Source organism: Saccopteryx bilineata, chromosome 1 (genome assembly GCF_036850765.1).
Source record: "Saccopteryx bilineata isolate mSacBil1 chromosome 1, mSacBil1_pri_phased_curated, whole genome shotgun sequence".
In the NCBI taxonomy this organism is placed as follows: Eukaryota; Metazoa; Chordata; class Mammalia; order Chiroptera; family Emballonuridae; genus Saccopteryx; species Saccopteryx bilineata.
Window position 1 is genome coordinate 370,128,615 of NC_089490.1, and position 72,089 is coordinate 370,200,703.

Below are 72,089 nucleotides of genomic sequence, written 5' to 3' on the forward strand. Positions count from 1 at the left end.
ATGCAGAAAAAGCATTTGATAAAATCCAGCACTCATTCATGATCAAAACTCTCAGCAAAGTGGGAATACAGGGAACATACCTCAACATTATAAAAGTCATCTATGAGAAACCCACAGCCAACATCATACTCAATGGGCAAAAATTAAAAGCAATCCCCTTAAGATAAGGAACAAGGCAGGGGTGCCCCCTTTCACCGCTCTTATTCAACATAGTCCTGGAAGTCCTAGCCACAGCAATCATACAAGAAGAAGAAATACAAGGCATTCAAGTTGGAAAAGAAGAAGTAAAGCTATCATTATTTGCAGATGATATGATATTGTATATAAAAAATCCTAAAGTCTCAGTCAAAAAACTACTGGACCTGATAAATGAATTCAGCAAGGTGGCAGGATATAAAATTAATACTCAGAAATCAGAGGCATTTTTATACACCAACAATGAACAATCAGAAAGAGAAATTAAGGAAATAATGCCCTTCACTATTGCAACCAAAAAAATAAAGTACCTAGGAGTACATTTAACCAAGGAGACTAAAGACTTGTACTCGGAAAATTATAAAACATTGATAAAAGAAATCAAGGAAGATACAAACAAGTGGAAGCATATACCATGCTCATGGTTAGGAAGAATAAACATCATTAAAATGTCTATATTACCCAAAGTAATTTATAAATTCAATGCAATACCAATTAAAATACCAGTGACATACTTTACAGATATAGATCACATATTCCAAAAATTTATATGGAATCAAAAGAGAACACGAATAGCCTCAGCAATTTTAAAAAAGAAGAATAAAGGGGGAGGTATCATACTTCCTGATATCAAGCTATACTACAAGGCCATTGTACTCAAAACAGCCTGGTACTGGCATAAGAACAGGCACATAGATCAATGGAACAGAACAGAGAACCGAGAAATAAACCCACAGCTCTATGGACAACTGATATTTGACAAAGGAGGTAAGGAAATACAATGGAGTAAAGACAGCCTCTTCAATAAATGGTGTTGGGAAAATTGGACAACAACCTGCAAAAAAATGAAACTAGACCACCAACTTACACCATTCACAAAAATAAACTCAAAACAGATAAAAGACTTAAATGTAAGGCGTGAAACTATAAGCATCTTAGATGGAAACATAGGCAGTAAGCTGTCTGACATCTCTTGCAGCGATATATTTGCTGATTTATCTCCTCGGGCAAGTGAAATAAAAGACAGGATAAACAAATGGGACTATATCAAATTAAAAAGCTTTTGCACGACCAAAGACAATAAGAACAGAATAAAAAGACAAACTACACAATGGGAGAACATATTTGACAGTATTTCTGATAAGGGGTAATAACCAAAATTTATAAAGGACTTGTAAATCTCAGCACCAGAAAGACAAACAATCCAATCCAAAAATGGGCAAAAGAAATGAATAGACACTTCTATAAAGAGGACATACAGATGGCCAATAGCCATATGAAAAAATGCTCAACATCATTAATCATTAGAGAAATGCAAATTAAAACCACAATGAGATATCACCTCACACTGGTTAGAATGGCGCTCATCAACAAAACAACACAGAATAAGTGCTGGCGAGGATGTGGAGAAAAGGGAACCCTCCTGCATTGCTGGTGGGAATGCAGACTGGTGCAGCCTCTGTGGAAAACAGTATGGAGATTCCTCAAATAATTGAAAATCGAACTGCCTTTTGACCCAGCCATCCCACTTTTAGGAATATACCCCAAGGACACCATAGAATGGTTCCAGAAGGAGAAATGCACCCCCATGTTTATAGCAGCATTGTTCATAAAGCGAAGATCTGGAAACAGCCCAAGTGTCCGTCAGAGGACGAGTGGATTAAAAAGCTTTGGGCCTGACCTGTGGTGGCGCAGTGGATAAAGCGTCGACCTGGAAATGCTGAGGTCGCCGGTTCGAAACCCTGGGCTTGCCTGGTCAAGGCACATATGGGAGTTGATGCTTTCCAGCTCCTTCCCACCTTCTCACCTTCTCTCTCTCTCTCTGTCTCTCCCTCTCCTCTCTAAAAAAAAAAAAAAAGCTTTGGTACATATATACTATGGAATACTACTCAGCCATAAGAAATGATGACATCGGATCATTTACAATAACATGGGTGGACCTTGATAACATTATATGGAGTGAAATAAGTAAATTAGAAAAAAACTAAGAACTATATGAACCAATGCATAGATGGGACATAAAAATGAGACTTAGAGACATGGACAAGAATGTGATGGTAACAGGGCGTGGGGTGGAGGTGTGAGGAAGGGGCAAGGAAGGAGAGGGAGGGAGTGAGGGGAGGGAAGGGGCATAAAGAAAACCAGATAGAAGGTGACGGAGGACGATTTGACTTTGAGTGAGGGTATGCAGCATAACCAAAGGTCAAAATAATCTGGAGATGTTTTCTCAGAACATATGTATCCTGATTTATCAATGTCACTGCATTAAAATTAATAAAAATAAGATTAAAAAATACTGGGAATAGTTAAAATAAAAGTCAAAAATATATGCTACAAAATAGTGGACTCTGAAAAAGCTATGGTTTTCAATATTATATCATACATTTCTGGAGCCATATGCTATTCTTTTCCTTTAATATTAGTTAAGAATCGTGTTCCTTTACTAAGTACCAAGTACTATGTTCGACATTTATAAGGCTGTTATATATATCCTGTTCAATCTTTGTAGCTGCTTTATGAGAGTGACACTATTCCTGTAACAAATTTTACAAATGAGAAAAATTATTTTTTACTAATATGCTATATCTGTGCTTGTAGTATGGCATGTATTGTATAGAGCAGGGGTTGGAAACCTATCGCTCGCGAGCCAGATGTGGCTCTTTTGATGGCTGCATCATGCTTACAGACAAATCTTTAATAAAAAAAATAACGTTAAAAATATAAAACATACTCATGTATTACAATCCATTCATTTCCTATTGCTCATGTTCATGGTTACGGGTGGCTGGAGCCAATCACAGCTGTCCTCCGGGATACTACCAAATTTTTATTGGAAAATTCATAATGTACACAGGTTGTTTTGAGGTCAGGAAGTAAACTTTCCTCCTTTTAATCAAGTAGTCAGCTAGCTAATTGCAGAAACCCTTTTGACAAAGAAGATGGCTAAAAGAAAAAAAAAGATGAGGAGTATGATATTTTTTAGCAGGAATGGACAGAGGAATTCACCTTTGTGGAGAGAGCAGGTTCTTCAGTGTGTCTAATATGCAATGATAAAATTGCATTGATGAAATGGTCAAATATAAAGCAGCACTTCAACACATGCCATACTATATTTGCATCAAAATATCCAGCAGGGGACAGCAGGAAGAAAGCATGTCAAGAGCTACTGTGCAGAGTACAAGCTAGTCATCAGCAACTCTGTGTTTGGACCCAACTAGGTGACTGGAATTCAGCTAGCTTTGCTGGTGCTTTAGCAATTGTGAGAAGCGGAAAGCCATTCACAGATGGGGAGTATGCCAAAGCATTCATGCTTGATGTTGCCAATGAACTTTTTGATGACTTTTCAGATAAAGACAAAACAATCAAATGAATGAAAGACATGCCTCTGTCAGCAAGAACTGTTCACGATCGTGCCATCATGATGGCAAATCAAATCGACATAACACAAGTGAAGGACATAAATGCAGCACCATTCTTTTATCTCACGTTGGATGAGTCAACAGACGTAAGCCATTTATCCCAGTTCAGCATGATTGCAAGGTATGCTGTCAGTGACACACTATGTGAGGAAAGTCTTGCTGTTTTGCCTATGAAAGCGACAACAAAAGAGGAGGATTTATTCAAGTCTTTCTCTGAGTTCACTAAAGAAAATAATCTACCAATGGATAAACTTATTTTGGTGTGTACTTACGGTGCTCCCTGCATGGTGGGGAAAAACAGAGGATTCGTAGCACTGTTTCATGAACATGAAAAGAGACCCATCCTAAGTTTTCACTGCATCCTACATCAGGAGGTGCTTTGTGCTTAGATGTGTGGCGAACATCTTGGTGAGGTGATGTCGCTGGTCATTTGGGTGGTCAACTTTATTGTTGCCCGAGCTTTAAATAATCACCAGTTTAAAACACTGCTGGATGAAGGTGGGAATAGTTATCCTGGTCTGCTTCTGCACAGCAATGTTCATTGGTTGTCAAGAGGGAAGGTGCTCAGCAGTTTCGCGCTTGTCTGAGCGAAATCCGGACTTTTCTTGAAATGAAAAACATCGAGCATCCTGAGTTAGCTAACACTGAGTGTCTCCTGAAATTCTACTATCTCGTGGACATGACTGAACCCCTGAACCAGCTCAATGTGAAAATGCAAGGCGTTGGAAATATCGTCTTATCCCTTCAACAAGCAGTGTTTGCATTTGGAAACAAGCTGGAACTCTTCATCGCTGACATTGAAATAGGTAGTTTACTACAGTTTGAAAAACTGGGAGAGTTTAAAGATGCATGCACAGCAAGTGACCCTGCTCAACATCTTGATCTCCAGCAGCTAGTAGGCTTCACATCTAATCTCCTGCAGTCATTCAAAGTGCGCTTTGGAGAATTTCGTGAGCACACTCGTCTTTTTAAGTTAATCACCCATCCATACGAGTGTGCAATGGACAGCGTTGATCTGAGATACGTCCCCAATGTCTCCGTCAGAGATTTTGAGGTACAAGTTGCTGACCTGAAGGCCTCAGACATGTGAATGAATGAGTTCAAGTCACTGAATGAAGATTTGGAAAAACTTGCACGACAGCAAGCAGATTTGGCGAGGAAACACAAGTGAGGAGAAATGAAAAAACTTCAACCTGCGGACCAGCTGATTGTCAAAAGTTGGAACTCACTTCCCATCACATACCACACACTGCAGCATGTGAGTATTGCTGTACTGACAATGTTTGGCTCTACGTATGCAATGTGAACAGTCTTTCTCACATCTAAAGAACATTAAGACCAACCTACGATCATGTTTAATGGGTGGAAGTCTCAACTCCTGCATGAAGTTTAACCTCACCACATATCAACCAGACTACAAAGCCATCAGCAAATCCATGCAGCACCAGAAGTCACATTAATGGTAAGAAGTACTTTATTCATCATTGGTTAGGAACAGCATAACAACATTATTAAAAAGAATTCAGGGACTTATTGTACTTTAAAAGTGTTGGTCTTACATAAAATGCACACATTTACTTGTATTTAGTGTTATACATATTATATAGCTCTCACAGAATTACATTTTAAAATATGTGGCATTCATGGCTCTCTCAGCCAAAAAGGTTCCTGACCCCTGGTATAGAGCATTGTATAAATATTGATTGCTAATCTTATAACAGCCTTTAAGGGTGGACACTTTTATTTTACCCATTTTAAAGATAAGAAAAATGTGGGTCAGGAAAGTTTTATGCTTCCCCAAGGAATAAAACGACTAACTAGTACAGTAAGAATACAGACTGAAGCTGTCTGGTTCTAGCCACCATTCAGAGCAGTGTTTCTCAAATTTTATTTTATTTTTTATTATTGCTCCTTAAGGAGTCTTTTTTAGGCTTCCTTTTTTCTTCTTTTCTCCCACTCTCCCCACAAAAATTTAATACCACAAATATACTTTTTATATACTGTAAATCTAATTGTGCTTTATATATAAATGGATAAAATTTTATTCACCTCCGTAGGAACTAATTTTTGTACCTTTAGGTATTATATCACCCCTGCTGTAAATGGATGACTTAAAGAGATTGAAAGACATTTAAACCAACCTGTTTTGGCTATATCACTCTTAGACTCAGGCAAGAGGTTTCCCTTCCCTCAGTCCTAAACTTCACAGGGTTGCTTTAGTTCTTTACTGGCCATAACACTTCCCATGGAACAAGGAATTTCAATAATTCAGGGATATAACACTTCATGCTTCACTTTTAAATTACTCTGTGGAATTAGACAACTACTATTCCCAGCATAAATGGGCTTCTAGAACTTATCTGAATCTCTTTCCAGGTCCAGGTCTAAACACATGGCAGCATGTGCACCTCCACTCTCGAGTGTAAGTATAAAATGCTCTTTAGTTGAAGTTTGGATGCATGAACAGAAGAGAGTTCTTTTACGTTGCAGGAAAAAGCAGTCAGAAGAAAAGTTAGTGACCCTTGTGCGAAGGAGTGGCGGTCAGATTTCCTCTTGTGACTATTTTCAATGAAGAACTCTAAAGAGTTTGAGAATTCTAAATTTGAATGTAGTCTTCAAGAACATTATAAAGAATATTTATTAAAATAGGAGAGTTGACTACATTTTAATAGTTTATTAGATTAATTACAAATTTTAAATATTGTGACAAATACAAGAGTATATAGACCTCCAATTATAGTTTTATTTGGGGAGTAGAGTTACTGAACTACAGAAAACACATATTCTTAATTCTTAAACTGGGTTGCTTCTTTAAATCTAAATGGAAAAGTGTGTTGATGAAAATAGCTCAACACTGGATCTACCATGCCTGAATTGAAGGGAAGAAATGTGCTTCCTCAACTGAATTTTATTTATTTCTTATTGGAGAAGTCTTTTTAAATATGGGCAGAGAATAAATAATAGGATGGAGAGGTATGTAAAGGTCAAAGATGGAGTTCAAAGGACAGTATGTAAGAAAGCCTGAGGGAGTCATTTTGTGAACTGCACAGCAGTGCCTTTGAGAATAATGTCCTGAAATAGAGTACATCACAGATTTTTCTTTAACTATTGACTGTATTCTTCTGCTACCATTATTTTTTTCAACAAATTACTGCTGTTGAATAAATTCAGTGATGCCCATTTATTGACTTTTCTTCAAAGTTGTTATTAGTGACATTTGCCAATCTTTCTTATGTATTTTTGTTGCTACATTTTAATGGAAGATATCAAAACAATTTTTTTCTAGATATTTCATTGTGTTTAAAATCCATCTTGTTCAAAGTCTCACAGTTTAAAAATTAGCTCATGGTTGATCTGAAAAATGCTTCTAATTTCCAACAAAACACAACTTTGAAAAATCAATATTATATTAGTTCTATGGTTAGAAAAAAATGTATGAGAAATTGAAAACAAACATAACAAGAACAGCCAGAGAGAATAAGAAAGAAAAGATATTTATACAAGGGCAGATTTTCCTGGTAAATAAAGATCTCCCAACCGAGAAAGCATATTTTCATTAAAAGTTAATATAGCTTTATTTTGAAAAATGTTCTTTTCAAGCTTTAGTCACACATGATTAGAAACCCAGTAGCCAAATCCTACAGAAGGAAGTCATATGCTTTGTGGTGTGGGGAAAGTAATAATATAAAAATATCTCACAAATTTTAAATATTTCATTAAAAAGTCTTCTATCTGATGATTTTAATAGCTTTTTTATTACAAGATTTTGTGAAGGTAAATGGAGCTTACATCTAGTTTTCAAAATTATATATTCTCAATTCAATGGGAGGGTGGGGACTCAAACTGGAATGCTTGCTTCATCAGTCCTCAGCTCTTCTGTCTCTGCTCCCACATGCTGCTCATGCACGGCCCCACCTATTCCACTGTTGAGGTACTACCTCTTATCATGATATGGAAGTACATGTTTTCTTCTAAGTCTCGGTTTTGGCCACAAGGACACATTTGGCATTGTTTTGTATCATATGAGAATACATACATTTTATAGCTCATTCTCTCAAAACAACTTTTATTTTTAATAGAAAAAAGCCATGAAAATTTCTTAGTATTTAATACAGAAAAGCAAAAGAAATAAAAGAAGATAATTAACAAATACCATAAGCATCTTAGAAGAAAATATAAGCAGTAAGCTCTCCGACATCTATTGCAGCAATATATTTGCTGATTTATCTCCAAGGGCAAGTAAAATAAAATACAGGATAAACAAATGGGATTATATCAAACTAAAAAGCTTTTGCACAGCTAAAGATAACAAGAACAGAATAAAAAGACAAACTACACAATGGGAGAACATATTCAACAATACATCTCATAAGGGGTTAATAACCAAAATTTATAAAGAACTTGTAAAACTCAACACCAGGAAGACAAACAATCCAATCCAAAAATGGGCAAAAGAAATGAATAGATACTTCTCCAAAGACGGCATACAGATGGCCAATAGGCATATGAAAAAATGCTCAACATCACTAATCATTACAGAAATGCAAATTAAAACCACAATGAGATATCACCTCACACCAGTCAGAATGGTGCTCATCAACAAAACAATACAGAATAAGTGCTGGCGAGGATGTGGAGAAAAGGGAACCCGAACTGCTTTTTGACCCAACTATACCACTGTTAGGAATATACCCCAAGAACACCATAGCAACTGTTTCAAAAGGAGAAATGCACCCCCATGTTTATGGCAGCATTGTTCATAATAGCGAAGATCTGGAAATAGCCCAAGTGTCCATCACTGGACGAATGGATTAAAAATCTTTGGTACATATATACTATGCAATACTACTCAGCCATAAGAAATGATAACATCAGATCATTTACGACAACATGGATGGACCTTGATAACATTATACTGAGTAAAATAAGTAAATCAGAAAAAACTAAGAACTATAAAAATGAGACTCAGAGACATGGACAAGAGGGTGGTGGTTACAGGGTGGGAGGGCAAAGAGTAGAAGGGAGGGGCACAAAGAAAACCAGATAGAAGGTGACAGAAGACAATTGGACTTTGGGTGATGGGTATGCAACATAGCCAAATGTCAAAATAACCTGGAGAAGTTTTCTCTGAGCATATGTACCCTGATTTATCAATGTCACCCCATTAAAATTAATAATAAATTTATTTTTATTGAATTAAAAAAACAAAACAGGCAAATAAACAAACAAAAATACCTGTCTGGTCAGCAATACACATATGCAAGAGAAGGACACTGCAACATAGTCTTTAGATGGCATTCTTGAGTTGTCACCAGAATTTGGAATTTTAAACCAGTATAAGATGATATGTATTGTTATGTGGTATTTTATAAAAATATTGCCCAAGAAGAAAAGAGAACTACACATAGGGTGTAGCTAGTAAAGTAAATTCCGTTACCAAAATAACATATAGGAAAACTGATGGTGATAAAACTGTGGCATACTCTTTTAAAAATTCCGGATCTCTGAAAACAGTCTGAATTTTATTGTGGTTAATCATTTGACAGGTAAAAAGTTTACATCAAGTCTGCATATTTTAATTAACTTTGTATCTTACCCAAAACAATCAATTTGGAAACTAACTAATCATTTGTAGCAATGCTAAACTACTGGTGGATAAACGATACTCAAAAAATAATTGAGGAAATTTGTGTTCATTAACAAAAATGACTGTTTTTTCTAATGATAATTTTACACTGGGGAATACAGGAATGGCTAAAGTCAGAAGGTCTGCTACTATCTATGGGAAGGAAAGAATTGTTAATGCACTGTGTATTTTTTTCTCTTGTCCTTTGTTACTGACTCATTTCAACAAATCTTTGAGCATATAGGAAATTTGCTAAGTCTCACTTTTACTTGGCAAATGAAATAAATAAGAATAGATTCAGATATGCTTGAAAAGTGGTTTACTAAGAAACAAAATACAGACAATTTCCTTCTGGAAATAATGTCATATTAATGTTTACCACAACTCTCAATTCTTATGTGTACTACCTGCTGAATTCCAAATAGAACAATAAGTGGGACACAGCTCTTGCCTGTTAGTTCACAGATTATATTTTTCTAAGTTAATCAGTTAGTTATTTAAACATAAAGAAGACACAGAATATCAGCTTCAAATCATGAAACTACTGTATCACAAATAAGTTTCTGTTTGTGGGTTGGAGAGTGATATCTGGACATTAATGAGTGAAAACGATTTGATAAAACACAGAAGTAAGGCACGGGTCATGTGAATACCTCTGTTTTCTTCCTCAGGCATCCTCATATCTAATATTTGGGTTCTTATGTGTAAATTTGAGAATTGCAATAATCCTGGTGCCTTCTGTCATTAAATGTACACAGACACATGGTGTTTATTATGAACCAGATGCTGCTCTAAGCACTGTCCATGTACATCACACATTTCATCTTTTTAACAACCCCATTTAACAGATAGGAGTGTTATTCCTTATTTTTACAGGTAAGATATGCTCTACTCTAGGAATCAGTTTCTTCATCCTTAATTTAGTTTATTCCTTTGATAGTATGTATTGAGAAAGTTCCCTACGCCGGGCATTGTACCGGTCGTGAGGCTGTGACAACAGATACATACGCCGTCTCTTTTCACAAGGTGTGCTGTAGCAGGATAGAGGAAAATAAACTCATAACTTCAGGGTAAGTTCCACTCAAGATGGAAGCGGAAAATATATTAGAATCACTACACGGGACATCTGAAGCAGATGCAGGAGATTTCGGAAAACTGTCAGCTATATATGAAGTTGATGTGAACGGCAAAGGGGAAATATGTAGGGGTGGGTGGGTTGGTCGTTCTGGGAAGAGGGCAAGACATGTACACAGACATAGTCAATTATTTTCAATCCTATTCTGACTTGCTACAAATTGTAATTCTGATGAAATTTTAATTGCAACTTTGGTGGAGGATAGGGCGGTTACCTCGCTAGCTAGAAAATCTAGGTAACTGTCTAGCAGCTATACCTCAAAAATCTTTCCTTGTCCACTTATTGTCCAGTTCACTATTAATTGCATAATGTGATGAAAGTTATTTCTAAATGAAGAAATGGTAAGTGTTAAGATGGTCAGCTTGATAAGGGAGCATATGCCCAAGAAAGTGAATGCTTGGGGAAAGAGAAAAAGTAAGAGGGTCATTTTGGTGCAAGTTGGGAATTTATATATATCTTTTTTTTCTTCTCTTTTTTTAAGTGAGAGGCAGGGAGGCAGAGAGACAGACTCCTGCATGCACCCCGACCAGGATCCATTGGGGCTGATGCTTTGCCTATCTGGGGCCACTGCTCCATTGCTCAGCAACTGAGCTATTTTAATGCCTCAAGTGAGGCCATATAGCCATCCTCAGCACCCAGGGCCAACTTAAAACATTTGAGCCATGGTTATGGGAGAGAAAGAGAGAGACAGAGGTAAAGAAGTAGACATTTCTCCTGTGTGCCCTGTCCAGGAATTGAACCCAGGATTTCTATATGCTGGGCTGATGCTCTACCGCTGAGCCAAACAGCCAGGGCCTATATACGTAGGTACTTCTGAATATAGGGATCATAAAATTATGAATGTTAACATTTCTGAAGGTTCTCTTTGATGATAATCTTCTCCAACTTGCCAGTGTGTTAAAGTCTAACTTGCTCTAGCAGAGTCAGTAGAATATCTCTTTTCTTGCTACTAAATGACCTGCTGCTATGCTGCCACAATTAAACAAAACATGTTTTTTGAACAGTAACTTACATAAATTTTTATACTCTATGATATTACTCTATGACCAGAAATTTTTCATACTGGTTACATTTAAAGAGGCATATACCTAGAAGTTTAGCTGCACTGGCTTTCTGATTGTAGGCTTTGCCTCTCCAATTCTGGTAGGACTCATATCAACACTACAGACATCAAGAAATCACCACTGAAGCTCTTGGTAGTCTCTTCTCTGGCTCACTAGCTTTCCCATGGTTGATGTCCCAATCCCTAGTAAATTTTATATTTTTGAGTCAAGAATAAGTCATTGGTTCCTTGTAATCTTACTGCAAAAAACAAACAAATAAATACACAAACAAACAAATAAAAACACATTTCAGAGTTATCCAAGGATCTCTTGAACACACCTTCCTAATTATGGAGACAGAAGGCAGCCTTCTCCCACTCTTGCCCATATTGAACGTAGAGCACAGCCACAGCTCTCTAAAGAACCTTCTGCATTAATATGCCTATCCACCTTCTTGTCCTTCTCATATTATAGAAGTGAGTGAAGGAATTCAAGTGTAGTGAACAGGTTCTTCTTTGTGCTATATGTTAAAGATGTAGGGATTATTTTTGCAACTAGAGAGACCTTGACTGACTAATTCTGGAAAGGCATGTCAGCTAATCCTAACACAAGAACACTCTCTAGAAACCACTGACTAATCTGTTTGTCATTATTCTCTGTTTTACATTCATTTTTGTGTGCTGGTGTTTATTGTCTTGAGAGCATAGTAAAAACTAAGCCTAGATAATTCCCATTCTAAAATATCTTACTACATAACAGTTTAAAAGTAAATAGAAATCGTATTTTAAATTTTCTTTCAGAATTCTCCATTAGTGTATATTTCTTAGAAACTCTTAATTTATTAAAAAAATAACTTAAGGAAATTATTTTAATATTATTTTCTATAAATAAACTTTGAGTTCTAGACCATTTTTTTTGAACCCGCAAGAACAAAAAAAAATTTCAAATATAATTGTTTCCAGTTGTCAGGGTCAGGGCAGGCTGTCCCAAGATATTTTTACAACAGCATACTGATTATTTGGAACAAAATCACCTGAGAAGCAAAAGGAGTAGGAAGAGCTCTCTGACTCTCCTTGTCCCCCTAAACGTAGGAAATAAACCTCTGTAACAGGTGCCTCCACATTCCCGAAGGACTGAGAAACAACCTTATCACAAGAGTGATAATATACAATTGAAAAAATATGTACAATCAAACTTTATAACACATTTACTAATATACTACCCAAACCCAATCTTTCTTAGATGATCACTAAGGAACACTGAAAGCTTGCTTAGATTCCATTGAAATGAACAGTAACTTTCTTTGTCCTGTCAATTTCTCACAGATTTATTGTACTTTTTTGTCTATAAAGTATAAAATGGTGCTTAGTTCTGTCATTTCCTTGAGTCTCATTTTATGAACTGAATATCATATAATGATTTTTCTGTATGCATGTATCAAATTGTTTTTCTCCTGTTTAGTCTGTGCAAATTTTATTATTGGTCCAACCTAACCTTCGGAACTAAAGAAAGGCAGAACAGGGGAATTCTCCCCCTTTCCCAACATCGTCAACTGCATAGGAAACTCCTAAAGAGGAAATATTTTATCCAGAGAATCATAGACTAATAAAAAACCTTGAAAATCATCTGTGACCTCTTCTCATAACTTTGCTAAGATAACCCTATAATAATTGCTGTTGAAGAGTTATCTACGTTGCTCAATATAACTCCACTACACAACACTTGTAATGAAATGTTTAGACAGGAAAACCATAGCCAAAATTGAATATTGTTACAAAGAAAATGTAATCATGTCAATGTTTCAGTGGAAAAGTCTTCTTTAATATGAAACCAATCGGAAAAATAAGGTTTTTTTATATAAAAACTCATAATCTCTTATTTGAATTCACTTTTCCTGATTTATAAGATGAGAAGGGGAACGTACTATATATTACATAACACCCCAGAGAGGTCTGGGAGGGTACACTGTAATCAAGAGCATAAATATTAATACAGCAAAAGTTATGAATAGTCACATTAAGTTAGATATAAACCATAAATAATCTCATGCACTTTGTTTCAGGGTTGTCCATGAAATGATTTTCAGTATCTTTGGTTTTCAGACTTGCAGATTAAAAACTGTGAATGTTAACCATCTTGGGACAGAATACAGAGCCAGCTTCCCATAAAACAGTGTAAATTCCTTACTTGAATATACTGTCACTGTTTGAAGATTAAATTAGAATTTATTTCTGGGCAATAAAGTAATCTATAACAAGTTTTGTGAATTTCTTTTAGGAGTTTATGAGTGAAAAGTTCTGGAGTTAGTGGAGGTGACCCTTTGGAGTTTATAAAAATCTTAACTTAGATTTATTTTATTTTAAATTACCAAATTTATATTTTAAAGTTTTGACTAAATAACATAAATGTCAATTGAGTCAATGAATAAGTGAATTAATGAGCATCATTTGGGACAGTTGATCATCAAATAATGTTTGAATATAAGAGAATGGAGAGAGAGGAGACCTATTTTTACAAACCAATACGTAGTAACAAAATGTTTATGAAAATGATTTTTTTTTTCTGTTTCACTACTGAGACTATTACTAAGACCACTGTGGCTTTACCATAATTTTTACAAAAACTTCCTAAGTTTAGTCGCCAATCCATGGAAATTGTAATAAACTGTGTGTAGAGATGCAATATCTCACTAAAATGTGGTTAAATATAATAAAATTATGGGAAATCAAAATTCTACATCTCCAGGAAATTTGTTGTAAAATTTCTACATTTAAAACTCATATCATATCATGAAATTACTTATTGTTTTATAAGATTTTGGGAAAAACTTCGCTTATATCTTAATCTTGCCAAAGGAAAAGATTCTATCACATTGTTTGGACATTAAACAATCCAAAGAAAGACATATATCTATCTATATTAATACATTAAAAATGCATTTGGAGAGCCAGAAAGACATTTTTAGAATAGCAATGTTCATTAGTGAACACGATATTTTTGTCTGTTCTTTTTTGTATAATTTACAATGTTTCTAATTTAGTATCATAATTAAAACTTATCTTTGGCCAATTTAATATTTTTCAAAATAAGTTCTGATGAAGAAACCCCCAAATTCAAGGATATCTAGAAAGGATTAATCTTATAAAAAATTTTTATATATACCAAAACAAATATTCCACAATCATTTTTAGTGATAACGAACCTTTCTCTTTCTCTCCTTCAGTAGGAAGTCTTAGTAGAAATATTGGCACTTACCCTCTTTATGGTGTTAATGAATGCTCAGTCTATAAATAACTTTAGCATACTTTTTTTGAGTTGAAGTTATTTTATTTACTTTAGCATATTTTTATTTGTTCTAAGTATCATAAAGTGAAAGGACACTTGCAAATTTTATTCTTTTTTTATTAGTTTTAAGCATTTTAAGTAAGTTTGTTAATGTTAAAATGTAACAAGTGAAAATTTTATACTGGTTAATAAAATAGAAATTTTATTGACCTAGTCATTCTTTTTTAGTGTTAAGAAGTTTTTTTTATTAGACAATTATAGCACATTATGTTTTTGCTTCTCATTATAATAGAAATATACTTTCATAATAAAATGCAATAAAGAAAATAAAATCATTCATAATTCTCATATACAACTATGTTAATATTTTGAAGTATTATAAATGTGCATATAATCATTATATAATTTCTTATGCAAGTTTAGGGAGATTGGTGTTCTTCAATAACCCTACCATGTCTGATTTAGATGCTTCTCCATCTCTTCAAGCTGTATTTTTTGCCTTTTGATATATGCCTTATAATTGTTTCTTGGTAGCTGGACATGATACACTAGGTAATAGAAACTGCTATAACCCGTCTTCTCCTGGAAGCTTATAGTAAACTGGGAGAAAAGAGAAATTAGTTAAAATAGGAATTGTTAATTAAAAGACAATCAGGCTTACTCTTACCAAAATCGGTCGTAGGTGGTCTCTGAAAATGGTTTATTATTCACTTGACCCGGAAAACCCCACAAAATCATGCAAATCAAGAAGTCCAAACCTTCGAGTTCACTTTAATACCACACGTGAAACTGCCCAGGCCATCAAGGGAATGCATATTCAAAAAGTCACTACGTACCTGAAGGATATCACTTTACAGAAACAGTGTGTGCCATACTGTCGTTATAATGGTGGAGTTGGTAGGTGTAGCCAGGCTAAACAGTGGGGCTGGGCACAGGGTTGCTGGCCCAAAAAGAGTGCTGAATTTTTGCTGCACATGCTTAAAAATGCAAAGAGTAATGCTGAACTGAATGGTTTTGATGCAATAGATTCTCTCTGGTCTTTGAGGATATCCAGGTGAACAAAGTTGCTAAGATGCCAAGGAGAACTTACACAGCTCTTGCACAGATTAACCCTTAAATGAGCTCTCCCTGAAACATTGAGAGAATCTTTACTAAGAAGGGCAAACTGCCCTGGCCGGTTGGCTCAGCGGTAGAGCGTGGGCCTGCAGTGCGGGGGACCCAGGTTCGATTCCCGGCCAGGGCACATAGGAGAAGTACCCATTTGCTTCTCCACCCCCTCCCCCTCCTTCCTCTCTGTCTCTCTCTTCCCCTCCCGCAGCCAAGGCTCCATTGGAGCAAAGATGGCCCGGGCACTGGGGATGGCTCCTTGGCCTCTGCCCCAGGTGCTAGAGTGGCTCTGGTTACGGCAAAGCGACGCCCCGGAGGGGCAGAGCATCGCCCCCTGGTGGGCAGAGCATCGCCCCTGGTGGGCGTGCCGGGTGGATCCCGGTAGGGCGCATGCGGGAGTCTGTCTGACTGTCTCTCCCCATTCCCAGCTTCAGAAAAATACAAAAAAAAAAAAAAAAAAAAAAGAAGGGCAGACTGTTTCTAAACCAGAAGAAGGAGTTGCACAGAAGAAAAGATATCCTAGAAGAAACTGAAGAAACAGAAATTTATGGCCCAGGAGTAAATTCAACATAAAATAAATAGTAATTTTTTTTTATTTATTTTTTTATTTTATTTATTTATTTTTTTAATAAATTTTTATTAATGGTAATGGGATGACATTAATAAATCAGGGTACATATATTCAAAGAAAACATGTCTAGGTTATTTTGTCATCAAATTATGTTGCAAACCCCTCGCCCAAAGTCAGATTGTCCTCCGTCACCCTCTATCTAGTTCTCTGTGCCCCTCCCCCTCCCCCTAACTCTCTCCCTCCCTCCCTCCCATGTCCTCCCTCCCCCCCCACCCTTGGTAACCACCACACTCTTGTCCATGTCTCTTAGTCTCATTTTTATGTTCCACCAATGTATGGAATCATGTAGTTCTTGTTTTTTTCTGATTTGCTTATTTCACTCCTTATAATGTTATCAAGATCCCACCATTTTGCTGTAAATGATCTGATGTCATCATTTCTTATGGCTGAGTAGTATTCCATAGTGTATATGTGCCACATCTTCTTTATCCAGTCTTCTATTGAAGGGCTTTTTGGTTGTTTCCATGTCTTGGCCACTGTGAACAGTGCTGCAATGAACATGGGGCTACATGTGTCTTCACGTATCAATGTTTCTGAGGTTTTGGGGTATATACCCAGTAGAGGGATTGCTGGGTCATAAGATAGTTCTATTTGCAGTTTTTTGAGGAACCACCATACTTTCCTCCATAATGGTTGTACTACTTTACAGTCCCACCAACAGTGAATGAGGGTTCCTTTTTCTCCACAGCCTCTCCAACATTTGCTATTACCCGTCTTGTTGATAATAGCTAATCTAACAGGGGTGAGGTGGTATCTCATTGTAGTTTTGATTTGCATTTCTCTAATAACTAATGAAGCTGAGCATCTTTTCATATATCTGTTGGCCATTTGTATCTCTTCCTGGGAGAAGTGTCTGTTCATGTCCTCTTCCCATTTTTTTATTGGATTGCTTGTTTGTTTGTTGTTGAGTTTTATGAGTTCTTTGTAAATTTTGGATATTAGGCCCTTATCTGAGCTGTCGTTTGAAAATATCAGTTCCCATATAGTTGGCTGTCTGTTTATTTTGATATCAGTTTCTCTTGCTGAGCAAAAACTTTTAATTCTGATGTAGTCCCATTCATTTATCTTTGCCTTCACTTCTCTTGCCATTGGAGTCAAGTTCATAAAATGTTCTTTAAAACCCAGGTCCATGATTTTAGTACCTATGTCTTCTTCTATGTACTTTATTGTTTCAGGGCTTATATTTAGGTCTTTGATCCATTTTGAATTAATTTTAGTACACGGGGACAGGTTGTAGTCCAGTTTCATTCTTTTGCATGTGGCTTTCCAGTTTTCCCAACACCATTTGTTGAAGAGGCTTTCTTTTCTCCATTGTGTGTTGTTGGCCCCTTTATCAAAGATTATTTGACCATATATATGTGGTTTTATTTCTGGGCTTTCTATTCTGTTCCATTGGTCTGAGTGTCTATTTTTCTGCCAATACCATGCTGTTTTGATTATCGTGGCCCTATAATATAGTTTAAAGTCAGGTATTGTAATGCCCCCAGCTTCATTCTTTTTCCTTAGGATTGTTTTGGCTATTCGGGGTTTTTTATAGTTCCATATAAATCTGATGATTTTTTGTTCCATTTCTTTAAAAAATCTCATAGGGATTTTGATGGGAATTGCATTAAATTTGTATATTGCTTTGGGTAATATGGCCATTTTGATTATATTTATTCTTCCTATCCAAGAACAAGGAATATTTTTCCATCTCATTGTATCTTTTTCGATTTCCCTTAACAATGCTTTGTAATTTTCATTATATAGGTCCTTTACGTTCTTTGTTATGTTTATTCCTAGGTATTTTATTTTTTTTTGTTGCAATCGTGAAGGGGATTATTTTTTTGAGTTCGTTTTCTAATATTTCATTGTTGGCATATAGAAAGGCTATGGACTTTTGTATGTTAATTTTGTATCCTGAGACCTTACTGTATTGGTTTATTGTTTCTAATAATCTTTTTGTGGAGTCCTTCGGGTTTTCGATGTATAGGATCATATCATCAGCAAAAAGTGATAGCTTTACTTCTTCTTTTCCGATATGGATGCCTTTTATTTCTTTGTCTTGTCTGATTGCTCTGGCCAGAACTTCTAGCACCACGTTGAATAAGAGTGGAGAGAGTGGACAACCCTGTCTTGTTCCTGATTTAAGGTAGAAAGTCCTCAGTTTTATGCCGTTTAATAGGATGTTGGCTGATGGTTTATCATATATGGCCTTTATCATGTTGAGATATTTTCCTTCTATACCCATTTTGTTGAGAGTCTTAAACATAAAATTGTGTTGTATTTTATCAAAAGCCTTTTCTGCATCTATTGATAAGATCATGTGGTTTTTGTTCTTTGTTTTGTTGATATGGTGTATTACGTTAACCGTTTTGCGTATGTTGAACCATCCTTGAGATTCTGGGATGAATCCCACTTGATCATGATGTATTATTTTTTTAATATGTTGTTGTATTCGGTTTTCCAGTATTTTGTTTAGTATTTTAGCATCTGTATTCATTAGAGATATTGGTCTGTAGTTTTCTTTCTTTGTGCCATCCTTGCCAGGTTTTGGGATGAGGGTTATGTTGGCCTCATAAAATGTGTTTGGAAGTATTGCTTCTTCTTCAATTTTTTGGAAGACTTTGAGTAGAATAGGAACCAAGTCTTCTTTGAATGTTTGATAGAATTCACTAGTATAACCGTCTGGGCCTGGACTTTTATTTTTGGGGAGATTTTTAATAGTTTTTTCTATTTCCTCCCTGCTGATTGGTCTGTTTAGGCTTTCTGCTTCTTCATGACTCAGTCTAGGAAGGTTGTATTGTTCTAGGAATTTATCCATTTCTTCTAGGTTGTTGTATTTGGTGGCATATAATTTTTCATAGTATTCTACAATAATTCTTTGTATTTCTATGATGTCTGTGGTGATCTCTCCTCTTTCATTTTGGATTTTATTTATTTGAGTCCTGTGTCTTTTTTCCTTAGTGAGTCTTGCCAAGGGTTTGTCAATTTTGTTGATCTTTTCAAAGAACCAGCTCCTTGTTTTATTGATTTTTTCTATAGTTTTTCTGTTCTCTATTTCATTTATTTCTGCTCTGATTTTTATTATCTCCTTTCTTCGGCTGGTTTTGGGTTGTCTTTGTTCTTCTTTTTCTAGTTCCTTAAGGTGTGAAGTTAAGTGGTTTACTTCGGCTCTCTCTTGTCTGTTCATATAGGCCTGAAGTGATATGAACTTTCCTCTTATTACTGCTTTTGCTGCATCCCAGAGATTCTGATATGTCGTATTTTCATTTTCATTTGTCTGTATATATCTTTTGATTTCTGCACTTATTTCTTCTTTGACCCATTCATTTTTTAGAAGTATGTTGTTTAGTTTCCACATTTTTGTGGGTTTTTCCCCCTCTTTTTTGCAGTTGAATTCTAGTTTCAAGGCTTTATGATCAGAAAATATGCTTGGTACAATTTCAATTTTTCTAAATTTGCTGACATTGTCTTTGTGGCCCAACATATGGTCAATTCTTGAGAATGTTCCATGTACACTAGAGAAAAATGTATACTCTGTCGCTTTGGGATGAAGTGTCCTGTAGATGTCTATCATATCCAGGTGTTCTAGTATTTTGTTTAAGGCCACTATATCTTTATTGATTCTCTGTTTGGATGACCGATCTAGAGCCGTCAGCGGTGTATTGAGGTCTCCAAGTATGATTGTATTTTTGTTAGTTTTTGTTTTAAGGTCAATAAGTAGCTGTCTTATATATTTTGGTGCTCCTTGGTTTGGTGCATATATATTAAGGATTGTTATGTCTTCTTGATTCAACTTCCCCTTAATCATTATGAAATGACCATTTTTGTCTCTGAGTACTTTTTCTGTCTTGTAGTCAGCATTATTAGATATGAGTATTGCTACACCTGCTTTTTTTTGGGTGTTGTTTGCTTGGAGTATTGTTTTCCAGCCTTTCACTTTGAATTTGTTTTTATCCTTGTTGCTTAGATGTGTTTCTTGTAGGCAGCATATAGTTGGATTTTCTTTTTTAATCCATTCTGCTACTCTGTGTCTTTTTATTGGTAAGTTTAATCCATTTACATTTAGTGTAATTATTGACACTTGTGGGTTCCCTACTGCCATTTTATAAATTGCTTTCTGTTAGTTTTGTATCTAGTTTGATTCTTCTCTTTTGTTTTTCTATCATTTGTTTTTGTTTGTTTGTGTTCCATACTTCTTTCCTCTGTTGCTACCTTTTTTAAGTCAAGTGTTTTTATGGTGGTTTTTTTAAGGGTGGTTACCATTAAGTAATGAAAAGGGTACCTACCATATTCATTGTAGTACCCTATCTTATAAGTATTTCTGCACTTCATCATCCTTTGCTACTGTTAATCTCCATCCTCTCCCCCCTTTTTTTCCTTTGTTGTCACAGTTTAAGTTTGGTTTTATTGTGTTCTTGGTGGAGCTGTTACTTGTGGTGTTGTTTTCTTTTGTTCTTTGAATCTGGTTGGAAAACCCCCCTTAGTATTTCCTGGAGTGGGGGCTTTCTGTTGATAAATTCTCTCATCTTTTCTGTATTTGTGAATGTTTTTATATCTCCTTCATACTTGAAGGATAGCTTTGATGGGTATAGTATTCTTGGCTGAAAGTTCCTCTCTTTCAGGGCTTTAAATATTGGGGTCCACTCTCTTCTAGCTTGTAGAGTTTCTGCTGAGAAATCTGATGATAATCTAATAGGCCTTCCTTTATATGTTGTACTCTTCTTTTCCCTGGCTGCTTTGAGAATTTTTTCTTTGTCATTGGTTTGTGTCATCTTTATTATGATGTGCCTTGGAGTGGGTTTGTTGGGGTTAAGAAAACTTGGTGTTCTGTTTGCTTCTTGAATTTGAGGCTTTAGTTCCTTCCACAGGCTTGGGAAGTTCTCGTCTATTATTTGTTTGAGTATATTCTCCATTCCATTTTCTTTCTCTTCTCCCTCTGATATACCTATTATTCTTATGTTATTCTTTCTGATGGAGTCAGACAATTCCTGTAGGGCTTTCTCATTTTTTATTATTCTTGAGTCTCTTTCTTCTTCTCTCTGTTGTGCCTCAAGTTGTTTGTCTTCTATTTCACTAATCCTATCTTCAATCTGGGCTGTTCTGTTAGCTAAGCTTGTTACCTCGTTTTTCAGCTCGTGAATTGAGTTTTTCATTTCTGTTTGATTTGTTTTTATAGTTTCAATTTCCTTGGTAATATATTCTTTGTGTTCATTGAGTTGTTTTCTGATCTCCCTATATTGCCTTTCTGTGTTTTCTTGTATATCTCTGAGTATTTTTAAGATTTCTAGTTTAAATTCTCTGTCATTTAGCTCCAAGGCTTCCAATATGTTAAGTCTTTTCTCCATAGATTTTTCCACATCTATTTGTGTTACCTCTCTTTCTTTTGTATCCATAATATTCGATTTCCTCTTTCTTATCGGCATCTGAGGGTGGTCTTATTGATAGCACTAATTAGAATTAATAAAGAGTAAAAAGAAAAAAAAAAGGGTAAAACACCCCACAAAAAAAAAACAGTAATAATTTATTATTTCCCCCTTTTTTCTCTCTTCTCTTTCCCTCCTCTCCCCTCCTCAGGGAAATATCGTGCCTATAATGGAGGGCCTGAATTGGGGTGAAGAGTTCAAGGGGCAAAAAAAGGGAGTAGGGACCTACTAAATGCAAAAAAAAAAAAAAAAAAAAAGGAAGAAAATCTTAGACAAGCATAAGATGATTTGCTTGTAAGTGATGGTCAACTAAGAGATATAATGAGAGGGATAAGAGGGAATCAGAAAAAAGGACCAAAAAAGAATAATAAAGAAGAAAAAATAAAAATAATAAGTAAAAATCTGTTGTATTAAGTGGAGCGAAGACTAAATACAATGGAGACCTTGGGTTGGGAGGACCCAGAATGCCACAAAAATAAACAAACAAGAGAAAAAAAAAATAAAAACAAAAGCAAAAAAGAGAAATAAAACCAAAAAAAAGCCTTGAGTCCCAAATTAACTAATTTGTTCGTGATTGAGGATTATATGGGAGGAAAGTAAAATGAGAAAAGAAAAAACAAGTAGAAAGGAAAAAATAAGAAAAAGAGAAAAACGAAGGAAGAAATAAAATAGGAGGAGAAAAAAACAAAATAAAGCAAGACAAAAAAAAAAAACAAAAGAGGAGAGAGTGAGAGTTAAGTGTTTTGGAGTATAACCTTAAAGGAGGGTGAGGATGAAGAAGAAAAATAAAATGCAACACTCATGGGTAGTGTAGTTCAAGAAAGGGGAAGCATAAGATGGGCAGAGAATAGAAGGACCGAGGTGGAGGAAATAAAGGCAAAAAGATAGAAGAAACAAGCAACAACAACAACAAAAAAAAATTAGTGGATCAAGTTGTAAAGTCTGTGGGTTTTTCTTGATTTTGAGAGGTTAACTTCTTCCTTTTTCTTTTCTCTCCCTCTTCCTAGTCGGTGACTCTGTACCCCAGGCTCTGCCCCTGTGTCACTCTTAGTTAGGGATTTGCAGTTGATGGGATTCTATGGCAATGTCATATAATTGGCTTTAGTCTTGCTGGAAGTAAAGGCTTGTTGGCGTTTGCAGGGTCCAACAATGAGACAGTTTGCTTTCCTGGATTCTCTCTCCTAGTCCCCCCTTTCTGAATTAGCAGCCTGGTGATCCAGCTATAAGGCTGCAACTGCTTCTGCCTGGGGAGTAAGAGGCTCAAAGAGCTGGGAAATCCCCACTCTATCCCCACTCAGTGCAAGGCTTTGGGAAAGGCTCTGAGAGTCAGGGCCTCCAGTGTAATCAGGCGGGGGTGGGAGTCAATTGTTGTCAAGGTGACTGTTCAGCGCCTATCATTTAGTTGGACCTCTCAACCCAGGCTTTCCACACTTTGTAGCCTGTTTTTGCAGGGAAGAAGAGGCACTAGTCTCTGCTTACGACTAGTGTAGTATAGACCTTATTATCTGCCAAGTCCTTCTTGTTAGCGTTTATCCCTGAATATGGAGGCTCTATCAATCAGAAGTTGCCCCCGCCCCTTTACGGAGAGGCACTAAAAAATATCACGCCTCTTGTCTTGGATCGCTGAACTGAGAGAGATCTTATCAATTAGAACCGAGGGTGCGCAGATTTTATGGGTTAAGCTAATTTCAGTGATTGGGTAGCAGCTGTGTTTCCGAAGGTATTTTAGGCTGCCTGCGCGCACCCCTCCCCCAACGCTTGATTGTTAGCTTGAATGGCTGGGTGAGGTGCCCTGCCCACGGAGAGAATCTCCCAAGCCTCTCCCGATCGCCCCGCCGCTGGCGGCTGGACCGCACCAGGCGCAGGATAATGGAGCCCCCTGGGTGTGCGGGCCAGTAGGGCGCCCTGGGTGCGTGGAATGCCCAAGGCACGCGCGTGAATGGGGCGCTCCGGGCACCGGTGGCCAGCGACCCCCACTCGCAGTGTGCGGGCCGCTGGGAACGTCAGCAGTGCTCAACCGGACCGGGCGCGCGCGCGGCGGCTCGTGGCGGCCGCTCGCGGTGGCGGTTCGCGGGGGTTCGCGGCAGCTCGCGGGCTCGCGGCGGCTCGCGGTCGGCCGCTCGCGGCGGCTTGCGGTTCCCAAGTATATGGGCTGACTCACCGCGGGCGCACTCCCTGGCAGCTTGAATGAGCGTCGCTGCGGTAGCTTCCTCCACACCCTCGTCTCTCAGATTCAAGTGATAACAGTCCTTTTGCTTTCAGTTTGTGTGGAACTCCGGAATGCTCAGAGGATAAATTTTTCTGTTTCTAGTTGATAAATTTGTTGTGATTTAGGGGAGAGCTGTCGGACGCGCTTCTCACAGCGCCATTTCCGTGACGTCACTCCCAAAATAAATAGTAATAAAACTAGAAGCCTCCTGACTGGGTGGTGGCACAGTGGATAGAGCGTCGGACTGGGATGCAGAGGACCCAGGTTTGAGACCCCGAGGTTGCCAGCTTGACCACGGACTCATCTGGTTTGAGCAATGCTCACCAGCTTGGACCCAAGGTCACTGGCTTGAGCAAGGGGTCACTCAGTCTCCTGGAGCCCCCTGGTCAAGGCACATATGAGAAAGCAATCAATGAACAACTAAGGTGTCACAACGAAAAACTGATGATTGATGCTTCTCATCTCTCTCCGTTCCTGTCTGTCTGTCCCTATCTATCCCTCTCTCTGACTCTTGCTCTGTCTCTGTAAAAAAAAAAGAGAAGCCAAGGATAACTGTAGTGTGGCCTAGATGGGATAAGTGTGTGTGTTCTATCCATGCAACTAGCTGAACCAAAGGATTCAGTATGTTTCCCTCCCTTCCTCTATCTAAAAAAGTATTGGGTTGGGGAATAAGTTTGTAGCATTTTTACCGAAGACTTTTATTTAAACAAAAAACAATAATTATATCAATAAGTTAATCAATTATATATTTGCCGTTGCTGTTTACAACCTCTTCCCACCTCTCGACCAATTTGTTGATGCCGTTCTGCCAAAAATCGCCTGGTCTGGTGTCAAAGAAATTGTTGAGCCAGTTTTTAAGGACCGCTTTGTTATCGAAGGTAACATCCTTCATATGGTTTGACAGGGAGTGGAAAAGATGGTAATCGGTCGGTGCAAGGTCTGGAGAATACGGCGGATACTGAAGGACCTCCCATTCGAGCTCTTGGAGTGCGGCTTTGACGACTTGTGCAACATGGGGCCTGGCGTTGTCGTGAAGGAGTATGGTTTGACCATGTCAATCAGGTCTTTTCAGTCGAATAGCCTCATTCACGTGGTGTAGCTGGGCAATGTAGAGCTCCTTGTTGACCGTGGCATTCTTTTCGAGCATTTCCCAGTTCTTCATCGAATTCAGAAGGCCTTCTGCTGCGGCACGTGTCATCGACATCAAAGTCGCCATTTTTGAACTTTGCAAACCATTTCCGTGCTGTAGACTTGCCTATGACACCTTCTCCATACACGTCGCAAATGTCCCGGGCTGCTTCAGCAGCTTTTTGACCTCGATGAAAAGCAAAAGAAGAGCAGGTGTCGAAAATGTTGATTTTTGCCTCCTGGGTATTCCATTTCTAAGCCTCAAAACTAATAAAAAATTAAATAATTCAAAAATACAATTAACATAGTTTTGTAGAGCAGAAAGAGTTTTATCAAATGAATACTTACCCTTTGCCAAACAGCAAACAAATCATTGTAAAATAAAAGAAAATATAAAAATGCTACGAACTTATTCCCCAACCAATAATTAAAAAGAAGTAAAAAAAAAAAGACAGAATTATGCTGAAAAAAAATGAGAAAGTATATTTATAAGAGAACACTAAGAGTATGGCTAAACAATCCTTCTATAAGACAATTAATCAGCCACTTCAACAGAAAAATAGCCAATTTAAACTGAAGGGAAAGGAGACAGATAGCTGGACAGGGCCATAAAGCTATTTGGTTGTAAAAATGCATTATTCCTCAGGACAAGGGAAGAAAGGCTCCAAAAGTGATTCAGTGACTATCAGCGATGTCTCCTCAATTTCTAAAGCCAGGATCGTTGCCTGGGTTTCAACAGGCAAATGGCCCCAGCCACAAAACTTGGGACAGGACTTCTGCCCAGCGTAACTATGGGAAATGACTACCTCCACCTACATTTTTAAAGATGGAGCCAGCTGGAGCTGTGGGCATGCCACCAGTCAAAGGGCTCAGTTAAGGGCAATGCCCAAAGAATCCATGTAGGAAGGTTGAACCAGATGCGCAAGTCTTGCCAGTGCGAATGGTGTGAATTCCAGCTCAGGGAAGCTGCAGGCACCTAACTTCAATCCATGGGAACTGCTATGTGGGTTGTTACCAGTGAAGCCATGGGGCAGGATGCCCAATGCCCTAGTGCAGTGGTAGACAAACTGATTAGTCAACAGAGCCAAATATCAACAGTACAACGATTGAAATTACTTTTGAGAACCAAATTTTTGTGTGTGTGTATTTTTTTTTCTTAAGTTGGAAACGGGAAGGCAGTCAGACAGACTCACACATGAGCCCAACCGGAATCCACCCGGCATGCCCACCAGAGGGTGATGCTCTGCCCATCCGGGGCACCGCTGTGTTGCAACCAGAGCCATTCTAGCGCCTGAGGCAGAGGCCATAGAGCCATCCTCAGTGCCTGGGCCAACTTTGCTCCAATGGAGCCTTGGCTGCGGGAGGGGAAGAGAGAGACAGAGAGGAAGGAGAGGGGGAGGGGTGAAGCAGATGGGTGGTTCTCCTTTGTGCCCTGGCCGGGAATCGAACCCAAGAATCCTGCATGCCAGGCCGATGCTCTACCACTGAACCAACCAGCCAGGGCTGAGAACCAAAGTTTTTAAACTTAAACTATATAGGTAGGTATATTCCTTATCAAGGTAGTGATCGCATGTGGTATTTAGTGGAAGAGCCACACTGAAGGAGCCAAAGAGTGCATGTGGCTCATGAGCCACAGTTTGCCGATCAGGGCCCTAGTGTGTCTAGAAGAAAAAATTCACTTCCCATAGTTCTGGTGGATAGAACATCAAGTTAAAGAATGTTATTATCAAGCCTTTTTTTAAAGTGAGAAGAGGGAAGATAATGAAACAGAATCCTGCATGCACCCTGACCAGGGTCCACCCAGCAAACCCCATCTGGGGCTGATGCTCGAATCAACTGAACCATTTCAGCACCTGAGCCTCTCCTTGGGACCAATTGAGCTGAGCCACTGGCTGCAGGAGGGGAGGAGGGAGAGAAGTAGATGGTAGCTTCTTCTGTGTGCCCTAACTGGAAATCAAACCTGGAATATCCCCGCACTGGGCTGACACTCTATCCACTGAGCAAGCTGGCCAGGGACATGCTCAGAACATTCTAAAGACATAAGATTTGCTGTTGTTTGCTCTATTAAGTTTTAGCCCTGTCATCATACCTTTTTTTTTTTTTCTATTTCTTCCTTTTAAATTAGGAATACCTGCCCTGGACTTGTCCCACCATTGTATTTTAGAAGCACATGATCTGTTTGCTTTCACTGATAAACACCTGGAGAGAAATTTGTCTCCAGGTGATCTATACCTTGAGTCTCACTCATATCTGATTTAGATGATATTTAGATGACATTTTAGACTTTAGATATATAGGTGGATACTGAAACAAGCTAAGACTTTGGGGGCCATTGTGATCGAATGAATGTATCCTGCATGTTGAAATCCTAATACTCAATGTGACAATATTGGGAGGTGAGACCCTTGGTAGGTTAGTAGGAGATTAATGGCCTTATAAAACCTGGCCTGAATGACCTTTCCAGCATTCACCATAGGAAGACATAGTGAGAAGTCTGTGATCCAGACATAGGCCCAAATCTAATCATGGAGGCACCTTGGAATTTGAGAATTTAGTGCCCTGAAAAATATATTTCTTTTGTGTATAAGCTACCCATTCTGTAATACTTCTTATAGCAGCCTGAACAGACTAAGATAGAGCCCACTTCTTTTCCATACTAATCTAAGAACTTATGTCCGAGTTCTAGAGAGATGATTATGTAGAGAAAAAAATAAATGACTAAAATCTAAGTAAAAATATAAGAGTACAAAGGAGTTCTGTCTTGAGACCTGGAAAAAAAAGTAAATATAGTATATTGTGGGCATGGGAGAAGAGAGTTTTTTTTGGGTTTTTCCCTCCTAAACAAAAGAAGAAGAAAAAAAGTCAAAGATGCTATGTTGTAGCTTTAAAAATAATTAGGAGATAAATCATAATTTATTTGTAAGTGAAGCTTCCTTTTCTCTATTTTAGAAAAGCTGATAAACCTCTTATTGATGTTTACTTTAAAAAATCATTGATGTTTATTTCATGATACATTAGAGTAACAGACACTAAATCACATAGTTCATAACTTCTTTAAAAGAAAAAGCTAACTAAAGGCACAGTATGTTATTTAATTTCTTTTTATGTAGATTTATCATCAATTTCTTCCAAATTATTTCTAGAATTCATTTCAACGTGGCAATAGAACAAAGGTCCTTGTTTTGGTGGTGGCCTTTGGCAGGTCCCAGAAGCCACCACAGTTTTCTGCCTTGAGGCCTTCTCTATAAATATTGGACAGTATGCCATTTGATTCTTCCAGGCTAGCAGGAGACTTTTTCGTTCCAGTCTACATGTAGTCACATTATATAATGGCATTATGGAGTGATGTTCCATCACCTTTGTCATATTCTTTTTTTTTTTTTTTTTTTTTTTTTTCATCATTAGGAGAGAATTTTATTTTAAAAGTGTCATCTTAAACTGCAAGGATGTCCGTTAAACATCACAATTAAACATGCCAAAGGAGAAGCCATGTTGTCAAAATGCCCACTTAACCCACCCAAACATCTCAAACCCACCCTTTGCTGACCTTCTATAACCCCCCCTCATTTTTTTAGTTTTTTTTTCTTTTTTTAAACAAGAGAAAGTAGACAGATACATGTTGGTAAATGCTAACTGTCCATATTCACATAGAGACACAGTGTAATCTCTGAGCCCAATATACAGAGAAAGGAGGAAAAAAGCTAGAATTCTATGCACTACTACACAGGGGCCTAGCACCCTCCAGCTTCCAGCAGAGCTAAGGGAGCGGAAGGTTTTTCTTTTTTCCCACAGAGCACGGTGGTGTTGATTTTATGAAGTTTTTGTTGAGACAGGAAGGGATAAAAATGAATTTGGAACAGAAAGTGGCAGAGATTCTTTTCCCACTGTATTCGCTTAAGGTACATTCCCCTCCCCAAATAAGGTGAGAACCATGGTGTGTAAAAGAGAGAAAAGAGACCTCAAAAAAACAGGGCGACTGAGCACAAGAGGGGGGGAAAAAAAAAAGACTGCAACTTGCTCCCAGGGACTGGAGAAAATTAAAAAAGGGGGTTGGAATCCATCAGTGTTCCATTAGTCATCTTCTCCTTCATCTTCCTCTCCTTCCTCCCCCTCATCATCATCTTCATCTTCTTCACCTTCATCCTCATCCCCTTCTTCATCAATATCTTCCAACCCTTCTTCTTCTTCATCATCATCATCATCTTCTTCTCCTTCCCCTTCTTCATCATCCATGTCAGGAACCAAGTAGTACTGTAATGGATTTGGCCAAATATCATCTTTGATGACTTCTCCTAATTCATCAGCACCTGCATCAGAATGGTCAGTAAACCAGGTAAAGAAGCTCTCTGGTTCCTCATGCTGTCTCTTTCTGCTGGCTTTATTCTGCGTTTGACTTGAACGTTTCGTCCAATCCTTTCCAGATTTCCATTTGATTTCAGTGGACTTTGAAGATGGATCACCACTCTCATTCAGATGGAATTCTTTGGAGAGAACTTTATTTTTGAAGTAAGGATTTTCATCAAAATAAAAATCTATTCTGTAACCTGATTTAATATCTTCAAATTCTGTCACTTCAACTCTTGTCAAATAATGCAGCGCCTCTTCATCCTCTTCCCCAAGCAGTGCAGACACTTGTGGATGGTCACCTTTGTCATATTCTATTTATTCAAATGTAAATCATAGACACTGAGCACATTCAAGGAGTGAGGAATACACAGAAGCATGATAACTGATGATGGAAGGCCATGACTCATTAAGGTTCAACTTAGTATGTGTCTGCTTCAGAAGTGACACCCAGCATCTCAACTTGTTTCCATCATGGCAGAATAAGGCAGGAGTGTCTACAGCAGCAACAGATCTGGGCAATAGACATGTAGGAGATGAATCACACTTAGGTGTCTTTCTGCAGGTTACTGGATCATGGCAGGTGAAGAGTAAACAATGTTTGTGGAAACAGAGGAGCCAAAGGCAGGCATAAATCTTGTTTTGTATGGGCCAGACATCTTTGAGTACTTGTTTATACACAATCTATGGTAATAAATGTTAAAAAGGAAGAAAGAAGAATTTAGTTGAAAATTATTCTCATTGAACCATAGGAAGTGCTGCTGACTTGCTGGAGAGCTCCTAAAATGAACAGCTACAGGATAGACATCTAAAACAGAATTTATTACAATGGAGCAAGTTCCAAATATTTATGCCCATACCAGTTTACTATTGCATGTGTGAACAGAATAAATTCAAAATAGTACTTTGTGATTCTTTTTATTTTTTTATCATAAAATATCTGCTACAAAAAATGATCTCAAATCTGTCAACAATTTTATTCTGAACAGGTGCATTTGAGAAATCTCAATGTATAATGATCACAACAAAGTTAGTATTTATTGGGTTTTATATCAGATAATTATAGCTGCAGTACTAATATACAGGAAAATATAGTGAACATTTTATTCATCAGAATGGGCAAAATAGCTATTAATAAAATATTCAACACTTATCCTTACAATGTTGACATTCTGAGTGCTAAACGCTTTGTGTCTGGTGTTTTATGTCGAACACTTAAAATTAAGTAAAACTTGATTATTTTCCCAGGGCTATACAACCAGATAAAAGTAGATTTGGCTTTTAAATCCAGGTTGGTTGGACAAGCCAGTGTTTTCCGCAATACCTATTATCCTTTGGATCAGAGCAAAATAGATATTTTCTTCTGAGGACATTAGGTATCAGGGAGAAGACAGGGGAGAAGGATTATTACAAAGAAAAATTACAGAGCATGTCTCATTATGGACAAAGAAAGAACTGAACAAAGGCTAAAAAGTATTTCCATAACATGAAAAATAACCGATGAAAAACCTTGCACTGGATAGTGGAAAAATGTGAACTAAGGAAAATTAAAAATTGTAATATTTTTGCTTCTGAATCGTAATATTGGTAAGATTAATGAAACAAATACTTATTATTACAGAGTATTATAGATCTTCCTCAATCTGGTTAAATTAAAAAATTATCTCAAAGAATATAAATTTATTCACTTAACTATTTTTTTAATATTTAAGCCAATATGGTAAACCTAGCTAAACAAATGTAAAGACAATTCTTGTTCTTAAGTTGCATCCAGTCTAATGAATGGAACTGGAAAACAGTTATGGCTGTGTGAAAAGAGTACATGAAAATGCAATAATTACAGCTTCTTTTACATCACTAGCTTCAACAGCCTGGGGTTTAGTGACCATTGTCTCTGGCTTGATGACGAGGAGGTATATGCACCATTTCAACTTTGTTGGAATCATGTGCAGGTTTTTTACAGATAATTTTTCATCCACAACAGTAATATTTACAAAAGTTTTCTGTACTTTCACACTCTTTGGAAATACAGTGCACGAGTATTAGGAGAACAAGAAATATAAATCACAATATTTTAAACAAATAGTTTAATGGAGTTCTTTTAATGTTTTACATAAAACAAGTGAATATCCAAATGACAAGCAGTGAACAAAAATGTAAATAGGTTCTTGTTCAGTGGATGAAAATGCCATTAGTTTATTATTCATTGGGACAGCGAGAAAAGCAAGTGCTTTCAGTTGAGACCTGGATACACTTGTGACCTGAGAAAGCTATTTACATGTAAGAGTCCCAATCTTTGGTTTTAATAGCAATCATATCAAATAAAGCTAAAGAGTTATTGTAAAAATTAATAGTGACAAACTTAAGTATGTATTTATTAAAGGCTACTTTCAATAAATTTATGTCATTAAATGTTTAGGAAAACATGGGACAATAGATGTCACCTCAAAGTTAGAAGAAACTGCCTATTTCAATTTGGAATCTCCATATTTCCTTTGTTTTGGCTTATGAATTGGTAGCAAATATGTAAAGAAAGGTGTTTCTAGACCACTATTACACTGCTCCCTTGTCTTGGCAATATATGACATTGACTTCTGTTTTTGAAGTGTTTGTTGAAAAATAATTTCTTTCAATAATTTCTTGCCCTTGCTGAGTGGCATTTGTGGTTATTCAGAAAGCAAAGTGCATTTTTTTCCCTGTGGAGGATTAACCAAAAGGCCGTTGGGATCTTCCACTGAAATTACAGACCTAGTAAGGTGAAAAAGTCAAAACAAAAATTCATCATGTGCCTGACCTTTGTTCCTGCCTATTGCATTTCTCCCATAACATACTTAAAAAGACATCCTTGTCAATAAGAGATGTGATTGGAGAACACTGTGTCTTCTGAATCTGGTCAATGATGGATGAGCTTTTTATACCCTTTGGTTCCTTTTTGAAAACAAGTCTTAGATTTTGAACAAACTTGAGACTCTTTCAGCATATAAAACCATGAATACAGGTGATAGATGATCTCTATCCTTTCTAAGTTCTTCATTTTAGAGATATGATATAGTATCTAAAATTCAAGGAAACTACACAATCATCCTAACATCAAACAGCTAGTACAAAAGGGATCTAAACCCATATGTTTTATTTCTAAACTTTCTTTTACTTAATTATTAACTTTAATTACCACAGTTTACTATCAAAAAATATAAAAATAAGAATTTAGGAGAAAGAATATAAAACATAAAATGAATTGGGTCTTTTCCTGAATAAGGTTATATTTTTTTCTTTCTCACATGGTCCTTTCTATTATGAGAAAGAAAGGATCTATATTTAGAAATTGATCTCTTTATATTTGAAGATGTGTTTGTTAAATATATTTTAATGTTCCATGTTTTTTAATATAGTTATATTTTTATTATGGAACATTTGATTTATACAAATATTTTAGCAAGTGTTGGTATGTGTAATTCTGAAATGAACTCCTGGAAGCCCATTTACCCAAACTTAAGAATTAAAATATTATCAATATTCTTGTTTCCTCATGTTCCCTTCCAGGGCCCCAATTCCTTCTTTTGTCTTCTTTTACTCAAGAGATAATCATTATAATGAAGTTTTTTCTTTTGTTGTCATTATAATTATCTTTTGGTTTTTCTTCAGAGTCATATACCATTTATATTTGCTTATTTTTAAAATCTATATATATATATTATTTTATGTTGTATATTGTGCTGCTTTATCATATTAATTCTACTCAGAAATTTGTTTCTAAGATTTATCCGTAGAGAGGTTTTATGATACTTAAAATGTAAATAAGAAAAGAAATTTTCAGACTATATGGTTAGCCAAAAATGTATTTTAAAAGCAACAATTTTAAAATGTACTACGTTTAAAAAATCAAAATACTGAAATTATTTTCAATTCATTCCATCTTTAGATTTGGTAAAATTTAAACACTCTCATATCAAGCAAACATTTGGAAGCTAAGAAAATGCAATTGAATATAATGTCTAAAGTGGTTCGTCTATATTATAAGTCTGTAAATGGTACTAAATACAGATCTCATTTTAGGTTTTTGTTTGTTTGTTTGTTTGTTTTTAAGATAACTAATTTCCCTAGTCTCTTACTGACTACTTTGCTTTTGTCACTGATAATGCTATCTCTTCCTTAACCTTTCTTTTTATGCATTACTTTTTATCTTGGACAACTGATTTGATTGCTCATAGATCCTATTTCATCCTCAAACTATGAGGTTGATTTATTAAACCTTTATCTCATGCATATATCTAAAATTCAGTGATTCTAATGCCTCTGTGTTTACTTTTCATTCTCAAAATGGAAATAGGTTGGTGTTATAAGCTGAATTGTGTTCTTCTCAAATTCCTATTCCCTCAGTACCTCAGAAAGTGACTATATTTTGAGATTGGGTTGTCAAAAAGGTAATTGCTATACTTCTCCATGTATAAGATGATCCCATGTATATGACACACCCTAATTTTGGGGCCCAAATTTTGAAAAATTATGTATCACATAAAGTTATTGAACTCGTTTTATTCATCATAAAATTCATATAACTCCTCATCTGCATGAAAGAGTGGGAAATGCAAGTAAAAAACTACAACCACTGTATAAGACAAACCCAGTTTTTAGACGCCAAATATTTTGAAAAAAGGTGCGTCTTTTATATTGGGAAATACAGTAAGTTAAAATAAGGCCATTTATGTTGGGCATTAATCCAATATGACTGATGTCCTTATAAAAAGGAAAGTCTGGACACAGAAGAAAGATCACATGAAGACACAGGGAGAAGATGACCACCTATAAGCCATGGCGAGGTCTCCGAAAAAACTAATCCTGCCCACATGTTGATCCTAAACAACCAGCTTGCGGAACTCTGAGCAAATAAATTTCTTTTCCATAAGCCATCCAGTCCATGGGACTGCATTTTGGCAGTCCTAGCAAAATAATGCAAGTGATGTTCTTCAAATGCACTGAATATGTGGTTTTCAAATTTTCAAATGGTACATCAATGCAAAGCAGGTATGTTTAATTTAGTGTTCATAATATTTATAAGACTACTACAGTATTTGGCCATCTGTTTTATTCATTGCTCTAATTTATATACAATAAAAAAGAGTAACTAGCTTATGACTAGGTCTCCAAGAATAAATTCAAAGTATTTGCATTTTTTTTTTTTGAAATGAAGTTTGAAAACATGAAACTGAATCTCTCCCCTTGGGGACCTTTTGGGCTCTCTTCTTCTGATTCATGTCCTCCTACCACAGTGCTGCTGTCATGAGCTGACACAGAGAACCAGCTGGCTTTGTTCCCAGGTGATTTCCCTGCTGACTTCCTTTGTCTGAGGCTTGAAGAGCTTTCTGTCCCTTCCCTTTTATAGCTCCACTCTCAATAAGATTTGATTAGTGCTCCATTTTATGAAGGATCTGAAGCAGTTTAGGGTTATCTTTGCTGGTAACAGTAAAATAGGCTGGAAGTTCACAGAAAATTAATACTTGTAGAGTTTAGAGGAGCTCCTGAAATTTCCCTGGCAGTTAGTCACAGGAAGAGCTGTATTTTAATGCTAACTTTACTTCTATCTTTCTGTGTGCCTGTAAATCAATCACTTGGCTTCTCTAAATCTCAATGTCCTTATTTGTAAAATGAGAATGTTTAAAATTTCCATTTGGGGGTCGTTATGATTAAATATTATTGTATATTTCTTCTAAAATTAAAGAAAACTGTAATTACATTGGCAATATAATTATAAACTTTTAAAAAAAAAGTATGCAGGATAATGAGCTGTATCACATAGATACTAAATCAATATATAATTTTTTGTTACATAACCCCCCCAAAATCATTAACGTATGAGTGCATTTCTAATTACTTTTTTATTATAGTCCCAGGGTCATTAGCTTTTACAAAGTAGGTTTTTATTAGAATGAAGGAAAAGAGCTAATGAGGTAATATTTTCTATGAATGCTACATTAGTATTTCAGATTTGAAAAAAGTCCAGTTCCATAGTAAAGAGTGTACAAGATTATTTTATTGATTTTTTCTGTAATGCTAGGCAATCTATTATACTTGGCTCTTTCTAAGGACCTTCATCAAGAAAAGAATGTAGTTGAAGTTTATATTTAGATAAATATTTATTGTGCTCAAAATTACATAAGAAGAAAAAAATTATATAAGAAGGTTTAAAATAATCAAATGAAACTATTCCTTGAAGAAAGCTCAGAGTGAAGCTAAGATTTTCATGGTTTTCAGTTGTTTATATTATATATTAATCTGGAGGTACTGTTGAAAGTGAATTAGATTTGGGAAATCAAGTGGTTGAAAGACAGGAGGCAATTGGACTATCTACATAAGAGCTGGTGAACACTATGCTTATTCACCACATATAGTCTGAATAAAAGTAAGAAGAAACAGACATTAAATGTAAGAACTATTAAGAGAATACAATAGTTAAAAATAATAGTCCAGAATTGTATAATAGACACTTAAATCAGCAAACAGTAAATGTTGGTGAGGATGTGGAGAAAAGGAAGCCCTCATGCACTGTAGGTGGAAATGCGGATTGGTGCAGTCACTGTGAAAAGCTATGAAGGTATGAGGTTACCTCAAAAATTAAAAATGAAATTGCCCTATGAATCAATTTCACTTCTAAGTATTTATCTGAAGAAACCTGAAACACTAATTTGAAAGAATATAAGCAGCATTATTGAAAATAGTCAAGATTTGGAAGCAGCCCAATGCCCATCAGTAGATGAGTGGATAAAAAGCTGTGGTACAATTACACACTAAAGGAGGAAATCTTACCCTTTGTGACAACATGGATGGACCTGGAAAGCTTTATGAAAAGGGAAATGCACCAGTACAATATGTATTATATGATATAACTCATATGTTTATGAACAAAAAGAACTAACAAGCAAAACAGAAACAGATTTACAGACAGAGAGCAGACTGACAGCTGTTTGGAGGTGGGGCGGTGGAAGGACAGCAAAAATGAACTCATGGACACAGACAACAATGTGGTGATGGCGGGAGTCGCAGGTGGAAAATAAAATTTAGAAATTAAAAAAAGAAAGAATGAGAAGTAAACTGAGAGCTTAGAAGTAATTATAAGATAAGATCATTGCTCTCAGGCTAAGGACACAGGTAAAAGAGTTACCAGAATTCAGAGGGAGAGTTACATAGACAGTAGGAGACAGGAGACCTTTCAGGGGAAAGATGGAAGGAGTAAATATCCCACTCTCTCTTCTAGTAAATCCATTCTGGAGTCTAACTGACTAAACTTTTCCAGTAGGTGGCTAACAAGGAGGCCTGATAGTATCCTTCAAGACCAGACTCCTGGAGCATAAAGCATGGTAGAGAAAGTGGATGAAGTGTATTAAGGGTTAAATGGAAAACATTCAACAAAAAATACATAAAAGGTCACAGAAAATGAATGTTAGCAAGAACACAGTTCTCTAGTAATTATGGAATGCACAGATGAACCACTGCCTATATTACTTTGTATTTTAAAGATCATAGCCTTCAATAAACCAAGTTGCCATTGAAATCTAAGTGCCTAATACTGAAGAAGTGCACATTGAATTTTTCATGAACGAATTAATGGAACAATGAATGATTCAGCTTACTTTTACCTTGTGGTTGATGCTCCACCCCTCATTTAGGACTACACTAGTATCTTGTGGACTTGGTGAGATTATATATAGTTGTTTAGCTCTGACTTATAGCTTTAGATAAACACTGTCTGGCTTTTCTGGCTTACTTACCCTGAGTGCTTCATACTAAAAAAAAAAAAAAAACCTGATTGAATTCTGGTGCTGTAATCTCTGCTGTCATCTCAGGACTCACCTGAAAAATGGCATGTAGATAGATTGGGACTCTCATTAGGACAGTGGGTAGTCATGATCAAAGAATAATAGGAGTGATTTTAAGAACCATTTAACGTGTAGATTCAATAAGACTTGACAATTAATAAAGGGTAAGAGAAACATAGGGGACGTGAATTTCACGTGAAGCTGGGCAGAATTTGCCAATGCAAATATGTTTTGTTGACATAATGGTTATCTTGAACTGTTATTTTTTTTTTAAGAATAATTGTATATTGGAAAAGTTCTGAAAACAGAAGTTATTCTTTTGTAAGGGATATTAATAACCTCATCCTTGCCGACATTGCTTTTTCTGATAAGTGCTCCTTTCCCTTCATTTGGAGATAGTACTTGAGGTGGTGGTATGGATCTCCTAAATAGTCTGTGTGACCATACCTTGTAGAGTCTGACTTATTAATAATGTCCAACCAATTTGAGAGCTACTGATGGTTAACTACTGTAAAGTGAGATTTGTAATCACAGAAGGTAGTGACACACACATGCTGTGATTTAAGGGACTCTGAGATGTTTTAAATACAATCTTCCCTCTTTGAACTTTTCTTGTAACTTTTTCCACTTTGGATTGTATTAATAACTGTTGTTGTCTTATCTACCCTCCTGTCTTATATTAGGAGCAACTTGATGTCAATGATAATGTATGTATTTATATCTGAATCTCTTTTAATAATGAACATAAGATTTAACATATTTTCCATATATGTTTCTTTCTATTCTCAATGCAAAATTTCAATACAGTTTTTTCCTATCATTCAAATGGATTTTAGAAATAAACTCCAAGCAGTGTTTCTGACCTTCATATTTTTTCTTTTTTTTTAGTGATAGAGAGTGAGAGAGATGAGAAGCATCAACTTATAGTTGCAGCAGTTTAACTATTCATGTATTGCTTCTTAAAACTTTGCTTGACTGGGGCCTCCAACCAAGCCAGTGACTCTTTGCTCAAGTCAGCAACCTTAGGCTTCAGGCTAGTGACCACGGGATCATATCAATGATCACATGCTCAAATAGGCGACCCTGTGCTCAAGATGGTGAGCCTGTGCTCAAGCTGGATGAGCCCACACCCAAACTGGTGACCTCGGAGTTTTGAACCTGGGGCCTCAGCATCCCAAGTCAATACTCTATCCACTGTGCAACAACCAGTCAAGCCTGGCTTTCATTTTTTATCATTACAATTTCCCATCTGTGACATTAAAGATGTCATTATCATCCAAATACACCTTTCTAGCCTCATCATCTATCTTGTCCAACCAAGTCTTGAATAAGCACCATTCACAATGTCATTTTTTATTCTCTGAAAAATACCTCTGAATTCTTATCTTTGCCTTTAACCATGATTTTTCAAAAAGCCTAGCCTCATAGTTACCATTTTTTGTCCTATATATCTTAAAATCTTTTTAATCTTCAAGGACTACATTAAATAAACTTCTACCAAATTTTAACCACACAAGACATTGGTAATAATTAGACTGTATTTCAGTAATTAGGATAATTGGATATTTGATGAACTCTGGTTGAACAAAATAAATTGAAGTATTCATTTTATTTAGATTTCTTCAATAAATAGGTTTGTATTTGCCACTAAATCACAAGATGACTATGGTCCAGGACCAAGCCTAAATCATATTTGCACTTAGAATGATGTTGTGTATGTAATAGTCTTGAAATGAACGCTTGTTACTAAATTTAAATATATATTAAATGCAGAGAAGGACTTGTGTCCTTCCAAAGACCACATAAACAGAAATTTATTTGAATAAAATTGGGTTCATTGCTCTGTTCAGTGAGAGAGAACTCCCACTTTGAGGACCTTTAGGGATCATACAATAGCATGTCATTCAAGAATTGATTTGAACTTGAATTTTTAGGTTTTTTGAGACGAATACCATCAAGAAGCAGGGAAAATTCTATGAGTTGATATGTTTATAATTCTAATCTAGAAGTATGGAATTATGAATTAAATTTGAAGTGGTAATTTATAAAGAAAGAGCTGTTATTCATATTAGTAATGAATTGTGAAGGTTTGGCCTTTTTTCTTGGGCGGAGGGAATTTAAACAACATTCCTGTTTTTTATCTGTATTCATCTATGATTACCAAATATTAATTTTTGTCTTTCTTCATCATGGTCACAAGAGGCCTTGTCTGATCTGATATCTTTGACATTTCTGTGTTCAACAGTAGTCTAGTAGCATTTATGCTAGACCATGTCCTGGCTGTCAGAGCTGCTTTTCTTCTCAATAGTAACTGGGTAAAGCTAAACCCAAATCCAGATTTGTGTGTAGTATTTGCTTATAAAGGAACTTTTGGGATAGATAGAAACATTACTATCACTACCTGCTGTTATCAATATCTTCACCTCCAGCAGAGATTATTATATGTGTATGTACTGTGTGCCTACCACTATACTCGGGATTTGCAATCAGCATCTCATTGAATCATCACAAAAACTATGTGACCTAAGTACTGTTTTCATCTTCTCTTTACAGACCATGAAACTACCTAGTTCAACCACATAGCTAACAATTGGCACTTCCTTCACTCAGTCACACTAATTTACCCTCTCTCTGTATGCAAATCTCAGCTACACCAGCTGTGTACAACTTTAAAGGGTTGTAATTACTTTGACATTTCACAAATGTTAAGAGGCTTAAACCACCTTTAAGATCCTTAAAAAATGCAGAGGATTTGATACATGGTCCACCACAGAGCAGGGCTTAACATATGCTATTTCACTTTCCTTTTCTTCTAACCAAGAATATTTTCTGTAATGCTGAGCACTTCTGCCTTCTTAAGATATAACATCTCCTGTCAGAATACAATAAAATAATATAATAAAATTAAAATAATCAAATTAACTAATCATAGTGATACTTACTTTTTGAAGGAGTAACAGATTCAGCACTTTGTATTATCTGAAGCTAACTGAATTCTGCTGATATCTAAAGATAGAATTTAAGAGGAAAAGCAAACAACTCTTTGCCATCAAGAACAGTGGAGAATTTCAATTACCTGAGCTTGTTGGGATTGTGACCTTGAACCCAAATTATTCCCTATTTCCCTCTAGAGCTTATAGTCTCTGTAGAAAGAGATATTTATGTCACTAGCATTCTATTTTAAAATCATCTCTAAAAAGGATTGAAGCATTTCTTTAATAAAAATAGAATAAATGGGATGAGTAGAAAACTGAAGCCTAATCATTTAAATTCCGTTATAGCTTTAAAGAAATAATTAGTTCATGGTCAAATAAGTTAAAAAGGCGAAGAAAGCAAAGTATTCCAGGTAGCCATTATATTGTGAGTTGTTCAATTATATTAATACTTATAGTGCCACACATCTAGCACAATGATTACATGTAGGGGTACTCAATAAAAAATATTGCTTGCAGAGAGGGTACCGTAATTAGATCAATAATTTGCATTTCATTGTTTTGTACTACCATCCCAGCTCATTGATTATCATTCGGAGTGGCTTTGGATATGTTACTTGAACTGCCTGTGCTTCATTGTCCATATAATTATATATTTCATATATATAATTAAAATGATTTGTGCAAAGGTGTCTGCTAATTTAAACTGAATTACCCAAAGCAGGAGGCGAGGATGCCCCTTTGCTTACTGCCCCACGGGGTTTCCCCCTTCTACTTGCTTAATTGCTTAAAGTAGAGTGCAATGAAGGAAACCACTGGCGGTACATTTCTTAAGAGCCACCGCTAGCTCAATAAATAAAGGTGATTTAAATAATAAAATGTTAATTCACATGTCAAAGAGCTCTTTGTACACAACATTTCTTGTGTAGATCTTTCCATCATTTTTAAGCTTGCCTTGCAGAGGACCATCACTTATTTTTAATTTTATGTCCGTTCTTTCACGAACTCTTGAACAGGCAACATAAAGTTGACCGTGTCCAAATGCAGGCACAGGTAAAAAAATGCCAACACGCTTAAGCATTTGGCCCTGAGACTTATTGATGGTCATAGCAAAGGCAAGTTTTACAGGAAATTGTCTACATCTCAATTGAAACAGCAACCCTGTTTGAGATGGATCCAAATCAATTCTTGGAATGACATGTATTTCACCTTTAGAGGAGCCAGTCAAAGACTTAGCTAAAAAAAATTATGACATTATTTTTCAATGGGAGAACCTCTAGTCTTGTACCATTGCAAAGACCCCTTCTGGTGTTAAGATTTCTTAACAGCATAATAATTGCTCCAATCTTTAACCTCAATTTGTGAGGTGGCATGCCAGAAGGCGGGACTATTTGAATGCCGTGGTAACTTCACCCCATTGGCTAGTACAGTTACGCAAGCAACCAACAAGCTATCGGCAACAAACAGACACTTAAGCTGCATATAATAAAGATACTACTTGCTTTTATGTCCCTGCATGCTTTGGGAGTGTCAGAGTAATATGAAGACCACGTTTTATTGTCAGTTATATTCGTTTTAGCCAAAAAAACTTGTTAGATCAGTTCCTTTCAAAGAAGTACTTGTTAGATCAGTTCCTTTCAAAGAGGTCCATTCCCTATTTCAATCTTCTGATTTTTCTCTGAATGGCTGAGGTCATGGTATGTAACTCCTGGTAGCTGTTTATAGGCAACTTTATTTTCTTAGGCAGCATAAAGTGAAGTGCAGTGGATATAAAGTAAGACATATAGTCAAATAGAAAATAAAGACCTGATTTAGATTCAGACTTAAATGTTATATGGGTTTTACAATCATGTGGCAGGCTAAAATACTGTAAAGGAAAATGTGCCTCTGATAATCTAAAGAGGCATGAAAACCTAAGAAATCTCAATATTTATAGTTTCAAACTGAAGATCATAAAAACCTAAACAAAACTGCAGATAAGACTTAGTATGGTAATTAAATTTTGAGGATTCATTTAATTGAATGAACACAAAAGTTTACTGTAGTAGTGAAAACAAAAGTTCAAGAGTGGAGGAAAAGTGAAATAGACTAGACAGCTGCCATCACTTTCAAACTGCACAGACGCCAGAAAGAACAGAGTAAAATGGAATTTCAAATGTGGTCTGGAAAGTTTGCAAAGGCTGATAAGATATCTTATGTAGACTTTTATATTGAATCTGTTAATGGATATCTCTTTCTATCCTCATAGAACCTATGCCTGACCTTATCTTTGTGGCTTGAGAGAGAATATACAAATTATCTTGAGACACACATTTACCTCTAAAACTTGGCAGCTTTTTTAACCCTACTTAAAATATAAGGGGACCAAAAGTCCAGCATGGTGTTTGTAGTCAATAATACTGTATTGTATATTTAAAATTTGCTGAAAGAGTAGACCTTAAATATTTTTACCACACACCAAAAAAATGGTAATGAATGTGTTAATGATCTTGATTGTGATAATCATTTCACAATGTATATATGTATTAAATTATGCTGTGTTCCTTTTTAAAAAATCACATTTTACAATGTAAATGTATAGTGTTATTAGTTTTTTAATCATACCTCAGCAAAGCAGTGAAAACAAACAGCAATAACAATGAGAACAACAAAAGAACCCTGCAGAGAATAAGAAAGGTAAGGATTATTTTTCCTTAATGGAAAATCAGTGTTTATTTTAAAAGTAAGATAATAAATGTTAAAATAATGTATTTTAACAAGTTAATTGAATATTAATTTATAATGCAAAAGATGTAATTAAGTTAAAGATCTTGAAAGGAGTTTATCCTGGATTAACCCAGTTGGACCCTAAGTGCTATCACAGGAGATGGGAAAAACTGAGGGTGATTATCCAAAAGCATAGAAAAGACAATGGTAAAAAGAAGAAAAAGAGATGTGATCACAAGACAAAGAATGTTGACAGATACCGAAATAAACAGAAAATGACCATCAGTAAATTCTCCCCTAGTACCTCACCGCTGGAAGAGTGGAGCCTTGTCAACAGCTTAATTCTAGCCCAGTCACCCTGATTTTGGACTTCCATCCTCCAGAACTGTGACAGAATACATTTCTGTTGTTTTAAGCCATTCAGTTTGTGATAATTTGTTTCTGCAGCCACAGGAAACTGATATAAACTCCATCTCAGATTAATCACATTACTATAACCACAACTGCAGTTCACATAGATTACTATTTAATTAACAAAGGTCTCCCTCATGATAAACTTTTATAGTCTCTGCTTTTAAAGGTCCTTTTATGTTTCTTTTATACATAATATTCAGGGGGTTTATTTTTATTTAGTGAAAAGAATAGAGAAAATTACACTAAATTTAATTTTAAATTTAAATGTAAACGAACATAAAAGTCTCTGTCTTCCTGGAAGTGGAAACCCCCAGAGTCTGTGAATAACAAAACATGCTACCATTTTCCCTCCCAAATATCATGCAATGCACATGTGAGTTCATTTGTATGTGCCTAGTTATATTTGTTGTGAGTTCTACTGTTTCCTAGGGGCAGGTATCCAGCTTGCAAAACTACTCATGTACTTTAATAGTCTGGGCTATTAAAGACATTACGTCTACTTTGCATTTCATTTTCAATTTAATACTCATTAAAAGACAGAAAAAATGGGTCAACAGAACTCCTCTTCAAAGTAAAGTTTTGAAAACGAGAGGATGTACATTTTTTTTCCCAACACATAATAACTTGGAAATTTAAAAAGTAGATGAGACTTTTTTAATCCAAATGTATTTACTTATTTTTCAACATAAAGGTAATTGAGTGCTGCATTCTTAGAGGGAATTGGGACAGGTAAAAAAAATCTGTATCTATATCATTTATATCTATATCTATATCATCTATATCTATCATCTATCTATCTATATCTATCTATATCACCTATATCTATCTATACCTGTCTATATGAAACACGATTCAGTCCTACAATCTCACCACACTGAGTTATTTACTGTTGTATTTTTTTTTTCAGTTATTTCTGTGTGGTCAGTCTTACCTGAGGTCAGAACACAAGTTGCATAGGTGGCAAATGGCATTTGGCCACAGTATGTTTGGATGCTGTGCACATCCAGTTTTCCAATTCCCTCACACCTTTAGCTCTTGTCTCAGGCTTAGCATTATGAATTTTTAATCAAAATGATATTTAAATTTTCCTTAATGGAAATTTTAATGGTTGTCTAGACCGCTGTTCTTCCCAACAACGGATATCAGGTGAGAATCACCTGCTTGCGACTCAGAGCATCCATAGGCTTTCCCAACGATTTTGGTCTCACCTCTCGCGGAGTACTCAAGTTCAACTACTGGCAGATTGGATTTCTCCTCGTCCTCGCCCTCACCCTCGCCCTGGTCCTCGCCCTCGTCCGTGCCCTGGCCCTCCCCATCCTCGGAAGAAGTAAGAGTAAGTGATCAGCCCGTGGTAGGTGTGCCGCGGGGTGACCAGAGCGCAGCATGGCGGTGAGCGCAGGGCCACCCCTGGAGCCCGCTTCCTCCTCTCCAGAGCCAGAGACACCTCTCCCTCGGCTGGGGAGCCGCGGCACCAACGATCTCGGGCAGAGTCACCCTAGGGTGCCGGTGACATCACTCCCGAAGCTGATTCCAGGCTCCCAGATTCTGGTTTCAAGACACATTGGTGTGTTCGCCTGTGTCTTATTTTGGGCTACTGGAGAAAGCTTATCACCAGCCGGGCACCAAGGGGCAGGCAGGACCACGGAGAAGGGAGAGCGAAGGCAGCGAGGGAAGGAGGACCCCGGCAGGCGACAGCATGAAACTCATCCCTGCGCACTACTCGCTGTCTCTGCTGCCCGCGTGGTCCTCAGCACCAGGTGAGTCCAGGAGCGAGATAGACCCGTGCCAAGGCGCGCTGAAGGTGCGAGGTTGGCCCTCCTAGAATGTCAACGGGGGAGACAGACACAGTTCAGTTCTGTCTATCTTCTTCCTCCGTGAGAGAGTTTCTAGGATTAGGATTATGATCTACTGCGTCAGTAAAATCCTTTCGATGAAACTATTTTTCTTCCGAAGACAACCTATTGATATTTCTCTCCAGCCCTAATAGGAGTGAGCATGTTGTGGGAAACAGAGAGACCAAAGAAATGGCGTAGAATCTACATACAAGGAAGAAATTGTTACCAGGGAATGTCCCTACCATGGCCTACCAACACAGGTGTCTGATTTTAGGGTACATAAGGAGCGGAAGAAAGCAGATAGGTCCCGGAATACCTGAAACCTTGCATAAAAATTTAATAAATATGAAAAAAGTAAAATAAAGCCCCTGGATTCCTGTAATTACATGTTTCAACTTCTGGGGCAGGCCAAGTGGTGAGAGAACGCATACATTTTCATCTGTATGGGGTCTGACCTGATTTAAACAAATAGCAAAAAGGCCACTTGCTGTTAGAAACACGTCCAGAGTACTGAGATGTTCTTACTGATTCCAGATGGGACAACTTTATGGTATTTTTTATATATAAGAGAATACACTCATTTTAAGTGTACAGCCCAATACATTTTGACAATTATATGTAAATTAAGATGCAGAATATTTGTATCACTCTAGAAATTCTTCAAGTGTCCCATTTCAGGCAACATCTAAAAAGTAAAGACTTTTCTTATTTCTATCATTGTAGATGAATTGTTCTTAAATTATTATAAAGGAAATCATTTATAACTCAGCTTCTTTTCCTTAGTAAAAAGTCTGAGTGGTTGTGTTTTTGAATCAGTAGGTTGCTCTTTTTTAGTGCTGATTGATATTCCAGTGTATGAATAAACCACCATTTGTTTTATCTTTTAACTTGGTCATGGGTATTTGAATTGTTTCCAGCCATTGCCTTGTAGGTTGCCAAGAACATTCTTGTACATATATGATTGGAATGGGAATAGTTTAATGTTATAAAACAGAGGGCACATGTTTTTAAGAACATTTTTTATCAACATTTTTTTTTCTTACTTTGATCAGCAAGATACGAGTGATCAGGCTACTTCACATGCTTGATATTTTAATCATTTTAATTTTAGCAACTCCATCCTGCAGTTTGCCTTTTTATGTTATTGTGCTCTGCAAAAAAAGTTTTATTTCATTTTGAAATTTCAATATATTATTTTAACACTCAAGGACCCTTTTCCCCTCTTATTTCACAAATTTTTGCATTCCTCAAGATCACAACTGTGTTATATATTTATTTCTTGAAACACTATTATTTTAGCCTTTGTCTTTAAGTCTACGATTCATCTCAAGCTATTGTGTGCGTGTGTGTGTGTATGTGTGTGTGTGTGTGTGTGTGTGTTTGGCATGATATAGAAGTCAGGTTTTGATTGTTTTGCTGTTGTATTTTTCCATATGGGTGTCCAAGTAATAATTTTAATATTATTTGCTAATAATTTTTATTTTACCATTGGATTTTATTAGGGTCTTTATTGAAAAACATTTGAACACAATTGCGTGGTTTATATGTAGAATTCTATTTATTTGATCTGTTATTTGTATATACTTTTGATAATCCTTCAGGGTATATTTTTTAAATAACTTTATAGAAATTTTTAAAATTTGGTGGTATAAGGCTAAAATTTTTTTCTTCTTTCTAAAAATATTTTTGTTTTTCCTACTCCTTTGTATATCTACCTGTATTTCAGAATCAATTTATTAACTGCCATGAAAAGCCTAGTGGAATTTGCTCTGGATAGCAGTGCATCTCCAGAAAAGTTTGGGGAGAACTGATACCTTAACAATTATAAGATTTTCCAAGCAATGAGCCTGATATATGTTATTCTTAATGTAGAGCTTCTTTAATTTCTCTCTGAATTATTTTGTAATATTTAATGAGTCAACCTTGCATGTTTTACTTTAATGTAACCCAAAGCATTTTATCAACTTTGATGCCACTGCAAATGACATGTTTTAAATTTTGTTTTCCAGTTTTTGCCAATTTTTAGAAATATAATAAAATGTTTTATATCTTTCAACCTTCCTACAATTGCATATTGTTTCTATATAGTTTGTTGTGGAATTGTTAAAAAATGTTTATACACACAACCATTTTGTCTGGGAATAAACATAGTTGCTTGTTTTTCTTTTCAATTATTATAAAAGTTTTTTTTTCTTGTCTTATTTCACTGACCAGGTTTACTAGTACAATGTTGTATAGAAGTTAAGAATACCCTTTCCTTTTTCTCAATCTCAGAAAGAAATCATTTACTATTTCATTATTAAGAATCATGTTAACTATACATCCTCTTCACCAGACTGACATTGTTTCTTCTTTTCCTGTTTTTGTTGAGGATTTTTAAGAATGGGTATTAAATTTGGTCATTTATTGCATCAATTATAATAATCATATTCAATTTTTATATATACTGTTATTGTGGTGAATCATATAGTAGAGTCATACTTGAATATCAAAGCAACATTTCCTTCTTGGAATTAACTCAATTTGATTGGAATAGTTTATTATTTTATATACTACTAGTTTTTATTTCTAATGTCCTGTTGACAATTTTTATGTTGTGTTCACAAGTGTTGTCAGTTTATAGTTTTATTTTGTTTTAATATTCTTTTTAGATTTCTGTATCATCAATCTCTTGGTTTCAGAAAATAATTTGAAAAGTGGTATTCTTTTTCTATTTTCTCAAATAATTTTTGTAAGATTGGTATTTTTTTTAAATGCTTAAGAGAAAGAATGTGGCAGTGAACCAATTTGGGATTAACATTTTCTTTGAAAAAAGACTTTCCCAACAATTAACTTTTTAATAGAAATATCAGTTTTTTATATATTTTTAGTATTCTTTTTTTTTTTTTTTTTAGAGACAGAGAGAGAGTCAGAGAGAGGGACAGATAGGGACAGACAGACAGGAATGGAGAAAGATAAGAAGCATCAATCATCAGTTTTTCGTTGCAACACCTTAGTTGTTCATTGATTGCTTCCTCATATGTGCCTTGACCATGGGCCTCCAAGCAGACAGAGTAACCCCTTGCTTGAGCCAGCGACCTTGGGTCCAAGCTGGTGAGCTTTGCTCAAACCAGATGAGCTCGCGCTCAAGCTGGCAATCTCGGGGTCTGGAACCTGGATCTTCCGCATCCCAGTCTGACACTCTATCCTCTGTGCCACCACCTGGTCAGCCTAGTATTCATTTTAACAAGTTGCAGTTATGCTTATTAATACAGAATCTCCATTAAATATAAGTTGAATTTTTAGCATAAAGATGTTCATAAATTTCCTTTTAAAATTGTAGTATTTATAGAACTAACATCCATAGTCTCACATTCATAATTTTAGTAATATTATTTTTGATTAGTCTTACTGAGAATTTTAAACTTTATAGTTTTCTCCCCAAGACTTTATTGGCTATGTTTATTTTCCTTTGTTATTTTTTGGTTCATTTACTCTCACCTTTACCTTTATTATTTTATTTCTTCTATGTATTCTAAGTTTTATTTTCTCTTTTCTAACTTCTTAAGTTGGAAGCTTTTAAACTGATCTTAAATGATTTCTAAGTATCAAGTCTAAGTACAAATTTGGTTCTAAACATGCTTTAACTTTCCCTCATAATTTTTTTTGTTATTTTAAAAAATACAGGTTCAAATATTGTCTGTTTTTTTCTTGTTCTTTCTCTTTGATCCATGTTTATTTAGAAGTATTCTTAATTTTCATTTATTTCAGAATTTTTCTTATATCTTTTATTGATTTCTACCTTAATTTCTTTTCTAAAGAATATATTATCTATGACTTCAATCATGTGAAATATATTGAGATGTATTTTATTGTCCAGTATATGATCCATCTTGGTGAATATTCCATGTGTACCTAAACAGTGTTTTTGTATTAGGTGTGTTAAATATTCTATAAATATAATTAGGTCAATTTCTGTGATATTATTATTCAAAGCTTCCATATTCTTATAAAAATATCCAACTATGGATTGAGGACTTACTATAGAGAATTTTTTTTCTTCATGTTTTTTGAAACACCTTATTGAGGGGCAAGTATTCGTAGGTTTGTCTCTTTGATGAACTGACCACTTGATCATTATAAAACTCTTCATTACCTTTGGTAATGTTTCATCTCTTGATGTCTACTATTTGGGACATTGTTATCAGCTTACCAACTTGTTTCTTTTTTTGAACTCCATAAAATTTTCTATTTCTTTTACCAATAATAATAGGATAGAGATAATTCTTTCTAAAATAGTTACTTTATGTATTTATTCCAATCATCTCTAGGCATTAAACTAAAAACAAGTCACATAGTGCATCTTTAACCTAACGCTTATCCCCTAGACTTGGTGAGTAGAGGCACTAAGGTGGGATGGAGAGATTCTTAACCATTACCTCAGGAATCAAACTGTTATAAGACAGGGGCTGGCATGAGCCCTTGCAAATTGTTTGTAATTTTCAAGAATTTTTATGTGCACATTTTTCTAAATAAGAGATCTGAGTTTTCTCCAGGGGATTTCTTACCTTCTTAGCTAAGAAAGAGAAATAAATGTGATTCATGTGTAGTATTTTTTTTTAAATTAGAAAGTGAAACTCAAACCACTTTGCACCTAGCATTGTCAGTTTGCTAAAAACTAATCTGTGCTAATCCCATAACAATTCTCTATCAGTGAAATTTTTGTTGCTACAGTTTATGCCTCAGCAGTTTTAGGGCCTTAATTAGTTTTTTTTTTCCTTTGATGAAAATATTACAACAAATTTGAGCAGGAGGCTTTTTTTAATAAGGCCATAATTATCTCATCTAACAGATACACATTAAAAGTAAAATAAATTAGAGAAATGCAATAATGATCATATAGGGAACAATTTCTACCAATGAGCACCTAAGTCCTGCCAGACTCCTTGCTATTTTATGTTTTTCATAGCTGGGTATCAGGGTAGGCAGGGTGTGTGCATCTTTTAACTGGGCATCCTCACTGAAGCCCAGTATCAAGAGGACCCATGGTATGGATGTGGAGTCAAGCAACTTGAATTTGGTATCAGCCCTTGCACTAACTTCTGTAGTTTGTGGACAGGTCCTGTTCCCTCCCTAAGACTCAGTTTCCACATTCCTAGGATTGCCTTTAATAAAAAGCCACTCTTTTCTTCTTCTCTGCCCCTTACTTCTCTTTCTTTTATTCCTTCTTTATTTTCTGTCTCTCCTACTTACTTTTCTCCTTCTTCTACTCCTCCATTTCTTTTGTTCCATTTTCTTCAAGACTTCTTGTATGAAATATAGTTAATATGAGCCGTCTACAAGTACCGCTTGTAGCGGTAATGGCAAGTTCATTTTCTGCTTGTAAAAACTGCTTAACTCATCAGTGGTCATCAAACAGGAGATGTTCAAGTTCAAGATTTTTCACCTAAGGTCTGTGTAAAGCAATATTCATTATTAGCCCGTGTTGAATTCTTTTCAAATTTAGGGACTGTGAAGTTGAGGTCTTTGATTCAAACATGTAACATATTATTCAGCAATTGCTATTTTTCATTTGGTTTGTCCAAAGTTCACATAGTTTTAAAGCAGGCATCCCCAAACTACCGCCAGCGGGCTGCATGCTGCCCCCTGAGGCCATTTATCAGGCCCCCACCGCACTTCTGGAAGGGGCATCTCTTTTATTGGTAGTCAGTGAGAGGAGCACTGTATGTGGCGGCCCTCCAACAGTCTGAGGGACAATGAATTGGCCCCCTGTGTAAAAAGTTTGGGGACCCCTGTTTTAAAGTAATGTGTTAATGGAAATTAGAAAAATTATAGTTATTATATAATATTATTACAACTACTTGGATAAAATATCTTAATTTAAATATGAAATTTTACAGAATTTTCTGAGTTTGCCCATTTCCACCTTTTTCTTAACAACTCTACTAGTTGAAGCATAGCTGCACTGATTAGTCCACCATTTTCTCCATAGGAACAGGTATTAGGGCCCCCAATTACATTTTCTTTGTTACCTTGTTAAGAAAGCTCAATATTTAGCCTTCAACAAAAGCCCAGCATTTTGCTTTTTAAACTGGCAAATGCTACAGAGATAAAGGGTTATTTCATCTTGAAAATGGCTCTTCCCCCTCAGAAGATGGCAGCTAAACTCAGTAAAATGTATTTCAATGACACGAATGATAGAACCAATATAGAAACTCATGTAAGGTACACACAAATAACTGCCGTCAAAGAAAGTAAACATGTACTGGTTGAAGAGATGCAGCATGGGGTTTCAGTACTTCTTAATAACTTCATACTGTGGAAGTATTGAGTTGCTGTTACAGGACAGCCAGTAATTTACTTCAGAAGCAAAGAGTTTAGATATTAAAATGTAGCATGAAGTGTTCTTTAGTTCTTGGATTTTTTAAAAAGGACCCATGGTTTGACAAGGCTTGTGTATTTTTCTGGTGAACCTTTTTGTTCCTTTATATTGCAGTTCTCCTGTTGGTATCTTTGAATTGTTAAATTTTGAATGACTTGCTGAGGGAAGATACATCACAGGGAAGGAGTGAAAGTCTACTGAATTTCAATAATTTTTGCATCAAGCAAATTCTGTAAGCAGATGGTTGACTGGAATCTTTCCTGTGGGTGGAGCACAGAGCGCATTCCTAGCAGCTGTGACTGATTCAATGCTGTGAGAATACTCCAGCTCCCAGAAGCCTCCTGAGCATACGCTGGAAAGAAGCTCGCCCACCATAAGGAAGTGACTCAGCGCCAACCATGCAGCTCCCTGATCTTTTCAGCCATTGGCTTTGAGGAACATGCTGTAACACCCTATAGGCTGAACCTGTGTATATAAGCTAGCTTATTTCCTGAATAAAGTGGATCTGCATCACTGAACCTGGTTCCCGGAGTCGGGTTTTGCATCCCTGTCGTTCTCACGCCTGGCAGGACTTGTCCACACTTTCCTATTGGAGTCACTTTAGGATTCTCTCCTTTGGGCCTTCTGATGTTCATAAGTCACATTACATGTTCATTTGTGTTTTATTGTAAGAAAATGCTGATTCTCTAAGCTGTTTTTATTTCTGTTCCTTAATGTAACTTAGTACCAAGCAAATAAACTGTGATATTTGAACCAGTTCCAATTCAACTTCTTTGAAATACTCTCCAGGTAATTTGAGTTAGTTTTCCCTATATCTGTTCACAAAAAAAGGCTTTAACACCCACTTCATATAATTGTATATATATTCATTTATTTGTCGTCAGCTTTATACCATTCTGAAAATTCAGATTATAGTAATGTAATGTATTTTTCCTATATTTAGAAGTAAGGTTTCTTTGTTTTGTTTTGCTTATTTTTCTGGAAAAGAATGTTTAAAATGTCACTGGGAATGTACATGTTCCCTTTGCCACTAATCTGTCATCTCTGTGTTCTGAAATGCTGGAAATATTATTTTATTTTGTGTTGCTCTAAAGAAAAAATAGAGGCAATTAGATTTCACATAATAACTTGCTTTGAGTAGCTAGTAATTCATTGTTTTGTTTTGTTTTTGTCTTGTAATAGATAAAAATCCATGATTTTAACAAAAGGTTTATATGTTTTTCTAAAAAGTCTGACATGGAAGAATGTGCAATGGGAGAAAACCATAGAACCACTTTGCTTTCCTTAATATCATTGATAAAATCACAGCATTGCCAGTTTACCTGTTTTAGGTTGTGTCAATTGTTATATCATGATATTGTGATATATATCATCTAGGTCAGAAAGCACGAACACTGGCATAGATAGTAATAAACATTTTAACTTAATTCTAAGAATAACTTTATCACATATTTATGTAAAATGGTTGAGTATTTTAATGTTTTTCTAAAAGAAACAAAAATAAGATATATGCATCTAATCATGACCTGAAGTTATAAATGTAGATTCAGACTAGGTTAATTGTATCTCTAAGCAAATCTCGCACATGTGAAGTAAATGAAAGCTTATCAATTAAGCAGAATGCCTTTGGAGACACGGTCTAAGTCTTAGGGACTCTTAATGCATGAATCTCTTTCAAGAGTCAGATATGTATGCTAAATATATACATATTTGAGAAAAGAGATTTTCTGCTCTCTCAGTTGACTTCTAAATGCTTTCCTTTTAAGAGGTTGTGTCTTTGATGTTTATATAATAAATTGGAAAAAGTGGTAAGTACAGTAAGTAGAGTCCCTTTAGACCTATGATTATACTTTTAACAGTAAACTTACTGGGCTTTTCAGTTGTACTTCTAGTTTTAGCCCTATTCACACAATTATGGTAATTTTCAAACAGATTTTACACAAAGTATAGAATCTTCTCCTTGTCTTTGGTAAACTTAATCTATCTTTCAGCTTTCAAGATTTGTTATGTGAGTCACCAATGAATAATAATATCCTTTTTTCAGGGAAAGAGTCCAAAAGACTTGCTAAATCAAACTCACCCTTGATTTGAAAGAGGCAATTATGATGATGTCATTTCCTAAATTACTTTAAATAAATGTAGAACTTGAAGGAGCCATAAAGATTAATGAGCTCATACAGAATAAGGGCAGCTACAATTACCAGCAAGGTCGTCCCTCCTATTCTTCATCACCCAGGCAATGCTCGTTCTCCAGAATAATACAGAACAGTATTTTTATTTCTTTGTACTTCACCTACTCTTTAAAATGATATATTTTATAATATTATAATAGATGCCATCTATAGTAGATGGAAAAAACAAAGCTGCAGATAGACAACGTTTATTGGATGCACTTCGTAAAATTGTGCTTAAAAGATTACAGGAGCCCTACAAAAAGCGTATAGCGTTCAATTTATATATTTCTAATTCTCCTACAACTAAAATTGCTAATTTCTTAATGGTAAAATGTATAACCACTTTCATTAAAATGTGATGCTATACAATCTGGGCTTTCAAATTTAAAATCCAGAATTATTTTAATGTATAAAGTTTAATGAACATTATAACAGTATCTCAAGTTTTTAGTTTGGCTTTTCTTGTTTTGATTTTCAGTCATTCAAACACACACACACACACACACACACACACACACACACACACACCAGGTCTTTTGCCCTATTGTTTCATATGTACTTACCCTATGATTTTAGTTTTTTTGTTTGTTTCTTTTCAATTTCACAGGTTTTACTTAATATGCAAATTAAATAGATACACAATACAAACATGTATATACACACATCATTACATATTTATGTTTTGAAAAATAGCAACAGAAAATGAGAGTCATATAAAGGAGAAATAGTCTTGGAAAGTAAATTAATTAAATACTAAATTTGTTTTTGAAAATTTTTGGAGACAGAAATATTTAGTAAGCTAATATAAATCATTTGGTATTATTATAAAAATTGATATATTAATATCTACAGAGAAAATATGTTTTTATGGAATTAAATTATAAAACATTTTTTTTAGTCAGTGTTGAGTAACATGTTGGGTAATATTATCAAGAAAAAGTTAATATGTGAAAGTGACTATTTCTTTGGCTGACCCTTGGTAGTATAGACCATTGGAAGTTTAATCAATTGAATTTCTAAACTTCCCTGTAGACATTTCCCACCACAAACTATATAATGATTGACCTTGGCTCTTTGGTTTGTTTGTACTAAACTCTATGAAAGAAGTCAATTTGTTGACTTTTTCAGAGCTACTGTTTTGGATACAATCAAATTGTCGGCTTTATAATGATATAGCTAATAGATGCTATTGAAAAATTAAATACAAACTTACTTTCTAAAATAAACACTTTGGTTATTTCTGGTAAAAGGTCTGTGCATATGTATGCTAAAATGGTTTTGTCTTAATTTTTGAAATTGAAGATGTTTTACTTATTTTATTGGAATATGCTTATAAACATGGTGAAATTCTTATAATAGCTTAGTCCGAAAATATATTTTATTTATATTGAGTTAATATATATATATAATTTATAGATATATTTATATTGACAAGGAGAGAGTGGGTTCTAAAAATATAGAGACTATTTTTTTTCCCTTAGCGACTCCTTCTCTCCTCACTGGGTCTGCTTATTTAAAGGCAAAAAGCAACAAATAAGTTTTCTTCCTTATATAGGTAGAATTTACCTCACTTTTTATTTTATACTTTGAAACTTTCTTGTGCTGCTAGTTTTGTTTTCTAAATAAACCAGCCGTATTTGATAAAAGAAACATATTGAGTTACCTGTGTGTTTTCCTCAAGATTAAATATTTGTACTTATTGGCCCTGGCCCATTAGCTCAGTGATAGAGCACTGACCTGGCGTATGGATGTTCCGGGCTCAATTCCCAGTCAGGGCACACAAGAGAAGGGGCCATTTGCTTCTCCAAGCCTCCCCCTTTCCTTTCTCTCTCTCTCTCTTTCTCCTTTCTCCTCCTTTAACCATGGCTCCACTGGTTTGAGTGCATTGGCCCTGGGCATTGAAGATTGCTCCATGTAGTCTCCACTTTAGGTACTAAAAATATTTCGGTTGCTAGCATGACACCAGATGGGCAGAGCATCGGCCCCAGACTTGCAGAGTGGATCTAGGTTGGGGTGCATGTGGGAGTCTGTCACTCTATCTCCCCTCCTCTCACTTGGAAAAAAGAAGCAAAAAAATTGTACTTATTACAAATATGTTAATGCAGTTTTTATTGTTTATTGTCTCACAATTATTGTATAAAATGTAGCAAAAGATCTTACACATTTTGCCTGACCTGTGGTGGCGCAGTGGATAACGCATCGACCTGGAAATGCTGAGGTCACCGGTTTGAAACCCTGGGCTTGCCTGGTCAAGGCACATATGGGAGTTGATGCTTCCAGCTCCTCCCCCCTTCTCTCTCTCTGTCTCTCTCTCTCTCTCTCCCCCTCTCTCTCTCCTCTCTAAAAATGAATAAAGAAAAAAAGAAAAAAAAAGATTAAAAAAAAGATCTTACACATTTCTATCATGCACTAAAGTGATTAAAATTGTTTATATATTCTATGGAATAATTGGTCAAGGATATAAACAGAAAAATCATAAAAGTTGACAAAATAAATTAAATATATTAAAATATTATTGACCCTCCTTATACTGTATGAAATACAAATGAAAGCAATAATACTGGCTTCTCTTATGTAACAAATTTGCAAGTTAAAAAAATTCAGTGCTAATATGTGGTCACAAGGGAACTCATATATACACAAAGGAATTTAAGGTAGAGTGCTAAATGACATAATTTTGAGAAGACAAATTGTAAATGTATTATGAAACTTTTATGTTTAAATACTATAATTCTACAGACCCAATTTATTTCATGTGAATATTTTAATGAAATAGAAATTATATAAAAACTCTTCTAATATCTGTATCACCTAGGAGAATATAAAGCAAGTTAACAACATTTTTCCTCTCAGAAAATTTATTGCATTTGTTAATACTATAGATAGACATTACAAAAAGGAACCAATCAGTCAAATAGTGTCAAGAGATAAACACATAGTAAGCTTATCTATATATTGATATGTGTGAAATGACTTTGTAAATCTAACTTTAACTCTCTTTTTGTTTCTAATACTATTCACTCAGTCACATGCTGGAATAATGTTTAGAGTCTAACTAGCTTCTAAGAGGTTCATGTCACTTCACATGAAGTTAATCTATAACACACAATCTGCGTTACATAAGAAATGATTCATTAAACTTAGTTTTTGTTGTTATCATCATTACTATCATCTCTATAACTTTCTTAGATATTCACTTCCCTTACCCATACACATTTAAAACTAAATGAGACTTTTGGTATTTTCCAAAATAGGTTGAAGTATGTCTGCAAAAGACATTTAGAACAACTTAATATGTAAGATAAGTATTTAGAACAACTTATATGTAAGATAAGTATTTAGAACAACTTAATATGTAAGATAAGTATTTTTACCACATAAAATTTGCATCTTTGGAATACATATAGCATTTAATTTTTGTATGTTTAAGAACATAGCAAGATAATGTCATAAATGGTGAACTGTATAAATCATTTTTTCCTATTTATATTTTTCAGTTATACATAAACCCCAGGCTGGGCATTCTGGTTAAAATATATAAGTAAGCCTGACCAGGTGGTGATCAGTGGATAGAGCATCTTACTGGAACAGAGAGGACCCAGGTTCGAAACCCCGAGGTTGCCGACTTGAGCATGGGCTCATCAGGCGTGAGCACAGGATCACAAGCTTGAGCACGGGGACTTTGGGGGTCAAACCCCCCCCAAATCTCCAGGTTACCAGCTTGAGCACAGGGTCGTTAGCTTGAGTATGGGATCATAGACGTGGCCCCATGGTTGTTGACTTGAGCCTAAAAGTCACTGGCTTGAAGGCCAAAGTTGCTGGTTTGAGCCCAAGTTCACTGGTTTGAACAAGGGGTCACTGGTTCAGCTGGAGCTCCCCAGTCAAGGCACATAAGAGAAAGCAACCAAGGAACAACTAAGGTGCTGCAACAAAGAATTGATGCTTCTCATCTCTCTTCCTTCCTGTCTGTCTGTCTCTATCTGTCCCTCTCTCTGTCTCTCTCTCTCTATTTCTGTCATAAAAAGAGATATATGGCAAGAATCTCCTCAAATTGCTCTTTCCATATAGAGTATAAAGACTAGCTCCCAAGTTATTTTATCAATATATAGTTGTATCTTCATTGCTACTACAAATGTAAACACTTAAGAAAATCTAAAATATTTTTAACAGTTGTAGTATATTTACTGTGACTTATTTGGCAGATAATGTCACACAACAACTGAGATTGGCTGAGTTTGGGTTTCCCACTTTAAATCAAGGGAAGCTGAAATGCGCACAAGTGACTGTGGCATTTGTCACAATACCAGGAGTAAAATTGAGATTTTTAGGCTCAAAGTAAGATAAAACCTGTGAAAATGATAAATTGTATCTACCGGCACCTATAATACTGTAAATAAAAAGAATTCTTATGAAAATAGTCAAGTTCATGCTAAAACATGCTTTTACTGAAAGGCTTACAGAGGAAAAATAGACCTAGGGATAATGATAAAACAAAAATTTTGACATATTAGCTTGATAGCATGTGTCATTTTTTTAGGGAATAAGTCCAAGAGTGAAATATTTCCTGATGGATTCAAATATGCAGTTTTGTATATTTTTAAGTGTTTCTTATTGAAAAGGAAAAATCAAGATTAAATTAAGTTTGATTTCTCACAAAAAGTGTTATATTTTTGTCCTTACTATATTTTTTGTTCAACACACTTGATCTTTTCTCAACCTTCTTGTACTATCCATAGTTAAAATTATAGTTATATAGTTGTAATAACTGCTTTTATATTCTTAATTATTAATTCTATCTTCTGTATCATTTCTGCATCTGTTTCTATTGATTATATATTCATCTCCTTATGAACTGCTTCTTTGTGGACAGATGCATTTTTATTGGATGCCAGCCACCACACATTTTGCTTTCTTGAGTGTAAGATATATCCATATCCTTATACAGCAAACATTCTTGATCTTGTTCTGAGGCACAGTTAGGTTATTCTGAAAATGTTTGATCAGTTGGATCCTGCTTTTATAATCTGTGGGATGAGACCAGAGCAGTTATGAGTTTAGGACTAATTTTGCCATTGCCAACCTACTGAGCTAAAACATTTCTGAGTACTCAGCTTGATGTCCAGTGAATCTGAGGCCTTTTGCTGCTTTTACATGTTTATTTCTCAGCTAAGGCCTCTGGGATGACCTTTTTGCTGATGTCCGCAGTTTTTTGTTTAGCCCTCTCTTCTATGGTATTCTGTGTAGAAAACTCTAGCCAGCTTCACTTCCTCAGACACTCAGTTCTTCTTCATCAACTCGGCAAGATCACTAGAATTTACCTAGGTCTTCTAACTCTGTTGCAGCTTGGAAATTACTCCACATAATAAACTAGGACAATTGTATGGTCTGCCTCAGTTGCTTCTATTCTCTCTGTAACCAATCTCTGCATGATGTTCAATGCCTAAAATCCATTGTTTCATTTTTTCTTTGTTTTTTTAAATGTTTAACATGAGAATGTAAATATATTCACCATTCATTTTGAATGGAAGAGAAGGAATATTGATTTGACCATTTCACTTATGATCCACCATAATACCATGTATTGATGACCCCGGCCAGTTAGCTCAGTGGTAGAGTGTCAGCCCAGTTTGTGGATGCCCTGGGTTTGATTCTCAGTCAGTGTACAGAGGAAAAATGACCATCTGCTTCTCCATTCCTCCCTCTCTCCCTTCTCTCTCTTTCCCACCTGAAGCCGTGGCTCAATTGGTTTGAGCGCATTGGCCCTGCATGTTGAGGATGGCTCTGTGAAGCCTCCTTCTCAGTTGCTAAAAATAGCTCGATTGCGAGTACGACCCTAGATGGGCAGAGTATTGAATCCAGACAAGGGTTGCTGGTTGGATCTTGGTCAGGGCACATGAAAGAGTGAGTCTGTTTCTCTATCTCCCTTCTTCTCACTTGGGAAGAAAAAGAAATAATAAAAAATCAATATCACTTATTGAAATTAGTTTTTTTAAAAAATATTCTATAGATAACTTCACTTTTATCACAGCAACTTTTGAGATTTTCTTTCTGCATATTGGTCATATGTCCTTGATCCCTTCTGGCTTTATTTCTGTGTGTGTGTATGTATGTTTGTGTGTGTGCGTATGTGTGTTTGTGTGTGTGTGCGTGAGTGTGTATTATCAGATTGCAAGTTTGCCTTTTTTCATTTATTTCTAATTTTCAGATATTAACCTCTCAATTCTTAAAATCCAGTAAGAAACAAGTTTCTCATATAGAATCTTTAATAAGGGCCTAAGAGATCACTTACAACTATGCCACATAATGCCAACCCTCTCTGTAAGTCCAGAAATGTTTTATAGCACAAATCATTTTCCAAAAATTCTCTTGTTAAAAAGTAGTCTCTTGGCCCTGGCCGGTCAGCTCAAGAGTGTTATCCCAACACAAGGTTGTGGGTTTGATTCCTGGTCAGAGCACACATAGGAAGCAACCAAAAAGTACAAGACTGGAGTGGAACAACAAATGCTTCCCTTCTTCACCTCTTTCTCTCCCATCCTCTCTCTGTCTCTCTAAAAATAAATAAAAATTAAGCTCTGGCCAGACATCTCAATTGGTTGGAGCATCTTCCCAGAGCATTGAGGTTGCTGGTTCAATCCCTGGTCAGGGCACATACAGGAGTGACTCGATGTTCCTATCTTTCTCCCGGCCTCTCTCTCTCTCTATCTCAAAAAAAAGAAAAAAGCCTCCTTCATTGTTTTTTACTTCTTCTACAGGTTTATTTACTATTCAGTATACATTACTTCAAATCCCCGAAACATAAGTGAAAACATCAATTGGGAGCTGGGCGGCAGTATATTCACGCCCACATCAATTTCTATACATTCCCCGTCTTTACATTTTAAGTGCAAAAAATTTCATTTTCACATTTCAGTGACTGAAGCAGGCCATTTCCCTTAGTGGCAACTTCAATCTGTATGAGAAAAGATGAGTAAAACTGCTGTAGTCAGGAGTGTCCCCTAGCTCTCTTGGGATTGAAAAGACCTTGAAAAGTATTTCTCTCTATTCTTCTTAAGAAGAAAGATTTTTTTGTGTGTGTATGTGCAGGCCACGCAGGGAACTGTTTTTCTTCCTGGCACATTTGTTCTTTAGTGCACAGAAGACTTGAAGTTTAATGTTTGCTTTTCTTTGTAAATGTGGCACTAGTGCTGATGGCAGGACTTTAGCTTCTGTATCGTCTGAAGTGCCAGCAGGGAGAACATGAAAAGCTCAGTTGAGAAGTGCAACTCCCGGAAACTGAAATCATTTGGGGAGGCAAAGCTTTGATGTCTATGAGACTGCTTTACTTCCTCAGTGTTCTCAAAAGATGTGTGTGATATGGTATCAGACATATCTTGTGAAATATAGTAGTAAAATTAAAGAAAATGTTTTTCAATCTGCATTTATGTTACTTATGTATTTGGATCAAAATGAAGAGAAACTAAAAAATGAATAATTATTTGTTTGGTTTCATACTGCTACACATTAAATAATTTTTCTTATCTTTTTTTTTTTTTGTATTTTTCTGAAGCTGGAAATGGGGAGAGACAGTCAGACAGATTCCCGCATGCGCCCGACCGGGATCCACCCAGCACGCCCACCAGGGGGGGTGCTCTGCCGCTACCAGAGCCACTCTAGCGCCTGGGGCAGAGGCCAAGGAGCCATCCCCAACGCCCGGGCCATTTTTGCTCCAATGGAGCCTTGGCTGCGGGAGGGGAAGAGAGACAGAGAGGAAGGAGGGCGTGCGGGTAGAGAAGCAAATGGGCGCTGCTCCTGTGTGCCCTAGCCAGGAACCGAACCCGGGTCCCCCACACGCCAGGCTGATGCTCTACCGCTGAGCCAACCGGCCAGGGCCAATTTTTCTTATCTTGAAATGCCTTAACTATGTTTCAAATAAAAACAAAAGTTATTTTATGAAATGTACATTTAAGATTGAATAATAAAATGTGAAATTGTTTTCTGAAGAAATGTTTCATTTTATTATACTTTAGTTGAATTTATTTCTCATCAGAAAATCAGCAATAATAGCCAGGGTAGACATTATAGCTTTGCATGTAGCATATGTTGAAACATCTTAGATATCTTAGTTAACTGTAGAAGTATTTATTCTTCAGTGTAAGTTAGTTGCCAAGAAATATAATATAATCCAAGTGGAGTAAGTAGAAAACATACCTCAGAAAAGAAAGTAGGACTTCTATTTGGCTAGCAAAATGTATATCTTCAGTATCCGATTCAGTTCTGGCTGCCGAGTTTTAAGAGAAATAAAACCAAAGATGCACCTGTTCGGAAGAGAGAAGATATTTTGAAAACATCATTTTGAAAAACAGATGAGATAACTAGACAATGCCTACTCTGAAAAGAATGAATGGCATGGGAAAATGTTTCCTTAGTATCAAATAGTTGAAGGATGGCACACCCTAGAGAGTTAGAAACTGCTCTCTGGCTCCATGATGGTATAATTAAGGTCAAATGGCAGACATTTAGGGAAATGAGTTTGAGCTCAGTGGGTGGCAGAACTTTTGTGCTACCTAGAGATGAAAATTGTAGGTTTTGACAAATACTAAATTCCCCATCACTCTTAATTAGATCATCTTTTAACCTAAATCAGATCCATTAAGGCCCTTTCATATTCATAGCATATGTAATTCATAAATTTATTCACCAAAATAAAACAAAAGCAAAAATAATTTCTTGTTGCACAAGGACACAAGCTCTATACTCCCGGTTTTATACTTATACTACTTTCATTAACATGGTAGTAGGCACTAAATAAGCCATAATCATTTAGAATGAATGCCATTCTCATTGGATTTTGACTTTTTAAAACTGTAATTTCTTTTCAAATACTGGTTTTTTTGTGACAAAGTAAAGGGTGTCAAAAATACTGAAGGGATCTGGAGGCACTCAAGAATTTGAGCTTAGTAGCACCGCTATTCACTGTGTTAAGTTGTTGAGACTGAGGTTATGCATACCTTGGTAAGAACTTAGATTCTGAAGGCACACTAAAAGGGGTTTATATTCTATCTTTGCCCTTTTCTAGCTTTGTGTCTTTGAATAATGTATCTTATCAGCCTTGGCTTTAATTTTTTGTTCATCTTACAAATTGAAATAACAAGAGTACAAAGCTCTGTGTAGTTTTAATGAAAAAAAAGAGATAATACATATAAAGGGCTTGGCACTTTCAGTAATTATTATCACTATAATACTTTTATAGAGAGACAGGCAGGAAAGTGCCCCACTGTCCTCAGCCTCCATTCTCTCCTTTGCTTCTGATCTTCTGAGCTAGACCAGCCAACACAGCTCTGGCTTCCAAGTTGCCACCACCATCCCCAATCCCTAGGGACTCTCTAAAATCTTCTGATCTTACTGTGAACTGAAACAAGCTTAAAACTTCCCAGAAGGAATTAGAAAGAATTTTAATAAGACATGATAGCAACGGAGTAGTTCCAACTCCCATCTCCCAGAACCAAAATGAATTACAACTTAATTTTAAGAACAATCATCTTGAAAAACCAACTTTGGACTAAACTAAGAGGATTCTATAACCAAAAAACCACCGAAGAAACCACACTGAGACTAGTAGAAAAGGCAGAGACACAGAAAGGGCTGGCCTGCTCCCAGAAGCGAGTGGCTTTCAGGGCGGGGTGGGTTGCCCAGAGAGTTGTGGGTCCACAGCCCCAGGACTGGAGCCCCATATTAGAGCCCCAGAGCCTAAAAAAGGGGTACAGACAGTATTTAGTGAAGAAAAGAGCTGGGATACTCTTTGAGAAAGAGACAGAACTCTCAGACCCAGGCTCTGTCTTAATAGGACTGTGCAGAAAACCTCATTCACAGCCACTTACCCAGGGCTCTGGGAGTGGGAAGTGCTGAGAGGACTGGATTTGCCAGAAGAGAGCGTTATCTCAGAGGCACAGGGAGAGACACCTTGAGGGACAACCACTCTAACACCTGGGATGAGTCACACCCCAAATCTAAAGTGACCATTTTTCCTGGGAGCAGCAACATCAGCAAAGGGAAAAAATTACCCTGCCCATTGGAAGCTCTCCTGCTCTAGTCAGAGCAAGGAGGAGCTTAGAAGCAGGCAGCACATCAGCAACACACATAGTGAGTGCTGAGGTGTGAGCCAAACTGCCCTCCCATGCTTCTGAGTACTTGTCAGAGGGTGGGTGGGCCAGGAGGCCAGCACGGCTGCAGGGGCTGGGGCAGCGAGAGCACAAGTGGGTGAAGACAGTGAGGCAGCCTGCCCAGCGGAAGCTGCGGTGGCCATAGCGGTGGCCCTGCACCTGCAGTGCCTGAGCCTGAATGGCCAAGGCAGCAGCAAGGGTGGAGGTGGGCCGGCAGAGCACACACATAGGGCCACACTTTTCTGAGGGCTTTGAAAAAGAAGAAAAAAATAAAGTAAAATAGAAAAAGAGTCTGGATAGAATGACACCTGAGGCTAAGGAGTAGGCCACATCCAATGCCATATCTAATCACTGAATTACAGTACTAAGCCCAGCAAGTAGCCAGCAATAAGAGATGGCAAAAAACAGATCTTAGGGGAACTTAAACTTTTAAAGGAACTTCTCCCAGGCCAAGAGTAGATAAAAGCTAGGCTAGGAGTATAGCTGATATTTACAATGGCAGCTGGGCCCAGTAGAGACAGCCACAAGATCTGGATCACCTGTATATCCAAAAAGGTTGATAAGGGCCAATCATAGGCAGTGATTCCCACTGATTTGCACCAGGATCCAGTCAAGGAGGTCCAGGGCTGGCACATCTAGAGACCAGATACAGAGAGCATCAGTTCAGGACCTAACAACCCTTGTTAGAGTGGTATCTTAAGGAAGGGCTCCTCACACCTGACCCAGCTAAGACATAGAAAATGACTACACAAATAGCAAAAAGAACAATGACAACAGACAAGTAGCCCACAGCGAATTACAAACAACAGCTGATGCCAACCCAGGAAAATCTAGAAACAACACAACTGGAAATTGGAGGCAGACATTACCAACCCTAGACTCAGTTAGCTACACAAACACACCAAAAGGAGGAGTCTATACACAGACAAAATTGGAAGACAGAGAAATGCAATCCAAATGAATCAACAAGAGAAATCCCCATAAAAAGAACTGAATGAGATGGAAATAACCAAATTACCGATGCAGAGTATAAAATGATTGTTAGAATGCTCAAAGATCTTAGAGCAATAATAGATGGATATAATGAGCACCTAAATGAAGAGATAGCAAGCATCAAAAAGGACATTAAAATTGTAAAAGAAGGACCAGTGTAAATTGACAAATATAATAACAGAAATGAAGACTACACTAGAAGGAATTAAAGTAGGCTGAATGAAGCAGAGGATCAAATCAGCAATTTAGAGGACAAGATAAACAAAAGCACAGAAGCAGAGCAGCAAAAAAAAAAAAAAAAAAAAAAAAGAGGCTCAAAAAGTCTGAGAAAGCTCTAAGAGAGCTCTGTGACAACATGAAGAGAAACAACATCCATATCATAGGGGTTCCTGAAGGAGAAGAGAAAGAACAAGGAATAGAGAACTGTTTGAAGAAATCATAGCTGAAACCTTCCCTAAACTGATGAATGAAAAAGTCACACAAGTTCAAGAAGCACAGAGAGTCCCATTAAAAAGGAATCCAAGGAGGCCTACACCAAGACACATCATAATTAAAATACTAAACTTAAGAGATAAAGAAAGAATACTAAAAGCTGCAGGAGAAAAGCAGTCAATTACCTACAGAGGAGCCCCCATAAGGATGACATCTGACTTCTCAACAGAAACATAAAAGGCCAGAAAGGAATGGTGAGAAATATTCAAAGTAATGTAAAAAAAGCCTACAACCAAGACTTCTTTATCCAGCAAGGCCATCATTTTAAATTAAAGGAGAAATAAAAAGCTTCCCAGAAAAAAAAAAAATTAAGGAGTTTATTACAACCAAACCAATGCTGCAAGAAATGTTAAGGGGCCTGTTATAAACAGAACAAAGGGGGGGGGGATCTAGAAAAAGAAGAATGTAGATTTAAAGAATAAAATGGCAATAAACAACTATATATCACTAATAGCCATACATGTAAGTGGATTAAATGCTCCAATTAAAAGACATAGGGTAGCTGCATGGATAAGACAACAGGACTTGTACATATGCTGTCTATAAGAAACCCACCTCAAAACAAAAAGACACACAGACTAAAAGTGAAGGGATGGAAAAAAATTATTTCATGCAAATAGAAATTTAAAAAAAGCTTGGGTAGCAATACTTATATTTGAAAAAATAGACTTCAAAACAAAGGCAATAGTAAGGGATAAAAAAGGTCACTAATAATGATAAAGGGAGCAATCTAATAGGAAGATATAACCATCATAAATATCTATGTGCCTAATATACGAGTACCTACCTAAATTTATAAAGCAGATTTTGATGGACATAACTAGTGAGATCAACAACAGTACTATAATAGTAGGGGATTTTAATACCCCACTAACAAAAGTGGATAGATCTTCAAGAAAGAAAATTAACAAAGAAACAGAAGCCTTAAAGGACACACTAGATCAACTGGATTTAATAGATATCTTCAGAAGCTTTCACCCTAAAGCAGCAGAATATACACTCTTTTCAAGTGCTCATGGTAGATTCTATAGGATAGACCACATGTTAGGACACAAAACAAGTCTCAATAAATATAAGAAGATTGAAACCATTTCAAGCATCTTCTCTGGTCACAATAGCATGAAATAAGAAATCAACAATAGAAAAACTGAAAAACATTCAAACACTTGGAAACTAAATAGCATGTTATTAAATAATGAATGGGTTAACAATGAGATCAAGGAAGAAATAAAAAATTTCCTTGAAGCAAATGAAAATGAATATATAACAACTCAAAATTTATGGGACACAGTAAAAGCAATCCTGAGAGGGAAGTTCATCATAGTATTACACGCATACCTTAAGCAGCAAGAAAAAGCCCAAATAAACAACCTAACCCTATATCTGAAAGAACTAGAAAAATAACAACAAAGCCCAGGAAAAGAAGAAGGAAGGAAATAATAAAAGTCAGAGTGAAAATAAATGACATAGAGGCTAAATATATATATATATATGTAAAAGATCAATGAAACCAACAGCTGGTACTTTGGGAAGGTAAACAAGATTGATGAACTTTTAACAAGACTCACCAAGAAAAGAGAGTACTTAAATAAATAAAATTAGAAATGAGAGTGGAGAAGTAACAACTGACACAGCAGAAATGCAAAGGATTGTAAGAAAATACTATGAAGAACTATATGCCAAAGAATTAGACAACCTAGGTGAAATGGACAAATTCCTCAAAACATATAATTTTTCAAAAATCAATTTGGAGGAATCAGAAAACCTAAATAGACCAATTACTTCAAATGAGATCGGAACAGTTATCAAAAACCTCCCAAGAAACAAAAGTCTTCGGCCAGATGGCTTCACAGGCGAATTTTACCAAATATTCAAAGAAGAACTAACCCCTATCCTTCTCAAGCTCTTTCAAAAAATTCAAGAGAAGGGAAGACTTCCAAACTCCTTTTATGAGGTTAGCATAATTCTCATTCCAAGACCAGGCAAAGACACTACAAAGAAAGTAAACTATAAGCCAATATCCCTGATGAACTTAGATGCTAAAATTCTTGACAAAATAGAAAACCAGATCCGGCAATACATAAAAAAAAAAAATCATACATCATGATCAAGTAGAATTTATTCTGGGGAGGCAAGAATGGTACAATATTCACAAAACAATCAATGTTATTTATCACATAAACAAAAGGAAGGAGAAAACCACATGATAATATCAATAGATGTAGAAAAAACATTTGATAAAATCCAGCACCCATTTATGATCAAAACTCTCAGCAAAGTGGAAATACAGGGAACATACCTCAACATGATAAAGGCCTTCTACGACAAACCTACAGCCAACATCATACTCAATGGGCAAAATTAAAAGCAATCCCCTTAAGATCAGGAACAAAGCAGGGGTGCCCCCTTTTACAATCTTATTCAACATAGTTCTGGATTTCTTAGCCAAAGCAATCAGACAAGAAGTAGAAATAAAAGGCATCTAAATTGGAAAAGAAAGAGTAAAACTATCATTATTTGCTGATGATATGGTACTGTACATAGAAAATCCTAAAGTCTCAGTCAAAATACTATGGGACCTGATAAATAAATTCAGCAAGGTAACAGGATATAAATTAATATTCAGAAATTAGTGGCATTTTTATACATCAACAATGAACTGTCGTAAAGAAAAATTAAGAAAACAATCCCTTTTACTATTGAACAACAACAACAAAATAAAGTACATAGAAGTAAATTTAACCAAAGAGGTTAAAGATTCTTACTCAGAAAATTATAAAACATTGATAAAAGAAGTCAAGGAAAATACAAACATGTGGAAGCATATACTGTGTTCATGGATGGGAAGAATAAACATCATTAAAATGTCTATATTACCCAAAGCAATCTATAAATTCAATGCAATTCCTATTAAAATACCAATGGCATACTTCAAAGATGTAGAACAAATATTCCAAAAATTTATATAGAACCAAAAAAGAACACGAATAGCCTCAGCAATTTTAGAAAAGAAGAATAAAGTGGGTAGTATCATACTTCCTGATATCAAGTTATACTACAAGGCCATTGTACTCGAAACAGCTTGGTAGTGGCAGAAGAACAGGCATATAGATCAATGGAACAGAACAGAGAATCCAGAAATAAACCCACACCTTTATGGACAATAGATATTTGACAAAGGAGGTAAAAGCATAGAATGGAATAAAGACAGTCTCTTTACAAATGGTGTTGGGAAAATTGGACAGGTACTTGAAAGAAAATGAAATTAGATTACCAACTTACACCATACACAAAAATAAACTCAAAATGGATAAAAGATCTAAATTTAAGTCCTGAAACCATAATCATCTTGGAAGAAAGCATAGTCAGTAAGCTCTCCGACATCACTTGCAGCAATATATTTGCTGATTTATCTCCATGGCCAAGGGAAATAAAGGACAGGATGAACAAATGGAACAATATCAAACTAAAAAGCTTTTGCACAGCTAAAGACAATATGAACAAAATAAAAAGACAAACCACACAATAGGAGAACATATTCGACAATATATATGATAAGGGGTTAATAACCAAAATTTATAAGAACTTGTAAAACTCAATACCAGTAAAGTAAACAACTCAATCAAAAAATGGGCAAAACAACTGAATGAACACTTCTCCAAAGAGGACATACAGATGGCCAATAGACAGGTGAAAAAATGTTTGTCACTTATCATCAGAGAAATGCAAATTGAAACCACAATAAAATACCACCTAACACCTGTCAGAATGGCGTTCATTAACAAAACAATACACAGTAAGTGCTGGCAAAGATGTGAAGAAAAAGGAACCCTCCTGCACTGCTGGTGGGAATGCAGACTGGTGCTGCCACTGTGGAAACAGTATGGAGATGCCTCAAAAAATTAAAAATGTAAATGTCTTTAGACCCAGCTATCCCACTTTTTGGAATATATCCCAAGAATACCAAATCACTGATACAAAATTAGAAATGCACCCCCATGTTTACTGCAGCATTGTTTACAATAGCCAAGATCTGGAAACAGCCCAAGTGTCCATCAGTGGATGAGTGGATTTAAAAGCTGTTGTACAGATACACAATGGAATACTACACAGCCATGAAAAAGAAGGAAATCTTACCTTTTGCGACAACATAGATGACCTGGAGACTATTATGCTATGTGAAATAAGCCAGACAGAGAAAGAAAAATATATGACCTCACTCATATGAGGAATTTAATGAACAATGTGAACTGAGGAACAGAATAGAGACAGAGGCGAGATCAAAGGGACCAGAGGGACAACGTCCAGAGGGAAAGGTGAGGAGAGGATGGGATCAGAAAAGGCAAAGAGATTAGTGAAATTATATATATATATAACATGTTATTATATATACATTATACATATTTGTATATATATTATCTATACAAATTATATATACATAACGTGTTATTGAGAGCAGGACAGCGAATCCTAAAGGGAAGGAGAGCAGACATAGGGTGTAGGGGACAAAGAGTGTATCAAAGGGAACACGAGGGTTAGGGGGGATGGAGATATATTTGGTGGGACACTTGAATCTATGTAAGCACAATAAATTAAAATCAATTAAAAATAATAATACTCTTATACGTGAAGTACACTTGCCTTTACACCAATAAATTCTCAACTTCAATGATACAAATGTACTGTTTACATTGAAGATAGAGGGTGTGTGTGTGTGTGTGCATGATCAGATCATTAATTATAAATATCAGTGTATGTGTGGAATTTTATGTTATTTTGCTGCTGGTAAGGGAACTTGAACTTCTGCTAATTGACAGAAATAATTATTATCTAAAGGAATAAGATTCACCTCAGCCAGTTTGCTCAGCAGTAGAATGTTGGCCTTGTGTGTGGATGTCCCAGATTTGATTCCTAGTCAGGGAATCAAAGAAGATGATTGCACACAGGAGAAACAACCATATTCTTCTCCTTGCCTCCCTCTTTCCCTTCTCCCTTTCTAGCTCTCTCTTTCTCTCCCAAAGCTGTGGCTTATTTGGATCAAGTTGGCCTTCGGAGAATGGCTTCATCGCCTTTCCTCAGGAGTTAAAATAGCTCCTTTGCCAAGCAGTGGAGCAACGACCTCAGATGGGCAGAGCATTGCCCCATAAGCAGCTTGCCAGGTGGACCCCAGTAGGGGTGCATTAGGAAGTCTGTCTCTCTGCTACCCACTTCTCACTTAAAGAAAAAAAAAATTAAAAATAAAGAGATAAGTTTATCTAAATAGAAAAAAAACCCAATATTTTTTTCATATTCCCAAAGCATTTTCAGTAGTCATTTTCAAATTATTTTAAACCCAAGTATTTAAAGAAATGCATTCAGGGCCTGACCTGTGGTGGTGCAGTGGATAAAGCGTCGACCTGGAATGCTGAGGTCGCCGGTTCAAAACCCTGGGCTTGCCTGGTCAAGGCTCATATGGGAGTTGATGCTTCCTGCTCCTCCCCCTGTTCTCTCTCTATCTCTCCCTCTCTCTCTAATAAAAATGAATAAATAAAATCTAATAAAATATTAAAAAAAAAAAAAAAAACTAAGCTTTAAAGAAATGCATTCAGATACCTGCTCATCTCATCCTCTTGAGAAGAAAATGCTGTTTAAAATTAAGATAATTACTTTTCTATGAATTTGTCTTTCTGTTTAATCTACCTAAAAGTTAGTATTTCCTTCAGTTTTTAAATCAATAGTGGATGTTTTCCTTTCAACTAAAAAAATAATACATTTTAAATTACAGTTCACGAGCATCAGCTAAACTGACAATAAGAATCAGATTATTAAAAAAAAAAAGTGTGATGTTCTAATCACTCCATCCCAGAGTTACACTATTGGTGAAATAATGTTCTGCTATATGTCTTATTGAAAAAACCAATACTTGTATTTCTTTAACATTTTTGATTAATTAGTATTGTTTCATTTAATAAAACACAAATGATTATAACATAATGGTTTCTAAAATGGTTAAAACTTATCCTCAAAAAACTAGTCTAATGGGAAGGGAAGATAATTTAAAATATATATAGTTCAAGGGAATATGTTCAAGATATTATATAAGACCTGACCTGTGGTGGCACAGTGGATAAAGTGTCAACATGGAATGTTGAGATTGCCAGTTTGAATCCCCAGGCTTGTTCAATCAAGGCACATGTGGGAAGCAACTATGAGTTGACACTTCCCACTCCTCCTTCACCCCCTTTCTCTTTCTCTCTCTCTCTCTCATCTCTCTAAAATAATAAAATAAAATATTTTCTTTAAAAAAAGTATAAAGGCCTGCCTGACCAGGAGGTGGTGCAGTGGATAAAGTGTCGGACTGGGAGGCGGAGGACCCAGGTTTGAGATCCCGAGGTCACCTGCTTGATTGAGCGTGGGTTCATCTGGTTTGAGCAAAGCTCACCAGCATGGACCCAAGGTCGCTGGCTTGAGGAAGGGGTTACTCAGTCTGCTGTAGCCCCACAGTCAAGGCACATAGGAGAAAGCAATCAATGAACAACTAAAGTATCACAACAAAAAACTACTGATTGATGCTTCTCATCTCTCTCTGTTCCTGCTGTCTGTCCCTATCTATCCCTCTCTCTGACTCTCTCTGTCTCTGTAAAAAAAAAAAAAAAAAAAAAAAGTTATAAGGGCCGGTTGGTTCAGTGACAGAGCGTTGCCCTGGTATGTGAATGTCT

General features: G+C 36.1%; 1 protein-coding gene across 1 annotated transcript; it reads right to left on the reverse strand.

Annotated features, from left to right (window-relative positions):
- Positions 1 to 28,787: 28,787 nt before the first annotated feature.
- LOC136319662 (protein SET-like) lies at positions 28,788 to 44,368 on the reverse strand. The gene is made up of 2 exons (XM_066252809.1): positions 44,329 to 44,368; positions 28,788 to 29,844 (listed from the first exon to the last, which is right to left on the reverse strand). The coding sequence occupies exons 1-2, from the start codon at positions 44,366 to 44,368 to the stop codon at positions 29,258 to 29,260; spliced, it is 627 nt and encodes a 208-aa protein (XP_066108906.1). The 3' UTR covers positions 28,788 to 29,257.
- Between the last annotated feature and the right edge of the window lie 27,721 nt (positions 44,369 to 72,089).

Bases quoted from the DNA above. Each gene is read 5' to 3' on its own strand.
- LOC136319662 (XM_066252809.1), bottom strand. From the start codon at position 44,368: ATGCCATTTGCCACCTATGCAACTTGTGTTCTGACCTCAG. The intron at 29,845-44,328 runs GTAAGACTGACC...TTGAATAAATAG, and splicing joins AACTTGTGTTCTGACCTCAG to AATATGACAAAGGTGACCAT.